At 34.4% G+C, this 72,089-nt stretch overlaps 2 protein-coding genes across 2 annotated transcripts; both read left to right on the plus strand.

Annotated features, from left to right (window-relative positions):
• Window positions 1–23,001: 23,001 nt before the first annotated feature.
• LOC149577816 (uncharacterized) lies at window positions 23,002–27,036 on the plus strand. The gene is made up of 2 exons (XM_089793240.1): window positions 23,002–26,015; window positions 26,329–27,036. The coding sequence occupies exons 1-2, from the start codon at window positions 23,420–23,422 to the stop codon at window positions 26,721–26,723; spliced, it is 2,991 nt and encodes a 996-aa protein (XP_089649366.1). The 5' UTR covers window positions 23,002–23,419; the 3' UTR covers window positions 26,724–27,036.
• Window positions 27,037–27,810: 774 nt separating this feature from the next.
• LOC149577817 (uncharacterized) lies at window positions 27,811–31,107 on the plus strand. Its single transcript, XM_089793354.1, has 2 exons — window positions 27,811–30,449; window positions 30,660–31,107. Exons 1-2 carry the CDS (start codon window positions 27,851–27,853, stop codon window positions 31,049–31,051), a joined length of 2,991 nt encoding a protein of 996 aa, XP_089649480.1. The 5' UTR covers window positions 27,811–27,850; the 3' UTR covers window positions 31,052–31,107.
• Window positions 31,108–72,089: the final 40,982 nt, after the last annotated feature.

Below are 72,089 nucleotides of genomic sequence, written 5' to 3' on the forward strand. Positions count from 1 at the left end.
GAAAAAAAATAAAACAAGAAGTAACTTAACCACTATAATTCTACCCAAACTACTAACCAGCATACTACTATGAACATAAACAACTAATCTATAGAAAAAGCCTATAGAGTTAACCACACTACTTAAGTTCATAATAAAAACTATTGGCAGAGTCGAGCCAACCCAAGTCTAAGTAATAGTTGGATACCAGCAAACCAAGTAACAACATAATAACATAAAACAACAAGGATCTAGTGATCCCTTAAAACTATAGACTTATTTCTCAATTTTTTCTTTTCCCTTTCTAGCCAGTAAAACTCCAGCTCAATCATCAGCAAGAAACTTAAAGAGGAGCTTATGATCTTCCATATCTAGCCTTATTTCTTCTTTCTCCTATGCCAGCATTTGGAGGATGGTGGCAATTGCATGAGTGACTTTTAGGGAAAATTTAGAGAAGGTGAAGAATCCTTCCTCTAAAGTTTTAACCCTTTGATCCAGTTGGGAAATTTCCCCTTTTTGCTCCTCGACCTTCTCTTTGCTTTTAGTTCCCTCCTTTTTAACTTCCTCTTTAACTTTTTTCACTTGGTTATCATCCTGTAAAACCTTTGGGTTAGTAAAAACCTTGAAATTTTCCTTGACTGAGGAGGAAATGGTAATGGGGGAGGTATCCACTTTGCTACTATCTTCACAGAAGGTAATGGGTTGTAGGTTGAAGCTGGCCGAAACATGGGCAGTCTCCATAGTGATAGCATTTTCAGCCAACACCTGAGTATTTCCAACAAACAACTAGGCATTATCAATAGAATTGTCAATAGAATTCTCACTTTTTTTTGCCTCATCTTTTTCTCCCTTGGAGTCAAAGTTATTCTCCTCCTCCCTCTCCCTTTCATTGTTCTCAGAGCTCTCCTCTTCCACCTCTTCAACCTTGAATCTATTAGATTTTTCCTTATGCCTTGCTTGGGATTATGCAATTCTTCCTGAGCTTTTCCTACCCTTTCCGCTTCCCTCCTCCTCCAAGTCCTCCTCTTCCACCTCCACCGATTTTTCAACTTTGATCTTTTTGCTACCCTTTTGTTCCACAACCACTTTAGATTTCTTCTTTTACTTATTTTCACGGCTAGGGGAAGGTTGTAGGGTATGAATTCTAGTACCAATGTTGGTACTCAGGGGGGAACTCTGACGATGGTGTTGGTTGTCAACCACCACTTCCCTAAGGGTACAAAGGGTAAGATGGAATTGGTATAAGTCGAAAATCAGGCCTTGGTGAATAATGGTAAAGTTATGCCCCTTGTTCCTATTCTCCCTAACATCATTGACCAAATCCTCCAGAGAATGCAGCAAAAAAAATAAGATAGAAATAAAATCCCTATTCCTAAAATGATTCAAGAGGGGAAAGTGGTATTATTAGTAAACACCAAACCTACCCTCCAACGTAAGGTATTTCATGAGCACCAGGTAAACGTCGTCCCATGGAGCTAGTAGCTTATCCCTCTTAAATCCTCCTATATAGTGCACTAGTTCTTTGTCATCCACAAAAGAATTGCTCATACTGGCCTCATCTACCATTTTTGTGACCTTTCTCCATGTCTTTCCTTTCATAGACAGCTCGATGGCCATGGCAATTACTTCCTCATTTACTTGAAAAGTAATGCCATTTATGGTTACCTTGCAATCATTCCACCCATTAACGAACTCAAGGGTACAATTCTCATCATACCCCGCCATCACCTACATGTAAGGAAAAAATACCCCTTCTTTTAACAAGAACCAAGTGGCCATCTTGTCTTTGAAATTCTTAATTTTTGTGGGCTCCAGCCTATTCAAGTCTCCACCATATCTTCCCTGCCTTCTTTTGATTCCCTCACCTCAATGATGTGCATTTGAATCTCCTTCTCTTCAAAATCATTATTAATACTATTAGCCCTGGGCCTCTCTGAAAAGATCAAAATAGTTTTACAAGCCCATTTTTCAGACACTTCAAAATCCCATGTGAATTCATTATGAGAATCGTGCATGTTTAACATCATAATTTTTACAACCCTAAAATCTCTGACAATTTGAATAATGATATTATTTATACTTTCAAAGGGGAAGTAATTTGAATTTCACAATATGTTATCATAATGACAAAATGATACTCTCCTTAAATCGCATTCATTCATTTTTCCATTTGTATGGCCACGTCTTCTCCTCATTTCCCTAAAACTTTTATTAAATTTGGTGAATTTTGACTTTCTAAGGAAGAAATTGCCAAATTTGGCCCCGGTCTTAAATTTTGTTGTCATAACTAATTAATACTCCCTCCTCTTTCCTTGTGTATCAAGGACTTAATATCCTCATTTCGATTTTCCATATTTATCAAGCCCGTGACTACCGTTAATTCAAAACCCATGGCAACCCTTGCATCGGCCACCTTATTTCCTTCTTTGTACATGTGTTGCAAGTGAACATTCTCCATCCCTTCTAAAATATGCCTAATGTTTGTAATGATAGTTTGAATATTCTATCCTGGTTGGGACACTCCATTTACCATATCAATAATTAACTTGGAGTCCCCTTTTATAGTTATTTCCTTAACTTGCATTTCACTAATCAATGGAAGACACCAAAGCAAAGCCATACCTTCAGCCAAATATTTACTTCCACCCCCCACCTTCCCAGAGTAAACTAACAGCACATCAAAATTCCCATTTCTAAGCACTCCACCCGTCGCTCCTAGGGCTTTAGCAGCACCATCAAAATTTAGTTTAAATTGTGTTAGGGTTGGTGGTTCCATCTCGTTTGTTGTCTCTTTAACACTTTTGAGTTCTCAAAAAGATACAAATCCTCTTCAAAACCCCATTTTTCAGCAATCTAACCTTCTTGCCTACTTGGTTCTTCCTTCGATAACTTACATTTGGCTATCCTTATATTTTCCTTTAGCAATTTCTCCATGATTCCCATAACCACCTCCATAGGTTTTTCAACCTCCTGAAATATTTTGTTGTTTCTTTCTTTCCATATATGCTAGCAAATATATGGTGGAACAATTTTCCACAAAAAAACCAATTTTGGGTGGTAGAAGGGACAACTCCAATTCTCCACAAATTGACATAAGTTGTCCTTCAAAACCCAATTCAAACCAAATTTCTCCTACACCATAGCCCAAATCTTTAAGGCGTACTGACATTCAAGGAACATGTGTGAGATAATCTCCCCCTTTTCTTTACAAAGATAGCATCGGTTTGTGATTAAAAAAAATCCCTTCTTTTTAGATTGTCAACAGTTAAAATTTTACCATGCTGAACAGTCCACCAAAAAAATTTAATTTTACGGAGTAGATTACTAATATAAATTTTACTTCATAATGGTGGGCAGAAGTCCTTACTAAAGAGGTGTTTGTAAGTCGATTTGACTGTAAATTTTCCACTATAAGTTAAGTCCCAAACTCTAGTATCCTCATAGATCAGAATTGGGGGTCTTTGTGCTCCTAGCAGCATTTCCAATTCCTTAAGAAGCTGAATATCCTCTTGGGAGTAAGTGTCTTTTCCCTTGGTCAATATAGTCCTCCACCTTCCCTCCCATATCTTCCTTTAGTAACTCCATTAGTTTTTTGAATTTGTTGTAGACCAGTGGTTCCCCCCCATCCAATTATCCTCCCAGAATCTGATATTATGCCCATTCCCCACAATCCACCTTGTCAATTTCTAGATTTTGGAGCCTCCTGGGAGATCACTATTGAAGAGATTCCAAGTGAAAAGAGAAATTGACAAATATTTATCTTTCATACTATGATCTCACATTGTTATTGTGTTTTCGTTGTGTGATTATTTTTTGGGGGTTAAGACATCTCCTTTGGGGATTCTCCTGCCTTTTTCTACATCAAAGTATCCTAGCAATGATGGTGACATGATTCAAAGGTTGTGTGTTGCATTCATGAAAAAGTTTGTCATTGATGTCAAAATAGAGGTTATTCTATAAAGACTAGCAGAGCAACAATAAAAGTTTGGCTTTATGTGGTTCAAGGATTGAAGATCAACTTATGCACACTTGTAATAATGTTCTAAAGAGTGTCTAGATACTACAACTAAGAGAATGTACAAAAATATGAAGATTGATTAGAGTTACGATAGATTTAGTGAAGGGAGCATTCAGACAATGTTTCTGGAAAGTAGTTACTGATATTTTGATTTTATCTCCTAACAGAGATGGAATATGGTTAAGATGACTTAGATAGAGGTAGAAGACATGATGAAGATGTTGTGGTTAATCATGCACATCTAGATGAACAACCAGTGAAGAGTTATGAAGATTGTGAGATGACAAATTGCTTGTAATTATGAAATGATGTAATATTGTAATGTAATGTGTGATGTAATATCTTAAGTTAGTCCTATATTATTATTATTGTAAATTGGGAAAGCCTCAAGACCAACTAAATAAATTATTCTAGGACTTGTTATAAAGGAAAGGTCATTTTCTTGAATGAAAAGTTTGATATGTGATCATATCTATTTGATGTGTTATGAAAGCTTATTTGGTGAGGATAGTACTAAGGCTATTTGGACAGTGGGTTTAGCAGTCTTCTAGTCAACTCCTAACAGGGATTCAAAGTCTCCTAACAAGGACTCATATGTACTAATTATATTTCATTGACTACTAATAGGTTCCATCCTTTCACAAGGAACATTTATATTAGTACATCATTTTGTGGGTACCATCCCTACTAGGGTTTTCCCTCTGATCAATGATTTCAATAGTCAATAGATGTGGTGCTATTGTGTATGGTTATCTTTCTATAATTTTTACATTTATTTACACATTTTAGAATTAATAAGGATATTGAGATTTTTTTTAATTGCATAACTTATTCAACTTCCCCCACCAATTATCTATGTGGACTTTACTTTGTAACAATTGGTATCAAAGAATTACATCCTTGAAGGAAAATCCTAATAGGTTAAGGAGATCTGTAGTGTATTTCAGGGAAAAGCAAAAAAAAAGTCCAAAATTTGATGGAAACAACTATGACATTTGGAAAGAGAAGATGAAGATGCATTTTTTATGCATGCGTTCAAGTTATTGGTTGATTACTAAAAAAAATGAAGGATTTGATTGATGAAGACAAGCTTGAAGGTTGTGAAGAAGCTCAGAAAGATTGTTCATGTTCAATATGCTTACTAGAGAACCACTATTGTCAGGTCTTCTTGAAACTAAATTTTCTCAAGTAAAATCTTTAAGATTAGCTCATGAAATTTAGAAATCTTTGCAAAGTACATTTGAAGGTGATAATCATGCTCAAAAGGTTAGATTGAAAAATTGGATATGCTTATTTCAAGATGTTAAAATGATGGAAGATAATCTATGAGAAGCTATTTTGGTAGAATATCAAAGATTGTTACACAAATTAAAACTTGTGGAGGAGAGAAGTCTAAAGGTGAAGTTATATGAATGATATTGAAACTATAGTGCCTCTCATGTTTGCAATCTATACCTTGTTATTTTGTTTAGAGAGCTACTCAATACTCTTGCTATTTTTGTACTTTGAGATGACCTTAGGGTCGGATGTTATACTTTGATTTCAATGCCATAGATGTTTTACTACTATGTTGTTCAATTTATCATATTTGCATGTTGATGTCATTTTGAGATGACAATAGGTCTATGATGATATCTAATTATCTAGTATTTGGACATATCTCTAATTCAATTATGCTAGGGATATTTACTTCATTCTCGTTCTTTATGTTTAATGCGAACGTGAGTGATGTAAATGTATTATTTAGGTATAATTGAATAAGTGGATAAATCAGTTATTTAATGCATTTATTGCTTCATCTATGTTATTATATGCAATTGCACTTGATCGTGTGTTTTAGTGTGCAGGATTTATATCCCTGGCAGTGTCACATAGAGTTAGTGATTCAACTATTCATATCTTACTAATGTCGCCCCTGTATCATCGACATATCCTTAATTTAATTGTTTAAATTAAACCTTTTGGTGATTATTAAATCTAAACTCATTTGTATTATGTGATTAGACCAATAAGTGTGTCTATGCATTTAGAGGTTTGCATTGTCACGAAAATTGTTAAGCTAATTTCAGTGATTTTGGGTTTTCAGACTTTAAATTTTATTGAATTTAATTTCTAGCAGCTTTTCCTTAGGTGAATTCTTATTACGAGGAATAAATTATTTTTGTTTGGGTCGATTCGGAGTTTAGCTAGTCTAACTGGCTATTTTTCCTAATTGATTATTCACTTGAAAAGTGAATAAGTATTGAAAAGGGATTTGTTTTCTCACTTTTCAATTTTGCAATTTAGAAATTGGAGAGTTTTTTTTCTGAAATCCTTTCTAAAGGATTCGTCTTTTGTTTGTTGTGGAAGTTGTAACCATGGGATCTTTGCGAGGTTAGTCTTGTTGGATCCGACTCAGGTAGACCTTGCTTTGTCATGATTTCCAGCAGTTTCAGCGGGTCATTTATTTACTGTGTTGTTTTCAGTTTCAACCCCTTTTTCTATTAGGTAAAGCTTTCTCGTTTTCTTATTTCTTCTTCGTTTCAATTTATGTTTCTAGTAGTAGTTTGTAAGGAGGCTGAGAACTAGTGTTCCCCTCTATTTTTGTTTGGTTGTTCTTCCCAGTTGGTCAGGTATGAACATTTTCCCTATTTTCGAGATGGGGCTTTGGAGTTTCGCATTGTTATGCTAGTCATTTTTGCATACGATGTTTGAACCAAAATTTTATTGAAATTTTGGGGTTTTTGTGCCCAAAGACCAAATGGGCTTTAATTTTGAAGTTTTGTAGTTTTGGGGGTTTTTGCCTCATTTTGTGTGTTGCCCTATTTTCTCAAGTTTTCTTAGCATGAGTTTGGTTGTGGACCTGGATCATCCATTTGGATGTCAGTAAGATAATTGTTGCACTTTTATGTTGCATTGGAATGTGTGTTGCCTCCATCCTCTCGAGACTATTTTCGATGGAGTGATTTTTTGTATTGTGTTCTCATCAAGTCCTTGTGTTATGATTTTTGTGATGGTGGTGTGTCACACACATGTATGTGCGTGTACATTTGTCGAGTGACTTGCAAGGCCTGATCTTCCGTGGTACTGAAGTCCTGGAGTTATGATCATTGGAGTTTGGTTGGGAATATGCATGCCTATGGGAACTCATCGTTGGATGAGCATGTGTACGGTAGGGTAGCACATGGATGGTGTAATGCCCTGCCATGTGACCCAAAAGAAATTAACCTAAAGTTTCACTAAGTTTGCCAATCTTTTTTTTTTTAAGATAAAGATACAACAACAGTTATAGAATAGCGAAAGCGATTAACATTCACTCATACATCTACAACACATAAACAAGTTACAACTCTTAAGGGTCCCATGATGATGAATCACATTTAATTGTAATTTACACTAAATCCAATATATAATAAATCCACATCAAAAAATAGTATACAAGAATGAATCCATTTAAATAATATATAGTCCTCTTGAATGCCACTTGGCAATAAACATAATGCACAATCATCCACTGTACAAGTCACAAGGTATGAGAGGCTAAAAAAATATACATTACGAAATAAATAACATCATATTGTAAGATCTATGAAATCAAATACAATACATTAAGTATAACCATCCATCACAGAAATACAAGAATAGATAGAAAGGAACATCTGCACAAACACATCCTCCAGCGGCATCTGACAGTCGGATCTCAATGGTATAAGAAAAGTAGTACCACATGACCTCATGGAATCCAAAAAGGTCCACTCCCACCATACTAAGGAGATAATCTCAGGTCCCAAATAGGATAAAAAACTCAAAAGTCAAAACCAACATCTATGTCTAAGGAATCACCTAAAAGAAAACTATCTCAAAGGGTACCAAGACAAAAGTATCAACTAAACCTAGAGGCAATATAGACATGTAGGGAATCTATTATGCATGTGGGCAAGTGTCATCGCACGAGCCAACTCTAAGGTTACTCGGCTTGTCTTTTAATACTCGGGTCCCCTAGTGACTTTATGCAGCACTAGTATCCTTTCATACTAACAAGGAATACTAACAAGTCAGCTCTAAGGTTACCCAACTAGTCTTTTAATCCTTTGACCCCCTAGTGACTTTCTATAGTACCAATATCTTGTTAATTCATTTTAAACCCATTTAATGAAATGTTATCACTTATAAAATAACCTACAATGGGTTACCCATCAACCTCTTTAGGGCCTTGACTTCCATTGCAAGCCACTTCCCAACATGACATACAAATAACCTACCCTAAGCTCACTATAATTAAAATATCACAATAGACCACATATCATACATCAGTTCTTAAACAAGCAACTGACAAGTACCAAAAATCGGTGATCATAATCACAGATTCCACCAAAATGATCATCCTAATAGGACTGATCCCAAAATCAAGTATATATAAACCAAACCATGTCATAACATGACATCACCAAACACAAATCATACAAACACCTCAGTCTTATACAAGCGACTGGAAAGCAATCTAAATACAACCAATCAAAAACTCAAAGGTTATATCAGATAAGTCACACCATTCACCTCAGTTTCACATAAGAACACTAAAAAGCAATAACAATCAATATATCAAAATACATCATAGAGCATATAAGACACATTACCATGGTTGAGTATAAAAGGTCATGATCAAAACATCATCATGACATCACAAAATAGAACTCCCAAGCCTCTCGTAAACATCCTAATTTGGTCAAAGTGCTAAGTCAACCCGACACCCAACAACAAAATAACACATTATATAAAGAGTGCATACAAAAGTAATTTTCATAATTCATTCCGTTTCAATGTTCACTATAGTTTTTCAAGTCTTCACTTTCATTTTCAAACACAGAGATTCAATAACAACTAGGGTTTCAATTTTCATTTTTATATTAAGCACACAAGAATTTGAAACACAAGAACAATAAATTCACAACGAGGTTTCAAATTAAATCACAAACAATTCTATAATCGAAATCAATTATCTCAAACAACTGTTTCAACCCAGAGAAATTCTGAAACAGAAACAGAACAGACACAAAGAAGACAGGAATTCGAAGAATGAGCAACTACTGCACAAACCCACAAGATCCTACCTAGATAACAATGAACGCAAAAACATGCAAGAATCTTCCTTTTCCTTCAAAAACCCTCTTTTTGGAAATTGGCTTCTCCAAACCTGTGTATCTAAGTTTGAGCTTTGATTTCCTTAATAAAAAGTTTCTTTCCCCCAAATCAGGGCTTTGATCATGCAATCATGCAAAAACTCTTTGTCTTTAATTATTATATTTTAATTTTCATGCACACACTTTATGCAATTTAATTAAAATAAACTTTATTAAATTAAAAATTTCTCTCCCTTAGTAAATCATGCAACGTTTTTAATATATACATATATTAATTTAATTAATAATATTATTTAGAATTTATTATTAAAATAAAACTCCTAAATAATTCTCATTAAATTAAATAAATAAAACTACGCCACAATTAGAACCATAACTTTATCTTTAAATTTTCATTCTTTTATTTAAATAAATTCAGGAAACCTTTTTTTTACTAATATATTTATTAACTCAATTAATAACATTATTTAGACTTTATTAATAAAATAAAACTCCTAAATAATTATCATTAAATTAAATAAATATAGAACTTTAATATAGTCTTTTAAATTTAATTCTTTCATGCACATTTAAAGAACTTTTTAATTAAAATATTCTTTTATATTTTCTTTTCATCCACTTTATTAATTAGTGCAAGCACTATTTAAAGCATAATTTATTATGTAAATTAATAAGAATAATTTAAGTTCATTATTTAAATGCAACTCTAGTTTAATAATTTTTAATTAAACAATCACAATAAAACAATATTAAATCTTTAATCTTTTAATATTTTAATTATCTTTTATGTTTTCATGCACGCTTTTTGTTATATAAAATATCTTTATTAAATTTATTTGCATTTTCTTTTTAATTAATTCAATATATTTTAATTTCATGCATAAGCTTTATGCAATTTAATTAAAATAAACTTTATTAAATAATTGCTTACTCTACTTTATTAATTTATTATATTTTAATTTCATGCATACGCTTATGCAATTTAATTAAAATAACTTTATTAAATTTTTGTTTTCTCTCTCTAGTTAATTACGAGATGTTTTAATAATATATTTATTAATTCAACTAATAATATTATTTATAGTTTATTATTTAAAATAAAACCCTTAAATAATTATTATTAATTTAAATAAATATAATTACACCTAAATTATAACGAAAACTTTATCTTTAAGTTGAATTCTTTTATTTAATTAATTCACAACATGTTTTTTAATAATATATTTATTAACTTAATTAATAACATTATTTAGAGTTTATTATTAAAATAAAACTACTAAATAATTATCATTAAACAAAATAAATATAAATACATCAAAAATAGAACTTTAATATAATATTTTAAATTTAATTCATTTATTTAATTAATTTCTCAATTAATTAAATATTGAATTTTTTTTATAAAATTTCCATTAAATTAAATCATTAAACTATCTTTTAATTTGATTTAATTAAAACAGAAAATCACAACATGCCCACAAGACTGAATATGAAAACCCATCATATAGAACATATAACTAAATCAAACACTAGGGTCAAAATCATGAATTCATGTCACTTGAGGAATTTGAAAAGGTGAAACTAACTCAATGCTTGTCCTATTTTCTAAGACAATTGGCTTAGGTTAGGATTTGGACTCAAGAGTTATCTCCTCACTTATACCATTAAAATATTGCAATAGGGTATGCTCATTCGAGCAATTCAAGGAAGTCAATACTGCAACCTACATAAAATGCATGTACAAATACAATATTCTAAACTAAATAGGCAATGGCAGGAAGTGGTGCATGAGTAGATCCCGACTAGCAAGTGACTACAACTCCCTTCCTCAACCAAATTAGAAATGTCAAATATAAAGAAAACATACATGCACACCATAGACATGCAAGTATGGGGTAACTATCCATAGAAACCGCATAAAAATCATTTGTCTAACTAACATCATTAAATAACTAAAAGTCACTAAATGAACATATATATCATCTTTGAAAAAATCATGAAATAACTGAAATAACTAGCGCTAAAGTAACTCAAAATATATATATATATATATATATATATATATATATATATAAACTGAATATGAAATACAATTAATCAATTTTGGTAATCCATGACCACTAATCATAAAACATAATAATCGAATAGGCCTAAAAGATCTCGATCAAAACAAATCAGCAAAGTCCACTAGGATTTAAGCATTACAACTTCTATCTTGCAACCTAGTGACTATTTCCCGTTGGTTGGCAGAAGTTTTATATAAGTGATAACTAAATTAAAATAATGGGTGGTAATAAATATAAGATAATTAAAATGGTTGGGTTGTGTGCCTTCTATTGAGAAGAGTTGTTGCCTGGGTTGTGCGCCTTCTATTGAGAAGAGTAGCTACCAATACTAGCTTGGGCTTGTCGATGCGAAGCGACTCTCGATGATGTTAGCCCCTACTTAGTAGCTCATTGAGTGTCTAACCAGGACCTGTAGTTTATGCATTGTTTATGTTCTTGGTTTCAGTCATCATATTGTCTAGCGTAAGTGTTAGCCATGGACGTTTGCTTTATGTGTGTTTGTGGTTGGATCATTATCTCCATTAGCATGGCAAGAGTAGACCTACGGATTTCACGTGGTTGGGAGGCATACCTACCTTGACCACTACTAGGGACCAGAGTACAAAGATGGTTCTTTAGCCCAATGCAACCATTGCTGGATGTTTTCACTTGGTACTTCGAGTTCCAAAGTATACTTTCTTGTAATATATGCTTTCATTGGAATGCTTGTATATCATGTTTAGATGATGTTAGTATTGATGCATTTTCTTATATGATGTTTAGCATATGTTAGATGATGAGCTTGATTTGTAGGATTATCTTATGCTTTACTTCTAGCATGTTAGATTTCTTTATTCTTATGTTGTAGCCTGTTTTAGTAATGACGTCCTCATAAGATAGCACCATTGATCTGGTCGATAGTTTAGGATGTTATGTGCAGGGGATGGCTAGGACCCACGATAGTCTTATGATGCTATTACAGTTGGGAGGAATTGTGTACTTGGTTATTTCAGTTCATTGTGATGTTATGTCTGTACACTGTGATGTTGCCTCCAATTATTTCCCTTCACTACTTGATTAGATGGTTAGATGCAGTTTTTGTCTTTCTGTATTGTGTTCGAGTGTTTACACCTAAAATTGTGAATATGGTACTCTTTCGTGTGGAGGTTCTGAACTCTATTTTACACTTTAGTTTGTACTTGGAGCATTTTATGCATTTCCTAGGCAACCATGTGTCAACATGGGGTGATATTATAAAGTGTTGCATGCCCAAAAGAGTTATGTCGTGTGGTACTAGAAAGTATCGACCCCCTTTTAAGAAGTGTCATATGATACTTGTAAAGTATCACATGCCCTCTTGAGAAGTGTCACCCTAACCCTGAAAGTGTCACACCTCTTCTTGAGAAAGGTTCTACAACAATGGAAAGTATCGTACAAGTTTGATTTAAAGTATTGCCTAGGTTTTGCAAAAACCTATTCGGGCAGACAACGTGCATTTTTCGATTTGACCTAAACTTTTTAGGAAGTGTTTTGGCTACCCTCTCAAGTGTTCTTCAATCCCTTGGCATTGCATTTTGATTTTGGAATGTTTTGATTCGAAATTGGTTGGGTGTCTTCTGTGGTCAATCGTTTTGGTCAGTAGTGGCATTTGGAGATCTGTTGGTGTCAGGATGTTTGGTTAGTCTTTTATTGTGATCTTTGTCATCCTCGTATGTTGTATTTTGTGTGCATCCATACTTGTTTAAAGAAAAAAATTATTATCTTGGCTTATATTTGTCCTTGTTCCAAGGATCTCTGGGCAGGGCATTACAAAAATTTTAACACCTACATATAGAAAAATTGCACAAATGATTGAGCAAGCTATTCCCTTGACAATTGATTTTACAAGAGAAACTCTTCTTGGGAGATTACAGTCAACAGAAATGTGGATGAGATATAGTGGAGAATTTCCTAGAGTTGAAAATTCTTTTAGTGCATGAAATGTTCAACCTATGTTGACAAGGAGTGCAAGTACTAGTGGAGATTATGCAAGTAGCAACAAAACAAAATTTGAAGAAGACAAGAAGATTGAGGAAAAACTTACCCTGCTTATGAAGAGAGAACCTAAAGGTAAAGAAATCTTTAAATGTTGGACATGTAATGTGTAAGAATTTGCCTTAGAGAAAAATTCACCCAAGAACAAAGAACTCAAACACAAGCACAACTATAGACCAAAAAAAGTATGATCAAAATATCAATATGTATTTGATTCAATATACACATACACTAGGAGTGCCTGTATATAAAGGCTTCTAAGATGCATCTAGAATGCCTAGGAGTTAGCAACATGATAAGTCTTACAACCAGGTACATGTCCACCAGGTGTGGGTTATCCTCCATTTAGCACAGGAGTAAGTGCAATGATGAGAGGATAAGCCTACAAAGGTGTAGCACAAAAAAAATGTTGTAGACACCATGTGCTTAATTAGGAGTGAAAATAATTGTGTTGTCTATAAGAAAACTTAGTTACTTATGTACACTCTAGTGTTGTAGACACCATGTGCTTAATTAGAGTTGCGTACTTCTATGTTGTTAACATGACAACTCATAAAAGTACACAAACTCCTAAGTGTCAACCTAATAAATAATAAAATAATACATTAACCTAAGTAAACTTAAGTAAAGTATAAATAGTAAATATATATTTACACTAACACCCCCCCTTAAGTACAACTTAGGGGAATGCACTTAAGCTCACAAATGCATGGTGGATCCCAGCTACTAGGCCATGTCAGGTACCCATGTACAAAAGTAATGCTCTACATACAATGATGCAATGCAATCTCTCATAAAGCAAAGAAAGAGGGAAAACCTCATGGGAAAAACCCTCCTCCAAAAAGAGAGATAAGTACAATAAAGAAGATGAGAGAGAAGAAGAACTTAGATGAGAAAAAGATCCCTCCCAAAAGAAAGAAGAGAGAAGTCAACAAACTCCCCTTTCTACAACATCTTGCACCCCCAAGAGATCGCACAAATGAGTATACTTGACCTTAGTGAAGGGTTTGGTGAAGATATTGATGACCTGCTCTACTATAGGACAATATTGTAGTGCAATGATCTACTCATGTATCAGCTCTCTGATGTAGTGCATATGAACCTCGATGTGCTTGGTCCACTGATGTTGAACTGGATGCTTAGAGATCTCAATAGCACTTTGATTGTCACAATGAATGACTGTAGGTTTAGGTAGATCAAATCCAAACTCCTTCAAGATGTGCTATAACCAAAGAGCCTTTGTAGCTGCATTGATAGCGCCTGGATACTCAGCCTTTGTGGAAGAAAGAGCAACATTATTTTGCTTCTTACTCTACCAACAAATAGGGTTGAAACCAAGGTGAAATATGTAACCTGAAGTAGACTTGCGAGAGTCTAAGTCCCCTACATAGTCTAAGTCTATATATCCAACCAATTGTAGTTTTGTACCTGCTGCATAATGTATCCCATGTGTATGTGTACCCTTTATGTAGTGCAAGATGCACTTGGCAGCCTTCCAATGAAGCTCATGTGGTTCTTGCATGAAGTGAGAAACCATGCCAACTACAAAAGATATATCAAGGCATGTATGTGTCAAGTAGATAAGGCTCCCAACTAACTATCTATATAATGTAGCATCAACAAGCGGAGCGGTACACTTGGCCTCTAACTTTACACCTAAAAGAAAGGGAATGAGAGCAGGCTTACAATCACTCATGTGAAATCTAGAAAGCAAGTCAAGAGCATACTTGGGTTGAGAAAGTGTGATCCCTATTGAAGACTGTGTGATCTCAATGCCAAGGAAGTAATATAGCAAACCCAAGTCTGTAATATCAAATATGTCATGTAGAAAGCTCTTAACACTAACAATGATGAATGAAATGCTTCCTATAATGATCAAGTCATCTACATAAAGCACAAGTATCAAGTGTGAGTCATCCTTCTAAAGAATGTAGACATTCAAATCAGAATGACACATGGTGAATCCTGCTAAGAGTAGGAAGGAATCCATCTTGGCATACCAAGCCCAAGGAGCCTGCTTAAAACCATAGATAGACTTCTTCAATCTGCAAACCATAGTATAATCCTATACGAACCCCTATGGCTACTCCATATAAATTTTCTCGTGAAGATCACCATTCAAAAAGGCACTCTTAACATCCATCTTGTGTACAACCCAACCATGAGCTGCAGTAATAGCTAGTGTCAGGAAAATGGAGTTCATCTTGGTGACTGGTGCAAAAGTCTCTGTATAGTCAATACTTGGAATTTGGGAGAAACCTTTGGCAACTAGTCTAGCCTTGTGCTTATCCACACTTCCATCTGCTACAAATTTGGTTTGATAGATTCACTTACATCGAACTACCTTTCTTCCCTTAGGAAGCAGAACTAAGTCCCAAGTATTGTTTTTCATCAAAGAGTTATATTCTTCCTCCATAGCCTTGTCCCATTCTCTAATCCCTGATGCTTCATTAAATGATTGTAGATCTGAAGCAATGGCTATATATGCATGTGGAAATGATTTGTACTATGACCTTGTCCTCTTAATGTTTGAAGGATTCCCTACCAATGAACCTGTTGCATCAAGGGTTTGATGTGCCCAATGAGGTTTAGTGGAAGAAGGAATGTCCTCAATTATTTGTGAACCCTGCGAAGGTGTTGGCCTATGGGTCAAAGTTGTAGGAATATCATCTTCTGAGTCACTATCATCACTATGATCACTATCCATGAAGGAGGAAGGAGGAGTTGAAGAAGCCAAACTGGGACAAGTTTCTTCAAAGTGAACACTCCGCTTATAAAATATTTCATTAGTCTCTGAATCCATTAGTTTATATGCCTTGAGATGGTTAGGATATCAAACAAATATACATGGTTTTCTTTGTGGTTCTAATGCCTTTCGCTTTTTTGGAGGTATCCTTGCCCATGCTGGACAACCCAAAAATTTGAAGTGTTTTACACTTGGTTTTCTTCCACACCATGCCTCAAAAGGTGTAATTCCATCTAAGGCCTTATGGGGACTTCTATTTTGGATGTAATTGGCACAACACATGGCTTCTACCCAAAACGCTTGATCTAGAGACTTATGTTGAAGCATACAAGTGGTCATTTCCTTAAGGGTTCTATTCTTTCTTTCAGTGACATCATTCTATTGTGGCGTGTATGCAACTGAATGTTGAAGATCAATACCCTCATGAGTGCAAAAGTCTATAAGCCTGGAGTTGACATATTCCCTACCATTATCTGTTCGTAGAATCTTAATGGATTTCCCTAATTTTTTCTCAACTTGAGCTTTGAATGTGATGAAGTTATCAAATACTTCACTCTTATGAGTAAGAAAAAAGACCCAAGTGTACCATGAAAAGTCATCAATAAAGGTCAGAACATAGCAGGCCTTATCGAAGGATGGTACTAGAAATGGGCCAACTACATCACTATGAACCAATTAAAGAACAATAGTTGCATTCCAAGACTTCCCCCTTGTCATATTTCTCTTCGGGATGCTTGCCTGCTTCACAACCTAGACATACACCCTCTGAATACTTCACTTGAGCTAGACCAATGACCATTTCCTTGCTACTGAGTTGTTGAAGGTAGCAATAATTAAGATGTCCAAATCTCTCATGCCATAGCTTACTTTGTGTATTTGAACAAGTCAACAGGGCAAGGGAAGTGGACCTAGGCACAAAATGTGAGAAAGAATAAAGTCTTGTCTCATGATTAGCCTTTCCAACCACCACCATAGAATCATCTTGGAGATTTTTCACCACAATTGTATTGGGGAGGAACTCCACTCTGTTGCCACATCCATAGTGAGTTATCTGATAGATGGAGAGAAGGTTGGTGTTAAGGTTAGGAACATGAATAACATCCTTGAAGATGCCATTTTCCAACACAACATTCCCTTTCCCTTCAATTTCCACTTGAGTATCATGCCCACATAGATGTAAGGTACATTTGATGGTTTTAAAGAGGAAAATTGCTCCCTTGAAGCACCCATATGATGTGTTGCTCCTGAATTAAAAACCCATTCTTTAGCATTGTTTGTACTTGCTATCAAAGCTTGTCCCTTACCCTTTGAAGTGGATGAAGATCCCTTGTCCTTATAGTAATTTGGTACATCAATTTTGTGTTTCCTCATTATGTTGACCAATTCATCAATCTGCTTATCCTTGCACTCATGTTCATCATGACCATTCTTCTTACAATAGGAACAAGTTTTCTTCTCCTTTTTGTTGGAATTATTCCCCTTATGGTTATTTTTGGAAGAAGACTTTCCTTGTTGTGAAGAAGATTGTTGAGTGGAAGAAGATTGATGTGAGGAAGAATGTTATTTTGAGGAGGATTGTTGCGTGTCATCATGTGGCTTAGCCTTCCACTGCTTTTGCTTCTTGTTGGAGTTTTTACCACTTGAATTACCTTCATTGGCTACCAAGGCTTTGGTCTTGGAAGACTTGAGAATTCCCATACTCACTAAATTGTCATGTTCTAAGATCAACATTTCTGAAAATTTCTCAAATGAAGGCTTAATATAAGCACTACCCATTTATAACTAGAAACAAAAGGAGCATATTCAGGTGGAAGATGAGTCATGATGTGTTTGATCATCTTTCCATCCTTGATGGGTTCACCACAATCCTTAAGTTGTACCCTATACATGTCTACTTGGGTAAGATAGTCTTTGATGGTGTCGAAATTCCTAGGATCCAACTTGAGAAGTTTGTCCTCTATGGTGTAAGCCATGTCTTCATCTATTGTCCCATACAATGCTTCAAGTTTAGCCCAAAACTCTATTGGATCGGTAAGCTTCCTAATGTAAAATTTGATGGGATCAAAGATATTTTTCAATAAGGTTCCTAGGGCCATTTCTTATTTGGATTCTCAGTCTTCTTTCCAAGCTACATTAGCATCAGTAGGAGGTTTCTTTGTTGCACCAGTTACATAACACAATAAACCTTTTTCTACCAATGGTTCCTTAATGTTTTCTTTCCAAGTAGCATAATTATGTGGAGTTAAATTTGAAAAAGAACTCATAATGCAAGAGCACAAGATCAAGGAGACACAATACACTATACACACACCCCCTTTTCACTCAATCAAAAAAACCCCCCCAAATGAATGATTTTGGCACTTTATATGTAGTGTGTTTACAATAGGCCACTTGTTAAAATGGACAAAGTGGACTTCTAATTTTGTTGATTACAACCTCTGTATAGAGTGCAAATCTGAAATTTTATAATGTAGCTCAAAAATACAACAATTGTGAAGCAATACAATGCAAAACAGGACCTATTTCTAAAAGTGGTATATTTGTCCACACAAGCCTACAATCTGACTATAGATCTGAAAAAGTAGACAAAAAAATATACACTTCATAAAAAAATGGAACCTGAAAAGGAGTCCAGATGAGCCCGTACAGAGCATTCGAAGTTGCAAAATGTAGGATTAGATAGGTACAGTCGCCAAAAAATGTTATTTCTGACAAATTTGTCCACCAAAACCAAAAAAGAGTTGCACCATTGAAAATTTTAGGAAATTCTACCCAAAATCAAAAACAATCGCACTTGATTTAGAGTCTAGATGACTAAGTTAAGGCCTCTCAAAGTCAGGCTGCCAAATCAAAATTGAATCTAAAGAGGGGTCTAGAGAGGAAAACAAGATGTTAAATTTAATGGTCAAACGGTAGTCATAGCAGTTTAAAATTACCTGTGAATGACAGTTAAACGGTTGTCAAATTTAAGACAGTAGTTTGCTGACTTCAGCAAAAACGTAAGCCCTTGCTAACATAGCGATGACGTCTCTTGTACGACTAATGACATCAACTATAGGGACTTGTATAGATGTGTACAAAAAAATGATGTGGTCTTCCTATGTGTCCGCCTACGTGGACTATCGTACGGGGGCTGATTGTGCAGCCATGTGTTAGGACGATTCAAGCTAGCGCAAGGTAACATGGGCATTGTGAGCTGTCAGAGTGACATGCGAGCTTATGTAGTATCTGCTTATGTGGATTTTAGATCCACTAGGCAAACGCATGGATGAACCAATTGCTTCCACATGGATAGCGAGGGTTCCCATGCTGCGGACGTGGCTATCAAATCACGGGTTGCGTGTCTTCGCAGGGGATGCTGCAAAACTCCCAGTTTCACAAGAACAAATCTGGCAGTGGGACTAAGTTTAGTCCCACATTGCCCAAACTTGTGCAGGAAAAGGTTTATAAAAACCAACAAGCGGTGGTATTGAATCAAAGCGTCAGACTTGTATGGAAATTGTTGATGTGTCATGGGAGCGTAGCTTGGTGCCAAAAAATATGTGAAGGCCAAAAATGATGAGGCTAACTATTGAATGCAATAAATGCTAGATTAGGATGAATATTCTGCACAGGGTCGAGGTGTGACTACCCAATGCCTGTGCAAAAAAAAATTTCTCTACACACCCAACTGGGCTAAAACTTCTGAAAAAAATATTCTAAAAATGCAAAAATAATAGTAGATCTGAAAATGAATTTAAATAGATCGAACAATAACCATACCAAATTTGCAAATCGGGCCTTTGAGTTTCGATTTGCAAAAAAAATCTGCCTCATGATCGACTTTAGCCCAGCATAGGCAAATTTATAGTCGATCTTCACTAAATTGTTGCTCCAAATGTAATGGTGAGGTCCGCATTGGCTCTAGATGCTCCCAATTGCTACAGATGCTCTAGATCTGAATCGGGTCCCTTCGAAAGATGAAGCAACAGGGTCTCCAATGGTTATGTGACAAGAATCTCCCTTAGCTCTGATACCATGTAAGAATTTGTCTTAGGGAAAAATTCACCCAAGAACAAAGAACTCAAACACAAACACAACTATAGACCAAAAAGAGTATGATCAAAATATCAATATGTATTCGATTCAATGTACAAATACACTAGGAGTGCCTATATATAAAGGCCTCTAATATGCATCTAGAATGCTTAAGAGTTAGCAACATGATAAGTCTTACAACAAGCACATGTCCACCAGGTGTGGGTTATCCTCCATTTAGCACAAGAGTAAGTGCAATGATGAGAGGATAAGCCTACAAAGGTGTAGCACAAAAAATAATGTTGTAGACACCATCTGCTTAATTAGGAGTGCAAATAACTGTGTTGTTTACATGAAAACTCAATTAATTATGCACACTCCAGTGTTGTAGACACCATGTGCTTAATTAGAGTTGCGGACTTCTATGTTGTCAACATGACAACTCATAAAAGTACACAAACTCCTAAGTGTCAATCTAATAAATAATAAAATAATGCATTAACCAAAGTAAACATAAGTAAAGTGTAAATAGTAAATATCTATTTACACCAACATAATGAATATGGTCATTCTTCTAAATGTCCTAAGAGAGTAAAGAGGTATAAGAATCCATATAACTCAAGAATGCCTAAGGTTTGCCTTTTTGCAAATGATGAAGTATAGCATGCTAGAATAGAAGAATTTTTGAGTAAAAGCAATGATGACAGTGATGAGATAGGATTTTTTCCTATTAAGGAAGAAGCCCTAAAAAAAGAAGTTAGAGAAGAAAAGCCATTAGTATTACAAGCTGAAAAAAAGAAATCTAATTGGATTAATGATAGTGGTTGTTCCCATCACATGACTGAAGATATGAATAAGTTTGTTGGAATTCAATAGCTATGATGGAGGACTTGTTAAAGTTGGAAATAATGCAGCCTATCATATACAAGGAAAAGCATCTATTACACTTGATGGAAAGACTAACACTGATGATGTTTACTTTGTTGATGGTTTGAAATATAATCTTTTGAGTGTTGTACAACTAGCAGACAAGGGATATTAGCTACAATTTACAAAGAAGAGTTACATTATCAAAGACAAAGATGGTTCATTAATTGGTACTGCTACAAGGACAAGAGGTAATGTAATTCAGCTGATCCTACTGAGATGACATGTTTAGTTACTAAGGTAAATGATAGTTGGTTGTGAAATAAGAGATTTTTTATATCAACTTTGATGACATTGTGATGATCAATACTACATTTGTAGTTAGAGAGTTTCCTAAGATTGTGAAACCTACTAATGTGATATGTAAGGAATGTGTAATGGGAAAACAAACGAAAAGTTCATTTCCAAGTAAGAAATTTACTGCATCAGCAAAGTTGGAGATTGTGCACACATACTTGAGTAGTCCTACAAAGACAAGAGAAGTCTATGGTGAAATGTATTTTATGATTCTTCTTGATGAATTCACGAGAGTGATGTGGGTAGCATTTCTTAGAAAAAATTGAAGCCTTGGAGAAATTCAAGATATTTAAGAGTGGAGTTGAGAATGAATCTAGTTTGAAAATTAGATGTTTCGGATCTAATAGAGGTGGAGAGTTTACTTACAATGAGTTTAACCATTTTTGTGAAGATAATGGTATAAATAGACAACTTTTAGCCCCTTAAACACCTAAACAGAATGGGATAGCAAAAACGAGAATAGAATAGTGACAAAAGCAATAAGAGCTATGAAACTAAGATCTTTTGGAGAGAAACGGTGAATACAAAAGTTTATAGTATGAACATAGTACAAATTAGACAAGGCACTGATGAGAGACCTTATGAACTTAGTTTGGACATACACCCTTAATGAAGTTTAGTATCTTTATAAGTAAGTGTTACATTAAGAGAGATGATGATATTGGAAAGTTTGATTCTAGAAGTGATAAAGGTATGTTTTATGGATATTCTTTGAAAAGTAAGGCATATAGATGTTTTAATCACTGAACTAAGACTATTGTTAACTAAAAATTTATTATTTAAGATCTCCATCTAATCCTTCATTCAATCTATTTATCTATTAGATTTATAATATCCCTAAATATGTCATATAACAATGTTCAAAAAATTATAAAAACAATTTTATCCACCTTTTTAAAACTATTCTATAAAATATAATAAACACAAATCAAATATTTCATAATTGGAAAAATCGCTAATTCAAATCATATTAGTTTAAGAAAATTAAACAAAAAATTGATTATAATTGGAAAAATGGAAAGTCAATCCACTCAAACCAAAAGAACACATATGTACCTTTCTATTCTCGCTGGAGTGTGATCTTACATTTTACTTAGTGCAAAGTATAATTCTATAAGTGTGCTTGATTGTAGTTGTACTGTCCATTATAGTTATACATACTGAAACATAATCCATTATAAAATTGCCACTAACTTAAAAGCAAACTTGTATGTGGGCGAACATGGCTATAAAATGGAAAATTCAAATAAGTTATGGTTGATTGAAATCATTGGCATGTTCTGTGATAACATGGCCACATTCGTAGGTGGGCCAATATATTATAATAATAAAATTTGGAAAATTGCAGGGTGACGTGATTCTGGGCTGTGAATTAATTATACAAGCAAATGAGTTAAAATATTAAATATTCCCACCATCGATGTAGGATCATGCGCCACTGGTTTTTCGTTTTTTTCGAATGCGCTCTTTAACACAGTGATACTATTGCCCAATATAATAAAGGGGTCACTGAATCCCTCTTACACAGTTGTGAAATGGGAGAGATTAACCTTGTCTCTTCTTGTGCCGAGGACATTTTACGTCAAGTGAAAGCTACTTTATGCCACATTTCTTTAATCTTTTTCTGAGTGTCGTATAGAAAAGGATTTGACACTGCATGATTAGTCGCACAGATCAAGGTAGATCTCATTGAGCACCAATGGGAAACAGAATTAGTTATCTTGGAATCATGGCAGGAAGGACAAGGGTCCCGCAATGAAAGATGAGCTCAGGATTTAGCCTGCATAAACAAAAGCCGGTAAGAATGTCGATGGGGAGAGAGAGCGACAGAAGGTTGTGGAATCCGTGCAACACTCGCACCGAGATGAAAACGAAATGACCACTTTGATCGTCACACGAGCACTAAATGTGATTACTTATTATAACTGCGGCCCCCAGAACTGCACGAACAATTCAAATTTTCATTATTGAAAGCTTCAAGGAATGGGGCGGTTTGGAATTATATAATGTAACAGTAAAGGTAGCAGAATTAGGACAGCAGCCATTTTCCATGATTCTTCATGTTCATCCACTTATTTCTCAGTTCGGACAATACACGCTGTTTGAGATGCATGACATGCAATGATGAACATTTGCAGTCTCTGTAAAGTCAGCAGCGAGGACAATGGTGGGGGAGCTTAGATAATTCATCTCTATGCCCTACATTGCATTGTATGTATTCTGAGCTGGGAAGGATATGGGGTTGTCTCTGTTTACAGCAGCGGTGTTCTCCCTGGTTATTTTGACTTGTTGGGCCGATCCAAATGAGGATGCGAAGGCCCTGCTAGGGTTTAAATCTGGTTTAAATGACTCCATGGGGCATTTGAATGATTGGAAATACGAGAAGCCCTGGAGTTTGCATTGCAACTGGAATGGTGTGAAATGCAATGCGAATGGGAGAGTTACGGAGATTGATGTTTCTGGTATGAATCTCAGCGGTCAAATTTCCAATGACATTGAGCAGCTGTCTGAGCTTCGAGTCCTCAAAATTTGTTGCAATGCCTTTGCCACAGTTTTGCCTGCTTCAATCGCCAATCTCACTCAGTTGGTCGTTGTTGATGTAAGTCATAATTTTTTCTTCGGAAAGTTTCCCAGTGGTTTGGATCGGGCCTCTGGGCTTGTCAACATTTCTGCTTATAGCAATAATTTCACGGGAGCGCTGCCGGAGGATATTGGGAGGCTGAAGTGGCTTGAGTATCTGGATTTGAGGGGAAGTTACTTTGATGGAAGTATTCCAAAATCATATGGGGAGTTGAAACGACTCAGGTTTCTTGGTCTATCAGGAAATTATCTGAGCGGAAGGATTCCACCGGAAATTGGCATGCTGCCGCTGCTGGAGAAGCTGATTCTCGGCTACAACAATTTTGAGGGCGGCGTTCCTCTGGAATTTGGGAACCTGACCAATCTACAGTATTTAGATCTGGCCGTTGCTAATTTGGAGGGCACCATTCCTAAAGAACTAGGAAAACTTCAAAAGCTGAATACTCTGTTTCTTTACAGAAATAAGTTGAGGGGAAATATACCAGCAGAATTTGGGAACATGACGTCTATGATGTCTTTAGACCTCTCTGATAATACTCTTTCAGGCGTCATTCCAATTGAGATTGGTAAACTAAAGAGATTAGAACTGCTGAGTGTGATGTACAATGATTTAAGCGGGGTGATACCTGAAAGTATTGGAGATCTGTCCAATCTTAAGACACTGGAGATATGGAACAATTCTTTTAGCGGCTGGCTGCCTCAGCAACTAGGAAGAAATTCAGTTTTGGAGTGGTTGGATGCATCGTCCAATTCCTTCAGCGGCCCGATACCTCCGGGACTTTGTAGCAAAGGCAATCTCACAAAGCTTATTCTGTTCAGCAATGGCTTCACGGGCCCTATTCCGGAGGATTTGACGAGGTGCCCATCTTTATGGAGGGTCAGGATACAGAATAACAAGCTAATCGGTCCGGTCCCTGCTGGGTTTGGAAGCCTCCCAAATCTCACCAGGCTTGAGTTGGCTCACAATTATCTCTCCGATGAAGTACCCCAAGATCTTTCCCTATCCCCAAGGCTTTCCTTCATTGATCTGTCTTACAACCAGCTCCAGGGAGGCCTCCCTTTGGACATATGGAAAATGCCTAGCTTGCAGAGATTTTATTCTTCTCACAACAATCTCACCGGGGAGATCCCAGATGGGTTCCAGAATTGTACCTACCTATCTGTCCTAAATCTGTCTCACAACAACTTTTGGGGATCTATTCCAGTAAGCATTAGAGCCTGCGAGAAGCTCGTTGCATTGGATTTGAAACAGAATGAGCTCAACGGAAGTATCCCAGTTGAGCTTGCAGAGATGCCGGCATTGGCCATAATAGATCTATCCCAAAATTATCTCACCGGTGCTATACCATCCAGATTTGGAAGCTCTGCAGCACTGGAGCTTTTTAACGTGTCTTATAATCACCTCTCAGGCTCTGTTCCAATGGATGGGATGTTTAGAACAGTGACAGCTGATAGCTTTGTAGGCAACAGTGAGCTTTGCGGGGGTATACTGGGCCCCTGCCTAATTGGTACAAAATCAAGCATTTCTGGCAAGGGTAGAGCGCAATTTGGTTGGGCTATTGGAGTCCTAGTATTGGTTTGTGTAGGACTTTTTATAGCAGGAGCCCATTTTATGTACAAGCGCTACTATAGCTATGGGATCAGGTTCAAGGACACGGAAGAGTGGCCGTGGAGGATGACAGCCTTCCAAAGGCTAAACTTCACCACCAACGACATATTGGCCTCCATAAAGGAAACCAACATTATAGGAATGGGCGCCACCGGTACTGTTTACAGGGCCGAAATGCCACGGGGAGAGGGCACTGTAGCCGTTAAAAAGCTATGGAAAACCCACCAAGATTTACAAGTCTCAGACCCAGGTATTATAGCGGAGGTTGAAGTGCTGGGAAACCTGAGGCACAGAAACATACTCAGATTGCTGGGCTATTGCTACAACGATGTCAATACTCTGCTCATCTATGAATACATGCCCAATGGGAACCTTGCAGATGCCCTTCATGGAAAGGCTGCCCACAACAATCTGTTGGCAGATTGGGTTTCTAGGTATAACATTGCTGTTGGAATTGCTCAGGGGCTCTGCTATCTGCATCACGACTGTTTTCCTGTTGTGATCCACAGGGATGTTAAGTCCAATAATATTCTGCTCGATTGCAATTTGGATGCTCGTGTTGCAGACTTTGGGCTCGCGAAGTTTATACAGAAGAACGAAACCATGTCAATGGTTGCAGGTTCTTATGGATACATTGCTCCAGGTAATTTATTGTCAAAGCTAATAGAAATCTATTATGCATCTCTTGCTTTCCTTCATTCTGATGATGAATTATAGAATGTGATCTGCAATATCTATGTTTAAAATTACACATAATCAAATCTAAAAATCTATGAAAATAATTATAATCAAATCTAAAAATCTATTATGATGAATCGTAGAAATTATAAATTGTAGAAATTCGATATCTGTGAAAGCTAATAGAAACCAAATTTTCATTTGAATAGTCAACTATAATCTAATCTCCCTGTAGTTTCATGTCTACTAAGGTTTGATTTGATTTACGTTTAAAACAGAGTATGCCTACACGTTGAAGGTGGATGAGAAGAGCGATATATACAGCTTTGGCGTGGTACTCATGGAGTTGCTGACAGGAAGAAAACCAGTAGACCATGAGTTCGGAGAGGCGGGAAATATAGTCGAGTGGGTTAGAAATAAAATCAGAACCAGCGAAGGAATGGTGCAGTCCCTGGATTCTAATATTGGTGGTGCATTGTGTAGTCATGTACAGGAAGAAATGATTTTAGTTTTGCGGATTGCTCTGCTCTGCACCAGTAAATTTCCCAAGGATCGACCCTCCATGAAAGATGTGGTTACCATGTTGGCAGAAGCCAAGCCAAGAAGGAAGAGCAGCGCCGCTGCAAAGGAACGGGCTGCGTTCGCCCCGCCTCCGATTTCAAACTTGTTATAAGAGTACAGAGAAGCTCCAGTTCTGTTCACCATGATCGCTGTCGAAAATAACTTCATGGATCTGTGAGATCTTAGCATGTAGTTATTCTTCATGTTCAGTTGTGACTAATCTATTCTTTACCAGTTCAGTGTTAATTTATTTTGTAAATAACTTCATGGCCTAGACCTGAAACCGCAATGTTGGGAGTCTTGGTAGAAGCAGAATTACATTTCTGTACAGAATTAACTTGTAAGGAAGAATATCATAAAAGTTAGGTGCAGAGCTTAGTTGTATTTTAATTCATGAATAACAAGGTTTTTCGAACACTTCCATATTATGTGCCTTCTCAATTCAGCTGGCTATTATGCTAAAATCTCTGAACAACGTTCAGTCTTAGGTTTGAAATTCAGTACCTGTCACTTGTCAAATAGAACTGTTCTGCATCTTTGTCGCCGACAAATGATTTATCTTGCACTGCTGTTAAGGTAACAGTAATATTATCTCAGAGCTTTTGAATAACTGGAGTCATCTCCCAGATATATTTAATTTTAAGAACTTTTCTTTTTACCTTAAAATCAAAGCAACAATCATCATCTGTTATTTATATGAGACTTTTCCATGAGCGAGGGAAAAAAAGCCCTAATCTTAGCTATTTCTATAACGTAGAAGTAGAAGAGGTCCAAAATAGTTATGGATGATTTAAATGTTGAATTAATAGATGCATAAATGAATTAATTTGAATGACGGGTTAAAGATTCTATTGCAAAAACTGTGAAAGGCATAAAGTTCTATTCCACAAGCTAAAAATTCTATGAATATTATCTCTAGTTTAGGATATATATTATCTCCAGTTTTTCAGATACATTCTATAATTACTCAATGGATGAGCATCATCTCCAACAATTAATGGAGTGATTTTCATTAGTATAATATAGTCATAAAAGAGTAGCAGAAGCAGGCCAGCTGCATTTTTCCATGGTTTTCGCGTTCTACAACAACTCCACAGTTTGGACAATACATTCTTTTGAGATGTATGACGTGAAATGATGAGCATCTGCAGTCCCCAAACAGAGAAAATGGTGGGGAAGGTTAGATAATTAATTTTAATGCCCTACATTGTATTGTATGCATCCAGGCATGTGAACGAGATGGGGTTGGCTCTGTTTACAGCAGCTGTGTTCTCCCTGATTATTTCTATTTGTTGGGCTGATAAGAAAGCGGATGCAAAGGCCCTTATAGCTTTTAAATCTGGTGTAAATGACCCCGTGGGGCATTTGATTGATTGGCATTATGAGATGATTTATATTAGTCGGCATTGTAGCTGGAATGGTGTTAAATGCAACGCGAAAGAGAGAGTTATAGAGCTTGATGTTTCTAATATGAATCTCACTGGTCAAATTTCCAATGACATTGAGCTCCTGTCTCAGCTTCGAGTTCTCCAAATTAGCAGCAATGCATTCACTACAGTTTTACCTGCTTCCATTGCCAATCTCTCGCACTTGGTCGTTTTGAATGTAAGTATCAATAATTTCTCCGGAATGTTTCCCACCGGCATGGGGCGTGTCTGCGGGCTAGTCACCATTGATGCTCACGACAATAATTTCACGGGACCGCTGCCGAGGGATATTGGGAGGCTGAAGTGGCTGGAGTATTTGGATTTGAGGGGAAACTACTTTAAGGGAAGTATTCCAAAATCATACGGGGAGTTGAAACGACTCAGGTTTCTGGGTCTAGCACTCAATAAACTGAGCGGAAAGATTCCTCCGGAAATTGGCTCCCTGACGTTGCTGGAGAACCTGAGTATCGGCTACAACAATTTCGACGAAGGCGTTCCTCTGGGATTTGGGAACCTGACCAATCTACAGTATTTAGATCTGGCCTCAGCTACTTTGGAGGGCACGATTCCAAACGATCTAGGGCAACTTCAACATGTCAATACCCTATTTCTTTATAAAAATAATTTGACAGGAGCTATACCCGCAGAATTTGGAAAAATGTCCTCAATGATGTCTTTAGACCTGTCTAATAATGCTCTTTCAGGAACCATTCCCATTGAAATCGGTAAGTTAAAGAGCTTAGAATTGTTGAGTGTTATGTACAATAATTTAAGTGGGGCGATACCTGAAAGTATTGGGGAACTGCCCAATCTTAAGACGCTGCAGGTATGGGAAAATTCTCTTAGTGGCTGGCTGCCTCAGCAACTAGGAAGGAATTCAGATTTACAGGTGTTGGATGCATCGTCTAATTTTCTCAGCGGCCCAATACCTCCGGAGCTATGTAGAAGAGGCGGCCTCAGATGGCTTATCCTTTTCAACAATAGCTTCACAGGCCCCATTCCCGAGAGCTTAACCAGGTGCCTATCTCTTTCGAAGGTCAGACTACAGAAGAATAACCTAATCGGTCCAGTCCCCACTGGGTTTGGAAGCCTCCCAAATTTCAAAATGCTCGAGTTGGCTCACAATAATCTGAATCATGAAATACCCCAAGATCTTCTCCAATCCCCAAGGCTTTCTTTCTTCGACCTGTCCTTCAACAAGCTCGAGGGAGGTCTCCCTCTGGACATGGGAAAAATGCCCAGTTTGGAGAACTTTTGCATTTCTCACAACAGTCTCACAGGGGAGATTTCAGACCGGTTCCAGAATTGTAGCAACCTATCCGTCCTAAACCTGTCTCACAACAACTTTTGGGGATCTATTCCAGTGAGTATTGCAGCCTGCCAGAAGTTGGTGACATTGGATTTGCAACAAAATCAGCTCAATGGATGTATCCCATCTAAGTTTACCGGAATGCGAGCCTTGGCGGTAATATATCTCTCTCATAACTCTCTGACTGGCGCCATTCCTTCAGCATTCGAAAGCATGACAACACTGGAAATTTTCAATGTGTCTTACAACAACCTCTTTGGCCCTATTCCAATGGATGGGCTGTTTACAACAATTACAGCTGATAGCTTTGTGGGCAACAGTGAGCTTTGCGGGGGAATACTGGGCTCCTGCACATGTGGTAAAACAACAAGTACTTCGGGAAAAGGCATAGCACATTTTGGTTGGCTTATTGGAAGTGTAATTTTAGTTTTCTTGGGAATTTTTATATTGGGGGCCTGTTTTATGTACAAGCGTTACTATAGCTATAGTGTCATCCTTAACTACACAGTACGGTGGCCCTGGAGGATGACACCCTTCCAAAGCCTAAACTTCACAACCAACGACATATTAGCCTGTATAAGAGAAACCAACGTTATAGGAATGGGTGCCACTGGTACTGTTTACAGGGCAGATATGCCACGAGGAGAGGGCACTGTAGCTGTCAAAAAGGTACGGAAAATCCGCAAAGATATAGGATTTTCAGACCCCGGCATTAAAGCAGAGGTGGAAATGCTGGGAACCTTGAGGCACAGAAACATACTCAGATTGCTTGGCTATTGCTACAACGATGTCAATACTCTGCTCATCTATGAATACATGCCCAATGGAAACCTTGCAGACGCTCTTCATGGGAAGTCTGCTCACAGCAATCTGTTGGCAGACTGGGTTTCTAGGTATAAAATTGCTCTCGGAATTGCTCAGGGGCTTTGCTATCTGCATCACGACTGTTCTCCTGTTGTGATCCACAGAGACGTCAAGTCCAATAATATTCTGCTCGATTCCAATCTGGATGCTCATGTTGCAGACTTTGGGCTCGCCAAGTTTATGGGGAAGAACGAAACCATGTCAGCGGTTGCAGGTTCCTATGGATACATTGCCCCAGGTAATTAATAATCAAAACGAACTAAATTTTCATTTAAACAGGTAACTACGCATTAATCTTCTTGTGGATTTCAATTTGTTGTAATTCAACTAAGATCCTAGTTTGTTGGGGATTTCAATGTGTTGTTATTCAACTAAGATCCTAGTTTGTTGGGGATTTCAATTTGTTGTAATTCAACTAAGATCTGAGTTTAACTCTTAAATAAAACAGAGTATGCATACACATTGAAGGTAGATGAGAAGAGCGATGTATACAGCTTTGGCGTGGTGCTCATGGAGTTGGTGACTGGAAGAAAACCAGTAGACGAGGAGTATGGAGAGGCAAGGAATATTGTGGATTGGGTTAGAGATAAAATCAAAACCAGCGAAGAAATGTTGCAGTTGCTGGACCCTAACGTTGTTGGTGCTTTGCCCAGTGATGTACAGGAAGAGATGAACTTGGTTCTGAGGATTGCGCTGTTCTGCACCAGACAATTTCCCAATGATCGACCATCCATGAAAGATGTGGTTATCATGCTGGAAGATGCCAAGCCCGGGAGGAAGAGCAGAGTCGCTGCTAAAGAATGGGCTTTAGTTTCCCCGCCTTCCAATTTAAGAGAGTAGAGAAGTTCCAGATTGTTCACTATGATTACAATTAAAAATGATCTTTCGAATCTGCATTAATGCCCAATCCCACTGATAATTATGGTCAAATCTCAAAACAGCATTCAGTTTTCTGTTAGAAATGTGGTCGCTGTCATAAACAAGAATTCTTTGGTCTGTATATAAGATATTCCGAATAAAGTAACTATATTCCCGGATGCTCCATGTAAATTTTGGGCATTCAAACAAAAATTATATCTTAAGGTTTCCAATGCAAATATTTAAATATTAATTTTCAGCCTTTTTCTCTCATTTTCTGATTGGGTATTTTTAGAAAAACAAAAATCTGCAAAAATCTTAACTAGGAACAGGTGTATACATACATATTGAATGCAGACAGCTAAAAGGATAAGGATGAATTTAAACTAAGAGACGAGAAAGGTTAAATCAATTAAATGTACTTTAGGTGAATATAGGCATCGAGAGGATTCCACCAGAGATTTGTATCTGGCATTTGAAATTGAAACACACAGTCCTCCTTCCAGAGCTGATTCGCAGGCAAAAGCAGTTCATCCTAAAATTCTCGTTCACAAGCATCAGAAAAACATCACGTGCGAAGATAGAGTAGTGTCATACAATTTATTACAATACTTTTGTTCAATTTTGGACTCTTCCTAACACCAAAAAGGTTATTGTAAAAGCGAGGGTGAGCCTCAAATTCATAGGGGCCAAGTCTACCACCGTTTAAAAAAAAATGCACATGATAGGAATTTGAGCCATTTTAGAAGACCGGATTCAATATCATTAGTAGTAACATCCACAAATTTCAGAGCACTAATGGTGAGTGCACTTTCGCCTCTTGAATGTGGTGAGTGCATCAACAACCACAAAGAGAATGGAGGCAGAAATATGCTCAAATAGTGAGGTTTTTGAACCAAAGAAGACATGGTTCTATCGAGATTGGGCTTTAACAGAATGAGAGGGGCAGGAGAGCAGCTCGTAGACTTAACCCTCCCTCTCTATCCTCCTTCCGCAGTCCCCACTTGAAGCTTTCAGAATGCGAACAAATATTAATATTGTGATATTGCTATCAGGTTTTAACTGTGTGATTTTGAGTCAAACTTATTGACCCATGTTTCATGAGTAGTGAAGGGTCACCCATCCCAGTACTATGAGCGCACTTAACTAGGGAAAGATGGATTCATGTTGAATCACTACTCATGAGACATGGGTCAATGAGTTTGACTCAAAATCAGACAGTTAAATTCTGATAGGAATATCACAATTTGACTTGCTGTGAAAATTATCTCCTACTTATCAAATATTGTTATTATTATTATTTAGATATTGATTTTTTTAGAGTAGAATATTTGAAGTATTAGCTTTTTATTTTAAGATTGAAGGGAATGTCATTGTAAGAAGGAAAAAAATTATACTTTTGTAAAAAATAATTTATTTAAACTATTGTTAAAAATGTAAAAATAAATGAATTGTAATTTATTTAGAATGTTGTAAAAAATTAAAATTAAATGAATTATTATTTATTATTGTATAGATACATCTAAAAATTTAAACTTTGCATATTGTAATAGATTTTGATTCTATTTTCATTGGTTAAATAAATGATTAAAAAATAGAGCTATTGTCTATTTGTGTTTAACTTCTTAAAATACCAAAAATATTAAATTTTTCACTTAATGAATATTCTTTTTGAAGATAAAAATAATTTAGTTTTATTTCTATTAAATAGATTAGAATCAAAATTATAAAAGAAAATATGAAATGTAAATGATTATATTTGAATGTTCATTAAATTATTAAAAACAAAAAAACCAAAAATTTAATAAATATCTTTTTTAAAGACAAATATTAGTTAGATATGTTTATATTGAATTAAAAAATTTAAAATTTTTTTTAAAAAATGTAAGGACAAATATTTGAATATTTCAAATATAAATTTAAATATTTAAAAAAATAGCAAAAGTTTTTACATTTTAAAATTCATTAGAATCAAAATTAATTAAATATATAGATAAAATGATTAAATCTTTGAAAATAACTCTTAATTCATTCAAGATAGTAGACCAAAAAACATGTTCCTTATTCTAATTTTTATACTATTCTCATACATCAATAATTATTATTAAAAAGTATACATGTAATTAATCTTTTGTATTATAAACTAATAGTGTTAAGTGGCTCAAGCAAATTAATTCCTACCATAGAAATAAATAAAGTTCCAATGTTTAAAACTATTTTATTTTCAAAAGAAACATGTAACTAAGTTTGTTTTTCTTAAACAATAGGCAGGACTCTAGCTCTACAAAAGCTCTTGTTTATTATTAGTTCCCCTGCTTATATTTATTATTAGTCAGGCAAGGGAACTAATGTTTTCCATGATGGTCATAATTTATTTTTTCAATAATTCTTATTGACTTTCAAAAGTTTTAAAATCTATTTATTTTTAAATTATTTTTTCAACAACAATTTTTAATTTTTCATTGGTCAGTTGTAATTTTGCTGTAGTTAAATTCTTTTTTTGAAACAAAAATTAGAAGAAAAAACAATCTGGAATGTTCTAAAGAAATTATATAAAAAATAGAAACAATTCTGACATCTACAACCTTCCTCAACCTTCCATTGGTTGAAGCAGTGCCAGAAGAAATCTTGATCTTCTTCCTCTAACGCAGTCACCCATGCTTATCCAAACCCCTTCAGACCACAAATAATTTGTGCAAAGACACCATCAATTATGCCATAAGAACACTATAACCCTTGCCATAAGAACACTGTAATCCTTGTAGCATTTGAGCGAGACAATTTGTGACACCAATCTTTACGGTATGGCTTCCTAACAGCACTAAGTTGCGGCACAACCGCAACCCCTTGGCCCATCTATACAACACGCCCATGAAAAATCTGTGACGCATATGCAAAAATGGCTCAACACTGATGGATTTCTTGTTTTTGCTTGTGCCCTGGTGACGATGCCCACCTTGAGAAGTTCTTGGGGAGCTGTGATGTGTTTATCTGTGTGGCTTGGATCTCCTGCGCTTGGAAGAGCAAGTTTTGCTTCCTAATCACTTGGATGTTGCTCCTCGTTATGTGGGGATTGTAATGGGGATTTCTAATATAGCTGGTACCATGGCTAGAATTGTTGGTGTAAGCTTGACAAGTCAGATTCTTGAATTTTCTGTTCATCCACTTGTGTTCCCTCACGGAGATTGGTTTTCTTTTTGCAAAATTTTCAAAGGAGAAGTTAAATTGCAAGGGCTGAGTGTTATATATATTGACTGAAGATTCTTTAATTCTTACACAAATTGGTTGTTCTGAGGTTTATTTATTTTTTCTAATTCAAAAAATTAATTAACAGAAGCCTCGTTCATTCTAGAAGCTCTGGGAATCTTCCCAACCATTACAAAGGCGGATCCCTCAAACATTTCTTCTTGAGCAGAACCCTGCGATGGCTGCTATGCAAGTGAAATCTTTCATTTATGTTCGTTCCATTGGAATCGATGAAATCTAGCTCATAACCGTGCTTTCTAGGGCTTTTAATCGCTGCTCTAGGGTTATTCCAGTGGTCTTTACTGTAGCGGAGGACATATATATCAAACGCAAGCAGTCGTCACTATTTTCCAAGTACAAGGAGAAGGTAGAACATACAGAAAAAAAACACCAGCAGCCAAGTGTCTGAAACATACCCAATATGGAACATTCTCGAGAGCTTTGTTCATATTTCGATGATCTCCTATTTCAAAATTATAATATAGATTCGAAAGAAAATTGATATAAGATAATAAATTGATATATTTAATAAAAATAAATTTATTATTATATTATATGTTTAATGAATTATGGAATGAATCTTGGAAATGATGTATTTATTTTATATTAGAAATATAAAAATTAATATATATTCTAAACATAATAACTAGTATAGAGTATTTAATAATAATAACAATGTATATTTTACATTTAGAAAATTTATTTGTATTTTAATATTATATTTGGATTCAAAGAAAAAAGTCTACAATAGAAAACCAACGCTCTATGATTTTGACGATTTTGCTTTTACAATTTACCTATTTCTTATATTCCTATGTTTTGTCATGCCTTCTAAGCTTTGTCTTAACAAACTCATACCACATGTCATTATTATGAGGCCAAGCTAAGAGAAACAATATCTGAGAATTGGGATAACTACAAATATGGAATGCTCTTGTTGGATAACAACCTAGAATTTAGGCCGCAAGATGAGGCAAAAGTAGAAGTTTATAGAATTTGGATAGAAGATTTGAGTTCAAGAATAGCTACTCATGGCAATAGCAGCAACGAAAATTAAGGTCCCCCCTTTCCCATCCAATCACTATGCTCTAACCAGAGAAATAAAAATTAATCCTCTCCTCCTTGCAAAAGGCAGGGACTCTAGCTCTTTCAAATCTCTTGTTTTAAAATCATCATTATTAATCTGTTATTTATATGTGAAGAAGGAAAGATAAAGTGTTTTCTTATAATGTATGATATTCTCAATTTAACATTAAACTTTACAATAACTTATAGTAAGAATGAAAGAAAGAGAGATTTTCTTATAGTAGGTAGAAGCGGAATAATATAATTTTATAAGATAGGTCATCTATTTTTGAATACATGTATAGATGTATAGAATTGATGGATGGTTAATAATTATTTATTATTAAAGAAATTCTAATTAATTAAAATATTAAAATATATAAATCATAATTATTTATTTAAATTAATATATATAATAATTATAAATAATAAGATTGTATAATATTGTTTCTTAAATTATAAATAAGTTATTGTACTTGTTGTAAGTAATACTATTGCATTCACTTTGTTTAATTAGTGAATGATAATAGTTTATTTTTTCCATATTAAAAATAGTTATAATTTTGATTAAGTTCAAATTTATAATTATAATTTTTTCTCACTAAAATAAATATTTATTTGCACTATGATTATTTCTCTTCTCTCCCCACATTATCTAGAAGAGAGAGAGAGAGAGAGAGAGAGAGAGAGAGAGAGAGTGTGTGTGTGTGTGTGAGAGAGAGAGAGAGGAGGATACATTGAGAGGATGGAGGGTAGATTTTGAGAGAGGGTAATTAGGGGGAGAAATGTATGAGAAAGATAATGAGATAAGGGGTAGACATAGATGGTAACTAGGTGGAATAAATCATATAAGAGGGAGATTGATATGAGATAAAGGGAGAAGGGGGGAGATATGTGGTAGAGAGAAATTGGAGAGGAGGGGGGAGATGAGGTAGAGAGAGAAGATAATTAGGGCAAAAAAATATGAAGATGGTTTTAAGGGGAGATAAATGTGAGAGTGGGAGTGAATCAAGGGTGAGAGACATGAGGTTGAGGTAAATGGTAATAAGGAGGAAGAAATGGTGAGAGGGTGAGGGGGATGAGATAAAGGGAGAAGAGGGAGGGGAGAAGATGAGGTAGGGAGAGGGAGAGGTAGAGGATAATTAGGTCCTAGGATAAACAAAGATAGTGATTAGGGAAGGAAGATGGGAGAATAAAGAGAGGGAGGAGAGAGACAAGGTTGAACCTCTCTCTCTCTCTCTCTCTTTCTCTCTTTCTCCCTCCCAGTCTTTCTCTATCTCACAGAGAGAGAGAGAGAGAGAGATGAACCTATAATAGAGTTCTTTCTCTCTCTGTCCCTTTCCTTCGCTTCTCTCTCACACACCCCTAACCTAAAACCTATAACCATAACCCATTAATGATAAATTATTTCTCCCTTATCCCTCTCTCTTTCCCCTATCTCTCACCCCCATTTCCTTCTCTCCATCTTCTATAACTCTCCTCCATGTCCCCCTCTTTCCCCTAAACCATAATTATGTTTTATAGAGCCTAATTAGAGTCATAAGTCAACTTTTCCCCACTTTTATCGATGTCACTTGCCCACAAGTTGTTGATTGTCATGTCCCCTTTTCAAATAATTAAAAAATAATAATCTTTGCTAAGGCAGGCAGGCCCAAGAAAGTGAAGTTTCGGAAAAAGGGGGTTAATCTTTGGAAACCGTTGGACTAATAAATAAAAATTATTATTAAAATATGTTTCATTAACCTCTCTTGGACGTGAGTTACAGCTATGCCCTCTTTTAAGAGGTTTGGAGGCATTTTGGGGGGATTCCAGAACTTGATTTTTGCTCATTCTTTGTTATTCTTCGGAGGCTGCCAAACCTGTGGAGAAGGAGACCCAAGAACGGGAGTTTGCAGGTTTCCAGGGAGACCCAAGAACGGGAGTTTGCAGGTTTCCAAGAAGGCTAAGGATGGGAGTTTGAAGCCATTCAATGTGCATGCTCATACAGAGTTTTCCTTTGTGCTGAACAGTGCTGATTTGTGGGTTTTTTAGTGTGTTTTTGGTATGAGTTTGGTGTTTCCAATTGAGTATTTCATATCAGTTTGGGTTGCTGTTGTATTTCAGACTTTAAGGTGTTAAAATAGAGCTGAATATATGTACTGGGACGTGATTAAACTTATGAGATAGATTATTAGTGTTTTTGTGGTGTTTTCGGGCATTTTTGTATTAATTTCGGGAGCTCGATGAGCATAGTTTTTGTCCTACATTTGTGAATTGTTGTGTACAGGCTATACGGATCTGGAAATGTCATTTTGTAGGCTGTTATGCTGCTGAAATTTCTGTAAAAAATGTTCACTTTCATATTTATTAATAATAGGTGAAGTTGTGAAGCTTTTGGCACTATTTTCAGCATACCCGATTTGGGGTTTCTGGAGAAATTTGGTGGATCTTTGTGATATTAGTTGTTTGATCTTAAAGATCTGATTAGAGGTTGGAAATATCATGTAAAATCAGAAAAGGGACATTTCATTGATCAAAGCTTTTGGAGTAGTGCCTCTAGTGGGGTCAAGGAGCAGCACCCTTTATGAGGGTCTAGGGACAATACCCCTAGCAAGGTGGAGGGTGATGCCCCTCACAAGTGTCCACACCTTGACAAATGTGCAAAACCCCATGCTCACATAGAATTTTCACAATGAAATGTTGGATTTTAACATTTGGGACATGCCATATATTGTGTGTGCCATATTTAGAGAATATTTTGTGTATTTTTATTGCTACATTTAGTGCACACCAAATAGACTTGTTAGTCCAAAATTAATTCTTAAAACATCAAACCATATGGTGTGTGCCCTATAAGGTGCACATCATATGGTTTTGGGGGACCAAGATGTTGAGTGGCATTTTTTGATCCCCAATATTTATGCTTACCCTAATGACATATAATAAGTTAAAGATAAGAGGGAATATTGATGGGTAGGCACCTAAAGAAATATGATCATAGTAAGGGAGAATCCACTATCACACTCCTTGCGTGAGAGAAAAGTTTTAAAATATATTGAGGAAAAATAGTCAATTACCCCTTGATTCCTCTTTTTTTAGATAGAATAATTTATCTTAAGGATCCCAATTTGATAGATGGAGACTAAAAGATTCACTTCGCTCATTCTTTACATTGTTAATTTTTTATCCAAGGAAATAAAGACTTTCATTGCTCATGGATTGAATTTCAGGCATCTTTACAAATAAAGAGTCTTCCAATTTCAAAATAAACAAAATTTATTTTGCATGAATATGAGAAATTATTTATTCACTCATTCCACTATCCTTGGAGATGAAGGGATAATTGTAATAGAATTAGGCAAATATAAAATTCTCAATGAGTATCAAGTATTGGACTAAGAGTGGGTGAGTGGAAGGGAGGAGGATTGAAGGCTCAAGATATAAGGTTCAGAGAAAGAGGGAAACTCCATATTTTAAAGTATGACAATGTCTCTAAGGGTATGGGATTGGAAACTTTGGCAGATATATATAGGTTATACATTATACATTGTAATCTTATAAATTCACACATAAGTACACACACACACACACACACACACATATCCATATGCATATATAGGTACATATTGTTGAAGTAGATGAAATATCAACCCCACAGCTCCCAAGAATCACCTGCATGCAAACAGCTATCATAGAAAGAGAGAAGCAAAAGCCATGGAGACTTGAATACATAGATCCATAGAAGAGACATTCTTGATGAGGAAAAAGAAATTGCTATTATCAAAAGTGAATTAATAAATTACAAAGAGATCAATTGTCATGTCCCCTTTTCAAATAATTAAAAAATAATAATCTTTGCTAAGGCAGGCAGACCCAAGAAAGTGAAGTTTCGAAAAAAGGGGGTTAATCTTTGGAAACCGTTGGACTAATAAATGAAAATTATTATTAAAATATGTTTCATTAACCTCTCTTGGACGTGAGTTACGGTTATGCCCTCTTTTAAGGGGTTTGGAGGCATTTTGGGCTGATTCCAGAACTTGATTTTTGCTCATTCTTTGTTATTCTTCAGAGGCTGCCAAACCTATAGAGAAGGAGACCCAAGAACGGGAGTTTGCAGGTTTCCAGGGAGACCCAAGAACGGGAGTTTGCAGGTTTCCAGGAAGGCTAAGGATGGGAGTTTGAAGCCATTCCATGTGCATGCTCATACAGAGTTTGCCTTTGTGTTGAACAGTGCAGATTTGTGGGTTTTCGGGTGTGTTTTTTGTATGAGTTTGGTGTTTTCAGTTGAATATTTCATATCAGTTTGGGTTGCTACTGTATTTCAGACTTTAAGGTGTTAAAATAGAGCTGAATATATGTATTGGGACGTGATTAAACTTATGAGATAGATTATTAGTGTTTTTGTGGTGTTTTCGGGCATTTTTGTCTTAATTTCGGGAGCTCGATGAGCATAGTTTTTGTCCTACATTTGTGAATTGTTGTGTACAGTCTATACGGATCTGGAAATTTCATTTTGTAGGCTGTTATGCTGCTGAAATTTCTATAAAAATGTCCATTTTCAGATTTATTAATAATTTGTGAAGTTGTGAAGCTTTTGGCACTATTTTCAGCATACCCGATTTGGGGTTTCTTGAGAAATTTGGTGGATCTTTGTGATATTAGTTGTTTGATCTTGAAAATCTGATTAGAGGCATGAAATATCATACAAAACCAGTAAAGGGACATTTCATCAATCCTTATAAAATGAGATCAAAACCCTAACAGGTAACTAACCTAGATTGCATGATAATAAGTAATAAAAGAATTAATTATTATATGCTCAAAGTTTAGCTTAAGTAATATAGATATAATAAGTGACTTAATAGTTGAATCAAAATATAATTAATAAGGCAATATCTTATTACGCTAACACATATAAACTATATTTAGACATACATTGAGATAGATAGATATGTATGTATATAAGTATATACATAGTGATATACATATCCTTACACACACATATAAATACATATATATGTACACACATACATACATATATGTGAGTTCAAAAATAAAACAAGTATTCTTGCCTCCAATAAGCCATTTCACATGTCAAGCCTAAGGTTTGATTACCTCTCTCTCTCTCTCTAGCCCATCCCAAAACTTTCCCTTTATTTAGGTTTAAACAATTACTTACTCTTCTTCTCCCTTATACTCACTCATATAGAAACATTTTAGACTCAGCCACACTTTATCAACTCAGTTGGACATAATGTGTGCAACAAGATCCTAAGATCAATCCCTAGACCTTAGCCAACATAGGCTAGGATTACACGATAGGCATGTGATGAACTTATAACTAAGGAGAGTGGATCAAATAATCTCTTCTTAAATCATTAGATGGTAAACAACTCATTTTGAAAGACAGTGGTTTTGATTCATTCAATTATTCTTTACTAAGAAAGACCTAATTCACAATTAGGTCAACCTATTTTTCACCCTTATGTCTCTAACTTCTTGAAGGATCACAAAACTTTTTTTTTTAGATACACCTTTTGAGAGATATACAAGACTTGTGACTTACAGTTGTTGATTCCTTCTTTTTATGAGTAAGCCAATATTGGGTTAATTGTGCCTAATATACCTAACTAGGTATGTTTCACAAATAAACTTCCCTTCACTTCTTTGATCCTAATATACCAATAATTGAAAGTGTTGAGATAGTCGATACACCTCAAGTATATCATTGTATTAGATAGATCCACTCCCCAAGTTCAATTATTAACTATTTTTACATTTTCTCAAGTTGGTCATATAGAGATGCTCGATTAGGGATTGCTTGCATTTTCTCCAAATTCATTCTTCCTATGTGAAACTTTTTGGAAAATATTGTACATCCCCTCCTCTTGCATTTCACCAAGGTTTGTTGAATTCCAATAGTGAAAACTCAAGGAAAGGTCATTTTTGTGATGAAACCCTTGAATAGTGAGGGTTTCAAACCCTGCCTTAGAAAAAAATGGTGTTTCTTCCTCCATACTCCACCAAATCTCCTCGAATAAAGTCCCAAGGACTCCTAATTCACCCCCCTACATGATTCAATAGTTAATATAACTAGAATAATTATATATAACAATGGAACACATTTTAACACCAAAATTGTAGGAAAATATGAGTTCTTTATTGCTTCAAAACACCAACATACAACTTCTTTGATCATTTTTTTATCCCAAAGACCTTAAATAAACAAAATTTAACTTCCCCAACCAAAATTCAAACAAATATGACCATTAGGAGAAGTTGAACGACCAAATGTGAAAAGTTGTCACTATTGTCAAGCAACATTTTGATAACTTTTTCATTTCTTGTGAAACTTTTGCATTTTGGGTTCCTATCACCTCCCAAATTGACCCTACATGATCAAAAATACTTCTAGACTCCAAATATAGGTTTCTTATCAATCTAATGACTGATTCATTAGGTTTGACCATGTTGTCTTTATAGGATTTGAGTAATACAAGTCCACAAAATCCAAAGAACACCTGCATGCAAGAACCTATCATAGAGAAGAAAAGACAAAGAAGTGGCAAGGGTTTTGCTCTAAAAATATGGAAAATTATATTATCAGACTGAAAAGATGAAAGATATTTACAAAAGATCAATCCTTATAGAAGGAGATCGAAAAACCTAAAAGAGAAACCCTAAGAGGTAAATGACATTTAATAATTACTAATCAAATATTAAATGAAAATGCAAGTGCATAAAGGGAAATCTTAAGAAAGGAGTAAAGGTAATTTGTTTAAGATTGTCAGGGCCTCTAGAACACTAGGAAATTTTTTTTTTTTTAAATCAACAACCACCGTTGGTGGTGCTTAGGTGGTGCATTAGTCGAGCACAGGCAGTGCGGGCAGTAAAGTGACACGATGGCATGAGCAAAGCTACAGCGGTGCGTTGACCATCAGTGTCTCGTCTCTACTTTAGTTAGCAGACCACTGCAGTTACTGTAATTGCAATGGTAAAAAACACCATTTATTTTGCGATTTTTGCAATTTTCTCTACCTTGAAGTGTGTGTTAGTGGTCATATGACCTAGGTATGCAAAAAAAATGGCCTCTCCAATTAGCGTTGTCCAAAATCAACAAATTTTATATGAAAATGGGGGTTTTGATGCCTTTTGAATCTAACTGTCATGTCTATTTGACCTCAAAGTGATCTGAAAAAAATAGACCCCCTATTTTCACATAAAATACCCAAAAAAATCAAATCTATTTTTTCAAACCCTTGTTCTTCTTTTTCTCCAAATAAGAACAAGATATAGCAGGTCAGGCTCTGATACCATGTAGGATTTGAGCAATACAAATCAAAAAAAAAAAAAACTCAAAGAACACCTGCATGCAAAACTTGTCGCAGAGAAGAAAAGACAAAGAAGAGGCAAGGGTTTTGGTCTGAAAATATGGAAAATTATATTATCAGACTAAAAAGATGAGAGATATTTAAAAAAGATCAATCCTTGTATGTGGAGATTAGAAAACCTAAAAGGGAAACCATAAGAGGTAAATGACATTTAATAGTTACTAATTAATTATTAAATGGAAATGCAAGTGAATAAAGGGAAATCTTAAGAAGGGAGTAAAGCTAATTTTATAAATTAAATTAAATTAACCTTTTACTCGAACAGTCTTATTCATGTCTAACATATCAATGGCCTTACAAAGGGCTCTTATTACATTGCCAAATGGGTCCAAAGGACCTTTATGATTACCTTAAACCTATTTGCATCATTTCTCCATGGAATACTAGGAGTCTTCAATCTTTTCCATCAGGATCTTGGGGTGCTCCTAAACCATACTCTTGTGGTGGCTTAATCTCAAGTTCACTTGAGTTGATAACCTCCAAAGTAGACCCATTCCTCCTAATGTATATCTCATCCATCTGAACATCATCTTCCTTTGAGAGTCCATACAATCTCACCAATTACTTCTTGTAGTTGCTCTTCCTAGCCTTATTCACAACCTTAGTATCCAAGATCCTTTCAAGCTTTAAATTTTCGCATGGTAGAAAGTCTTTAGCCAATTCCTTGTCCTCCAATATCTACATATTTATACCTACATTTACATCACCCTTATATAGTGTCAGTCTTCAACATTAAAAATGGCTGAAATACTAATGTTACAAGGAAACTTTAATTCATATGCATTTAAACAGGATTAATGAATTATTCTACAAGGACCAAGTTTCATCATCATGACTTTGGTATGCTTTCCTTTGGGTAGCCTTTCTTTCTCTAAGGTTTTCCACACCAAATCTCCAACTTGAAATTGTGCATAAATTTCTTTTCTTACTTGCATATTCTTTACATCTCTCTATAGACTTATGTAGTGTGATCTTTACTTGATTATGAATGTCATTGTACTTTCTAGAAACTATTCCCCATATTGTAGAGCATCAGAGGCTCATTCATACATATAATTAGAGTTTACATTTGTGTCTTTTCTTGTAACAAACATCCACTTAACAATGTATCCATGGACTAAAATCTTCTTATAACCCTTCAAAAACATTCAACTCTTCACTCGTCTACTCTTATCTCAATAATATGATCAGACTCAATGATATCTTGACTGATCATATTTACATATATGGAAGCCATATACCTCTAATGTCTTGCAATGGTAAATAGGATTACACTTCCTCTTCTTAACTTTATAAAGACTATGTACATATGTCCTAACATCCCATGGGATGTTAACAATGCTAACTTGTCAACCATATAATATCTCAATGCAATTGATTACAACCAACTATGAAGGTCACTCGTTATGGAAGACCTTAGCTCTTTATCAGTCCTTTATACTTGGTGTACTCTCACACCTTGGATTAATAAACCCTTGTCAATCATAGAAGACCTTATTATGCAACAACACTATCACCTAGTTTCATCAACAAATTGGTATCACCTTATGCAAGACATGAATCTGCTATACTATCAAAATTGTGACAGTCAAACATATAGTCCTTCTGGGCCAATTTTTAGAAAAAAAAACACCCCATAAGCCTTCAAAATAATTTGTATTGGAAAGAAAAAATTTTGTTGGAAACATCTACCATATACAAAAATTATAGGGTCATACAAATCCATTTCATCCTCCAATCAATAATGTTTCACATTGCTAATTTCAAAAACATTCAATGTGACACAAAATCTACCTTTGCATCTCCTTGAGCACATGTCAAACATTTCACAGCTCGACTTGTAAATAATAAATATCAAAATAAACACCCTCCCCCAACCATTCCACCAAGTTTGGGTCCCTAATCAAGGTTGAATTGTGATTGGTTTACATTTTGAAGGCTCAATGTTTACCCTAGGCAAGGGTTTGACAGTTATTACAAAAACTAGGACATCTTTGCTAAATCAAAGTGAAATTAAATGAAAAAAGACCAAAATGGAGGTAATTCATTCCAAACTTGATCGTGATGGTGATATTTCTTAATGAAACAACATCCAAAATAAGACTATTCATAGAGCGAAAGAATAAGAATTTGTAGAAAACTTACTCTTTATTGACTTCAAACTTTATGCATCGACTTATCTAATCATTTTTTAATCCCAAAGGCCTTAAATAAACCAACTTGAACTTACCCAACTAAAATTTGAATAAATATTCTCGTTGGGAGGAGTTGGGCAATCAAATGTAAAAAGTAATCAATGTTGTCAAAGTATTGTCAAGCAACATTTTGACAACTTCGCATTTCTTGTGCAACTTTTATATTTTCACTTCCCATTACCTAAGACTTGACCCAAATTGATCCTACATGATCAAAAACAATTCTATACTCCAAATCTAAGTTTCTTACTATTAAGATTATAGCTACAGTCAGATTGATATAATCATAAAATACAATGTTGATAGTGTGTGTGTGCGTGTGCGTGTGCGTGTGCGTGTGCGTGTGCGTGCGCATGCGCGTGCGCGTGCGTGTGCGTGCGTGTGCGTGTGCGTGCGTGCGTGTGCATGCGTGTGCGTGTGTGTGTGTGTGTGTGTGTGTGTGTGTGTGCGCGCGCGCGCGCGTGTGTGTGTGCGTGTGTGTGTGTGTGTGTGTGTGTGTGATGTTGTGATTTATATTGCTAAATAATAATGATTAATCATAGAGACATTTCTCCTACTCTTATATTTATAAGAGATTAGGATTTGCATTTGGAACACACTAATACCTATGGCAGTGTAATTACATTTGTAGAAACTTATCCATGTTTTCTAACATGATATCAATGCCAACTACAAATGTATTAAATTGTTCAAATATATGTGATAAAGAGCACTAGAAACGACATGAATGGTTAAAGCATATAGGATTTAGAATGTGGTTTGGTGAAGGAACACTTCTGTCCATATGAAGATGGTGAAAACTGACTGATGGTGGAAAGGAATTTAGCGATCAAGGAGAATTAGCGTTGATGCACAAATAAATCCAGTGCTATGGGATTTAAATCAATTATGAATTCATGTGCATATATGCAATATTGTACCACCAATTCAAGGAAAGAATAGTGCATAGAGGATTATTGAACAACAAAAATGAAAGGTATGTGTAGGCAAAACAAACTTCATCACAGCTATAGGAATGAATGAAGATAAGGCATCACAAATAACCTATTATCACATATACTCGAGTCAATGGAATATAAGGATTGACTCATCAAATAATACTTACATTGATACTTATTATTGAGCATCCACGTCATGGAAGAGAATCAGGTCTACTATTATTTGAAGACTTGTTCTATAGACCAAATTTTAAATACACAGTGCAAAAACTATAATTGAACAAAGCTCTCTTCACACAAAAACCTGCCATTGTCGAACTATAAAGGAAGATGAATATTAATATAAGGTATCTTAGAGATTCATTTGAATGCTCTAGCAATATTCTCTATTGGCAATGTTGGTACTATAAGCGTCAATGATTATGCTAAATTCAGACATCAATATATATTATCCAATTTTCTATAGCTAAGGATCACACCTCAATCAACGAATGAAAAGGATTGATAGAAATAATCAAGAAGGAAGGAATCACATAAGTCAAGTTTCATTAAAAAAATGAAAGTGTCTAAGCCTAATAAGGTTATCGAGGGGACATTGTAAGAAGTGATCCATTGTCTCATTAAGAGTATCGATAGAGAATCTTCGAAGAATAGGGTAGGCCAATCAAAATCAGTGATCAATCTACAAATGTAATTACACTGCCATAGGTATTAGTGTGTTCCAAATGCAGATCCCAATCTCTTATAAAAACAAGACTAGGAGACATGTCTCTATGATTAATCATTATTATTCAACAATATAACATATGTATTATATATATAATTAAGCAGATGGGCTTATTGTGGGAGCTTTACTCTCGAAAATGCATTTTATTGTCGAAAAAGTTGTAAGACTTTTACCAGATAATTATCTTTTCTGATGAATATTAACTTTGTAGACAAATTAAACTCATTGATTTTTTTATTTTTTACTAAGTTTCTAATTTTTATACTTATCTTTTTATTTCTAATTATGAATTGTTACTATTTTATAGTTTTGAATTGTGTTTACATTTTTTGTTAATGATTGTTTATATATCTAAATAAGTCTTATATTTTGACTTATTAATTAAGCCGATAGACTTATTGTGGGACCTTTGTTCCCAAAAATGCATTTTATTGTCGAAAAAGTTACAAGATTTTACCGAATAATTATCTTTTCTGGTGAATATTAACCATGTAGACAAATTCAATTCATTGATTTTTATTTTGTGATTAAACAATATTTTTAGAAACTGGAATTTTTTTTACTATAGTTATCTTTTTAATTCTAATTATGAATCATTACTATTTTATAGTTTAGAATTATGCTTACATTTTGTTTTTATTATTGTTTATATGTTTAGATAAATCTTTAATTTCTATTTAAATTTTAGTTTTGAATATTTTTATAAAATTAATTTATAAGTATAAATAATTTTAAACTCATAATTCTTATAAAATCTAGGGAAAAAATTTAAAATATTTTATATAGATTTAGATTATAATTTTAGATTTATTCTAAAATTTAGTGATGATACGTATTAAATATTAGAAATTATTTTTATTTTTAAATATGAAATAATTATATGTGAAAGCTTATAACGCAACAGTAACTTGCGAGCCTCTCATGTGGGAGGTCTTGGGTTCAAATCTACCTTCGCTTAACATATAATAATAATTAATTCCAATAAATAATAATAATTAATCTAGGCTTCGACCATTTACCAATCAAAAAAAAATTATATGTGAAATGAAAAATTAAATTAAATAGAAAAAATAGAAAGGATATATATATACATACACATATGTATATGTATGTATATATGTGTATATATATACATATGTCTATGTATGTATATACATACATACATATATATGTATGTATGTATATACATACATACATATATATGTATGTATGTACATACATATGTATATGTACTATATATCATAATCCTAACCCTAATCTAATCCAATTTGAAAGATAATAATAAATATAACTAAACCTTACCTCAAAATTAAAACATAATCTAATTATAATTAAACCATGATCATATGTCAATCCTAGATAGAAGTGCAACCCTAATGAAAGAGTAATCTTGATTAAATACCAACCCTCATATAATTAACTAATCTGGCATTAATTGAACTATAGTCATAACCTTATCTAACTAGTAAATATAACTGATCTTTGTTGCATTCATGTATAATACTCCACTTTTATTCCACATGAAATATATCGCTCCTATCGACTTATTGTTGCAAGCACAAAAATGTGTAACTGCTACTGTATTTTATATCAACATTATATCTTATGATTAAATTAATCCAACTATAGCCATAATCTTAACACTCCCTCTTAGCTAGGGAGGATTTGTTATGGAACACATTATGCTCTCAAGCATATGGAGATGTGTCATCTCAATGTGATATTCCTAGAATGGCATATTTAAGGATATCAACATAATAGATAGATAGATAGATAGATATTTTAATTTTATTATGATATTAAGAATTGATTAATTTAATGTGTGTGTGTAGTCTAATTTGAAATTTTAAACAATTTACATGCAAAAAGGAAAATATAAATTAGAAGTTCTATTTTATTTATAGATTAATTTTCCTTTTTTTTGTCAATTTTCTACTAATGTCTAAACAATATAAATCTACATTTTAATTAAAAATATAATAATTAATTATTTAATTTTAGTAAATAAAATAAACATTTGAAATCAATGTCAAATCTCTATAATTCTTATGTAATATATTTATTCAATATATTTTCTATTAAATATAGTAGATATTTGAATTATTGTTTGATTAACTTTCACTAAATAAAGTGTACAAAAATATGAACTAGTAAATTGAAAAATTTGCAAATTAAATAAGAAATATCATAACCAATGTGTAATCTAAAGCCTACAAATATATTTCAAACCATAAATAGTAATTCTAACCCTAATCTTACATAAAACAAAAAAGATAATTATACTTACAAATACAATCCAAAATCCAATACTAACCCTAATTCTATATGAAATCCTATAATTTTTATCTTGTTAGTAACAATAATTGAACTTTTAGCACCTTCTAAAATCCACTTTTGTCTCCAATGAAAAATTAGGGTCACTTAATAAATAAATCTTTAAACTGAACCATAAAACATATGCTAAACAAAATTTAATCTTAATCTATATACACTAAATAAATTAACCTAATCCTATATTATATTATTAATTTTAACTATATATCATAATCCTAACCCTAATCTAATCCAATTTGAAAGATAATAATAAATATAACTAAACCTTACCTCAAAATTAAAACATAATCTAATTATAATTAAACCATGATCATATGTCAATCCTAGATAGAAGTGCAACCCTAATGAAAGAGTAATCTTGATTAAATACCAACCCTCATATAATTAACTAATCTGGCATTAATTGAACTATAGTCATAACCTTATCTAACTAGTAAATATAACTGATCTTTGTTGCATTCATGTATAATACTCCACTTTTATTCCACATGAAATATATCGCTCCTATCGACTTATTGTTGCAAGCACAAAAATGTGTAACTGCTACTGTATTTTATATCAACATTATATCTTATGATTAAATTAATCCAACTATAGCCATAATCTTAACACTCCCTCTTAGCTAGGGAGGATTTGTTATGGAACACATTATGCTCTCAAGCATATGGAGATGTGTCATCTCAATGTGATATTCCTAGAATGGCATATTTAAGGATATCAACATAAATCCATCAACACACAAATATATATTCACATATATTACATATGGAATTGGCTTTAATTCACTATGAGGCTAAATTTATCAACAGTTCCTCCTTAGCAAAAAAGAATTGAAGCAATTATAATACATGATTTAAACACCACTTTAAGTGTGGTCTATGATATATTTAAGTTATGGTGTCCAACAAGATCCGGCCAGAATAACCATAACAATTGATTTTCATGATTTCTGGAAAAATACGACCTAAAGAACCATAATGAGTTGATTATCAAGGTGTCCAGCAAAATTCGGCCCAAAGAACCATGATGAGTTGATTATCAAGGTTTTCGAAAAAATCTGGCCCAAAGAACCATGATAAGTTGGTTATCAAGGTGTCTGGCAAAATCCAACCCGAAGAACCATGATAACCCTTGCTCCAAACATTTTGGTGTTAGGAGATGGATCAATTATTGATAAAGTCGTCACCTTAAAATAGTGAGCTCGCACATGAAAAATCGTCACATTTCATAACACATAATTACAAAAAATTAATCTTTATGTGACAACAACTTAATGAAGTTTGTTATGATACATTCGTTAACATGACTTTCAACACCCTAAGTCAACAACTTAATGAAGTATGTCATGATAACTAGTCTACCATTTATAAGATTGTCATCTTACAATAATTACCTTATGTTTAAATATGTCAATGAAAGATTTTCACCTTCATTACATATCATATGTGAAATAGTAACCACCATGAATCAAGTTAGAGGGTGATACAAAGGCTTTCAATGAGACAATGGTCACTAATTTCAATTGGTCTACCCTATTCTCCAAAGATCATTTATCGATACTTTTAATGAGACAGTGGATCACTTATTATAATGTCCCCTCAATAACCTTATTAGGCATCGATTTTTTTTTTGAATCATACCACTTAGAACCTATTATGACCCCTTCAAATCCATTAGTTACCATTAAACCACTTACAAAAAAGAGACAAAGGTAGAGAGAGAAAGATTAACAATTGTAGGGCACACTTTAGGGTTCTAAGAAGTTCCAATGTATCATCCAAGGTTTTTATCTATGTGGTGGACACACTTTACACTTCCAAGAATATCCAATGTATCATAAAGGGTCATAATAAGTTTTAAGTGGTCCTAAGACCCATTATGACACATTAGGACCTAGTAGGATCCCAAAAGACAAATTAGGACCTCATAAGACCCCTTAGAGCACATCAAACATCATAAGACACACTAATGTGTCTTAATGTGCCCTAGTATTTTCTAAGGGGTTTAAATGGGTCCTAAGTGGTCCTAGGAACCCTTAAGGCCCATTATGATCCCTTGGAACCCATTATGGCACCTTAGGACCCCTTACAACACATTAATCATTAGCAAACAAACTTTAGGGTTCTAATGTGTCCTAATGTAGCTTAAGAGTTTTTAACGGGTCCTAAGTTGTCATAGAAAAACTCGTCATAATGGGTCCTAAATGGTGGTAGGTCCACTTAAGACCCATTAAAATCCCTTAGGACACATTAAAACATATTAGGACCTATTAGGACCCTTTATGACCCATTAGGATGCATTAGGACACATTAGGACCCATTAGAACACATTATGATCCCTTAGTACATATTAACAATCTTAAGACACGTCAATATTTTTTAAGGGATCATAATGTATCGTAAGGGGTCACAATGTGTACTAAGTGGTCCTACAACCATTAGGATGCATTAGAACCCATTAGGCCACATTATGACCCATTAATACCCTTAAGAAAACATTAAGGGGTGTGTGACAAACCATTGTGATCAATGTTTTTTAAACACCATGGACAATATGCATTATCAGCAATGTGTCAATATCCCTTATGAGATATGTGATATGGTTTAACCATTTGGTTTGGATTCTATAAGTATAGTGATAGTATCAGGCATTAACATATCAATCTTTTGGTGCAACAAAAATTACTAGTTATAACAAGTGGTTTCAAAGCTCAATCACAAGTTCAAATCAACATAGACTGCGATGAGTGACCCTAGGTGGGAGATCACTTACAGTGTGTCAACATCCTTCATGGGGTTTGTGGCATGGTTTAATTGGTCCATTTGGATTCTGAAAGTATATTAGTCATATTCAGTATTGAAAGGTTGACATTTTGGTGTAACAACACTCGCTACAAACATGTCTATATAAATAAATATATTTCAAAGGCTTCATCACGATACATTATTTTCGCTTTTCATATATGACATGAATTGAGGAAAAAATATTAATAAAATAATCATATTCATATTAAATCATAAGTTCAAAACTACTAAATTTTGCTATATCGTATTTGTTGAATGTTTTACCAACAAAATATTATCTTCACTTATGATTTTATCTAAAATAAATAAATTAAATTAAATTTCGAAAAAAACTAAATTAATATTTTTTAAAGATATATATATATATATATATATATATATATATATATATATATAATTTAAAACAATTTTAAAAAGGCATTACTAAAATTCCTTCAAAATAATTCTAAAAGTTAAAATTAATTATTTTAAAATTTGACTTCATAATTGAATCAATATGAATGAACTTCACTTATAAAATATCAAGCATCCAACTTAACTCACTTAATAATGTAATAATAATACAAAATATGAAACCTGTAGATATTTTTTTATAGAATTACCAGAAAAGATAAATATTAAGAAAACTAACTATATAAAATTTGAAACAATTAAAAATGGGCATTACCAACATTCCTTTAATATAATTCTAAAACTTGAAAATTAATTATTTTAAAAGTTGGATTCATAATTGAATCAATATTATTTTTGTATGAGCTTCAATTACAAAAGATCAAACATCCAATAACTCACTCAATAATGTAAACAATAAGGATTAAAAAATATCTTTTTATTCTAGTTTTTTAATAAAATAGGAAAGAAATTAGATTGAGGTCAATTTTATTTGATTACTTGTTAATTTATAATTTTATTATAATTTATTATAAATTAAAAGGCAAGCTTATGTGGCACTTGTGTATGAGTATATAAAAAGTCAATTGCTCTATTTTAAATGTTGTTCTAGAATTCCTTTAACTATCAAACTTCGTATGAGTAAGGTTTATAAGACATCAAAAGATATATGTTAATTATGTTCTGTTAACATTATTGTTAAGAGATAAATATAGACATTTAATAAGTTATCTATTCTACATGAAAATAAACATCAAATTATAACCCATTAGGAACATTTTAGAACCCATAATAACCCTTTAGAAAACATTAACCATCATAATACACACTATTATATTCTAAGGGGTCCTAATGTATCATAAGTGGTCATAATGAGTCCTAAATGGCCCTATAGCCCCTTAGGATGCATTTCGATCCCTTATGATGCATTAGAATATATCAAGGGGCATAAGACACAATAATGGGTTTTATTATGTCCAAATGTAATAGGTCTTATTGTGTTGTAATGGGTTTTAACATGCCCTAAGTGGTCCTATGGCCCCTTAGAACCCATTACGAACCCTTAAGACACAAAGGGACCTGTTAAGACACATTAGAACCCATTAGGACCCCTTTAAACACATTAAGTGATGTATGACACACTAATGTATTCTAAGGGATTGTTATTAGAAATAAAAAATACTAAGAGCGGGGGTGAACTAGTATCTCACAAACGTTTGCCCAATTAAGGATATCATTAACAAACTTATAACTTGCATATGAAAGTAAACTGATTATGTTGAATAGTAAACACAATCATAAAGTAATGCAACACATAACACCATATTTTGTTAAATAGGGAAACCCTAGCCAAGGGAAAACCCCGTTGGGATGGTACTCACAATATGATCCATTAATCCAAATTCTCTTGTGAAAGTTATTGACCTTGTTAGAAGTTTATTACATATGTATAATGTCTCAATCCTTGTTAGAGAACTAAGCCTTATTAAAAGCCTCAACCCTGTTAGGAGTTGTTATAATTACACAAAGTATGTAAGTTGAGCCAACTATCCAAACATGTAATTTACAATAATATTCATTAGTACAAGAGACAAATGCAAAAACCTCTTATTGTTGTTGATATCTTCGATATCTGATTTTGCCTTTCGCTACTCTTTGCAAAAAACTTGATCATAAATTTGCACTATTCTGATCTTCCATCAAAATTCACATCTCAACATATCATATACTTATCACAAAAACCACACTTAGCTTCACATTCAAAACTTTTCTTTTCTAACTTATTTCTTTGCCTTGTCCACCTTCACTACTCCACATGGTTGCAAAATTACGAAATTAACTTTTTCTCACTTAGGGTAAACATTTAGGATGTTTTCCCTAATTAGTTAAATAATTATTTTCATAAAAAATAATTCCTTAATATAAAAATTTTCAATTCCATATATTTTACCTTGTTCCGTCGGCTCAACATTGTCATTGTAAAATTGAAATATCTATGTCTGTATTGATTGTACTATCTTGCACTCATGCAAACATCATCCTAACATATTGTACTTTCTCCAAGGAAGTGTGCATGTGCCAAAAATGCTTTTTCTATATGCATTAACCAAAGTAGTGTATGTGTCGATAGATAAACTCTATTGTGCTTAAGAAATTTTCTAAATATTTATCACAAAACCTTATCTCCAAGAACTGTTGACTTAATCTTCACCATATGTTTCCATAAGTAACAACAGCATACTATGTAACCTAGTCAAATTGCCAATAGTTGTGATGGGTCCTAAGTGGTTATAATGGGCTATAATGTGTCATATTAGGTTTTCAACAGTCGTAATGTATCATAAAGGGTCATAATGGGTCATAAATAGTCATAGAATCCCTTAGGACCCTTTATGACACACTAGGACCCATTAGGATCCCATAGAATGCATTAAACATTTTAAGATACACTAATGAGTTCTAAGAGGTTCCAACATGTATCACAAGGGATTATAATGGGTTGTAAGTGGTCATAAGACCCATTCCAAACCCTTATGACACTTTAGGACAAGTTATAACTCATTCATGCCTCTTAGAACACATTGAGGGGCATAGGACATAATAATGGCTTCTAATGTGTCCTAATAGTCCCTAACATGTCCTAAGTGGTTACATAATCAGTCGTAAGTGATCCTAAGAACTCTTAGAACCCATTACAACCCCTTAAAATCCATTAGGACCATTAGGACCCCTTATACCACAATTATAGTCATAGGACACACTTTAGAGTTCTAAGGTCCCCTAACACATCCTAATGTGTCCTAAGGGATTTTAATGGGTCCAAAGTGGTCCTAGAACCACTTAGGATGTATCAAATCCCCTTAGGAAACATTAAGACACAATAGAACCCTAGAGAGAGTGGGGGGAACATTTTGTGCATGGAAAATGTTTCTTCAATGTATTTTATGCATTTAGGGCGCATCATATTTACTACACCAAATGGTTTAGATTAGGAAAAACCTAGCCTTTGGCTTGTACACCCTCTAACCTAAGGACTGAGTTAACTGACATTTTAGGCTTGAGTCATGTTTTTTGTTTTTGAAAAAAAATTTCATATTTTGGTCATGATTTCTATCAAGTTTGCACTTGTGTCAATGCAAATAAATAAACACCACTCTTTAATGTTATGTATATGACAATATATACATTTATTAGATTTTTGTTATGTTAAGGATTTCACCCCTAATTTCTTTTGTTAGTATGTTTATTTTTTGTCAAAATTAACATCTGATATTTTGAGCATAGACTTTAGCTCATTCATTAAATTTTCAAATAAATTATTTTTTAGAAACTGGACTAGGATAAACTACATGTTGTTAGAAAATTTCTCAATGAAGTGATTTTAAAAATAAAAATAAAAATTAACATTTTAGGGAGAGCGCATTAGATGTTATGTAATACATTTTGAAAAAGCAATATCACATTACATGCTCCCCCTTTTTGGGACCATAGTATCCACCCTTTTCAAAAAACATTACTAATTGAAGTTCATTCGAAGCACTTCAACTTTTTTCTTTCTGTATATTTAATTTTTTATTGTAATTATCTTTGGTCAAAACCTCAAATTTGTACCAAATTTTACATTATGAATTTATTTTTGTTACTTCAAAGAGACAAATGTAGGAGGTCTATGAAACAGTGAAAATCAGGATTTCACAAGCATGTTATGAGGGATGGCGCAAAATGGCAAAATTTTGCCATATCGCAAGCAATGAAGAAGACAGTCTGAAAATGAGATTTTTTTCTATTTCAAGACAAGTTTCACATGGGCAATGTGAAGTAGTTGTTGAAGTTGATGAAAGATTAACCCCAGCTCCCAAGAATCACCTACATGCAAACACTTGTCACAAAAAGAGAAGCAAAAGCTCTAGAGGCTGGAATTGCCAGATCCATAGATGAGACATTATTGATAAGCAAAAAAAGATAAATCGCTATTATTAACAATGAATTGGTGAATTACAATGAGAGATTGTCCTTGTAAAGGACATCAAAACTCTAAAAAAGGTCCAACCTAGGTTGCATCATAATAATTAATAAAAGAATTAATTATTAAATGCCTAAAATTTAGCTTAAGCAAACTAGAGTTAATTAGGAAATATCTAATTACTCTAACAGTAATGATTTCACATGACGATCATAATGAATTTTGTGAAATGGAGAGTTTCTTAAATTTCATATGGGATGTTGTCAAGAGCCTATGAATTAGCAATTTTCAAGATTTCATAATGCATATTGAGGAGGCTGTGCAAAATAGAAATTAGTCGCCAAATTGCAAATGAATCTAGAGTGTCTCGAAATGGAAAAAAAGGGTTTTCCAATGCATTAATGGTTGCCATAGTTTCAAATGGGGTAGCCAAATAAGCATGTGAAAAGACGAAATGACCATTGTCATTAACTTGGAAAGTACAAAGTGAATTTTACTAGTTTTAATTGGAAAAGACATAAATATTGTACATACTCAAGCCAAACAAGTGTGGAATGTGATCAACAAGATTTTCCAATTAATGGATCATTAAATGCCATTGTTTTATTAAGAACTCATTACAAGTTGATTTTACAAGCAAAGGTTCGGCATGCATTCTCTAATAAGTTCCTCAAGGTTGCAAAATTTGGCATTGCAGGTGCAAAAAATGGTTTTGCTAGTACAATAACATCTAGTAGGTCAAGAACCCAATCTAGTAGCACATCCTAATCTTTCTCCTAAGGAAGAAGATTAGTTTGAAATCATTAACGTGTATGTAGCTACATGGGATCTCATAAAGAATTATGCCACTTATGTAAGTGACTATCTTGAGCTTGAGCTAGAAGAAGACAAGGCTAAGATTGAGTAGATACTGACAAAGCAAGGAGAGAAGCCAGGAGATCATGCCTACCTTAATGATATGTTGGACATGTTCCATGACCTCCTTCCATAAAGTGATTATGTAAATCTCATTTTTGTTAATATGTAAATATTATGTTTGGTAGCAATTAGTTTAGTTAAACATTTTGAAAGGGTCTAAAGCTTTTGTCACATCTCTTCTCTTTCTATAAGAAGAGTTACAAGGACCCTAAAAGAATATAGATTTTACACATAAGAATATAGTTAATATACATAAAAACTAGGGCATAGCATAGAATCGCACAATCCATGTGAATTTTGAGTGGATACTACAATAGCCACAACTCTATTGTATTCTTTTTTAGGTTATAAAAAATATATTAAAAAGAACTTTGTTTCTTCCTGAGAATTGTGCAAAATAATCTTTTGTTCATATTTAATAGATTATCCTCTCAGATTTATATTGTCATCAATGGATTGAAATCTAATACAGTCCTTTGATTATTCAAATCCACAAGCATTATGCTTTTTGCTCAATTGGTCTTCCAAGATTGAAGTTAAAAACAATTGAACTGGGGTTTGTGTTAAAGTTCTTTGTCTGGTGATTGATGGTAAGTGCACATTGTCTCTAAATGGTTTTCATAATCTTGAAGTTCATATCAAGATAACTCTATTTTTCCCAACTCGAGTAAGAAACCGATATAATTTGATTCCAATAAAGCCTATTATCAATTGAAGTTAACGGAGTTCTTTATCATACTCAAGTGCTCTACAATTTCTAAATGTACACTCATTCAAAACATTGAAAAACCATTCTAAGTAATCCATAAGGTTTGATTTCTCCTTGAGAATAACTTATTATATCAAGAGCATCAATTAATAAAATTTGCATGAGTAATATTAAGAAGTATTCATAAGGTATACCCACCTAGGTTAGCAGATCCAAAAGTGAAGAGGATTTGATCATTGAGCATCAATCCTAGCCGTTGGCCAAATTGTGTTGGATTACCCAGCATTGAGCAAGCAAGGCCCTAAGGTTTTTCAACCAATAATCTTTAAATTTCTCAAAGTTCAAGTTTATTGATTTAAAAAAAATGGCATCTTTAAACCCCCCTTTTGATCTCCAATCTTTTTACACATACACACATTCATATTCATATTTATGTATGCGTGACTTTATACCAAATAAATGCAAATGGGTTTAAAATATCATATAAAAATATGTTTGTAGTTTGTAAACTGAAGCTCCATTTGAACCTTTTTTTTAATATAAAAGTTTTGGATTTGATTGTGTAAGATTTTTTATCAACTAGTATAGATATCTTAAATAAATCTATCTAAAGAAATGCTAATAGATATCCAATACAAAATAATTATAATTTAATTTACTACATCTAAAATTATTTATATTTCCTTTATCTCCATTTATTTAGGTTTTTGCTAACTTAAGCTTTTAATTTTAATTTCTAAATAAATGGATGATTTATATCTCCAAATATTATAATTTAAAAAAATATTTTATATGGTATTTATTAAATTATTTTTAAAAGTATATTCTATTTATAATAAGATTTAAACTTTTGACATGTAGATGGTTGTCAAATTTAACCTTGAAGAACAAAAGTTAACATTAACACACTCACACCATCCCACTCCACCCATTCTGCCATTGTAGAATGCCTATCAGCATTAACAACATTTCAAATCATGCTACATAATCCATAATCAAAATGTAAGAGATCAAAAGGAGAAGAATTTTTTAGACAAATTTGATCCATATGAACTTTTATATGTACACATTGAGGCTTGTAATTAGGCTCGAGTCGACTAAGGGCTTCCTTTTATGTATTTTATTTTTCAAATCTAGTGTTTTTTAACTTGCTCACAATCATATTTTCACATTATCAGCTTGACATCTGTAAATTTTTCACTATAATTTCGTATATATTTTGAGCTTTCTAACCATTTAATTTGTTTTAGATATGGACAACATTTAACAAATTAATTGTTAATTTCATTTACAAATATTTTCACACTTTATAGAGAGCTATGTGTACTATTTTCACATTATTAACTAGGCATTTGTAAAGTTTTCACCATGATTTCATAAATCTTTTGAGCTTTCTAACCATTTAATTTATTTTAGATATGGATAACATTTAACAAATTAATTGTTAATTTTGTTTGCAAATGTTTTCACACTTCATAGAGAGATGTGTAATAATTTTTGATAGCTTTTGACATATTTGTCAAAATCTAAAATAAATTATATATTACAATTTTACATTTTATTATTTCCAATTTCAATTTTTATTTTATTTTAGGGCAATTTATTTGATCCATGTGAATAAGTATGTATATTATTCTATTAGAAAAAAATTATAATAGTCAACAAAATATTAATAAAAAAATGCACAACTTTTAGTACTCACTCTAAACTATCTTTCTACCAAAGGTTTCTTTTTCAAAATATTAAATGCAATTATATCTTTTTTTACTTACACAAGTTGGACATCGTGTTATATTTTGTGGGAAAAAATAAGAGTGTCATATTATGTAGAAAGGATTTTATCCTCGTAATCTTATTATTTTCTTTAAAAAATTAATAGTTTAGAAATTAGATACAAAGTACTACAAATCTAGTTTTAGGCATCTTTGAATTTTGAGTGCACAAATCTCAAATTACTATTAGAGAAAAAGGATAATTCAATTTCAATTATGAAATTACCTTTTCTCCTTTCTTAAGATTTCACTTTATGCACCTTTTACATTCTCAGTAATTAATTAGTAATTATTAAATAGCTTTTACCTTTTAGGTTACCCTTTTCGAATTTTGATCTCCTACTATAAGGATAGATCGTTTGTAATTATCTTACAATCTTTTTCATTTTTGAGAATACAATTTCAATATTTTCAGAGCAAAACCTTTGTCTCCTCTTGTCTTTTTCTTCTTTGTGACAGGTTTTTACATGCAGGTATTCTTTGGGCTTTGTGGATTTGTTTTGCTTAAATTTTTCATGGTATCAAAGCCAAATCTATTGTAGCTAGTTCAGTATTTGGAGAAAAAGCGAAAAGAGGGTTTGACAGAATAAATCTGACATTTTTCGAGCATTTTTGGAGGTGTGATGGCGGTGATTCAAAAATAATAATTATAGAAGTGATTTTCAAACAACGATATCTCACTCATACGGACTCCTTTTTCCAAGCAATTGTTTTTATTTTGGGGTAAATTTTCGTGATCTACACATTGGTGCAAGTTGTTTGTGATCTTTGTTTCTGAATTTTTATGAAAATTGCAAATCTCAATTGTTGCAACTTCAAAGGCTTTGTTCAAGCTCATATGGACACATATTCAGGTGCAATTTTTTTTGAAGTGCATGATTTATTATCTACTTTCCAGACCTGGTATCAATTTGGAGTAATATTAAGTGGACATAGTACTTTCAACATTTGGTCATTTTTGGGCTACAAAAAATAGGTATTTGTGATTCATATCTAAAGCTCTTTTTCTCTTCTCTCAATTACACATTCCTACTAGCAGTTGGGGTTCAATTTTTTTTGTATTGTGGGGGGTGCTTTGTCATATTGTTTCTATTATTTACTTATGTAAACCAGAACTTCATTCAAAAACAATTCAACACCTTCTAAAATAATGGTCGAGACCTCTTCTTGTCTAGAACTTTTGACCCCTCATAACTATCACATGTGGAATACCTTGATGACATGGCTTCTCCAATCAAAAGGGTTGCGATCTTGTTTAGATGCAGTGTAGCCAATTTTACAGAGGCCTTTGAAGGTCATGCAACATAAGAACAAGATGGATGAGGCAATAGGATTGATTTCTTTACAGGTATCAAACAATCTACAGTTTCATCTGGACAAGTGCAATACTCCTCTCCAAGCTTCATAGCTTGTTTGGTATTGTGAATGAGTTCAAGGCACTTCAGATAGAGGCAAATCTCACCTCTCTTATATCAAATTCATTTCCTTCCATTGAGGACTTCTTGATGAAGTTCAATCAATAGAGATCTTTATTGCAAGGTTGTGAGAAGACCAAGACTGATGTTGAGTGTAGTTATCTTATTCTTTATAAGCTTCATGGAAACTTTCAAATTTTGGCTTCTACCTTCTATTCCACCAAAGATGCTTTGTCTAATAGATTTGTCATGCCATCCTTTGAGGTTTTTTGTGATCATTTGATTCGAGTAAAAGCTAAGCTCTCTTAGTTGGATTCTCTCACAGGCTCACAGACTTAAGCATTAGTAGCTCGACCATCTTCAGGGACAAAGGAGAAGACTAAGAAATCTCATTCTACAAAGTCTCAGATTTATTCTAGCACTCACAGTTCATCAAGGTCACCTCCTCCTAAAGGGGGTAAATCAAGGCCAGAAAGACCAAAATGTGCTTATTGTAATAAGCCTAATCATGATGAGTCACATTACTATGAGAAGAAGTTAGATGGCTATGCCAAACTAGTTTCAGAATTGCTAGCTCTCCTTCAAACTAACAGCATTGATATTCCTTCTACTTCTCAGAGACCTTCATCATTGTCATTTCAGTCTGACAGTAAAGATACAAGAAAGGGTCATGCACTATGTGCAACTACTATTCTTCATTCTTCTAGATGGTTACTGGATTCAAGTGCTTCACACCATATGTCATCTTCTCAGGATCTGTTCTCTTCTTTTGAAGCTTCTCCTACTCCACACATTTTGATGGGGAACAACATTGTTATGACTGTATGTGGAAAAGGTTCTATTAACATTGATGATGGTACATTTCATGATGTACTTTGTGTTCCATCTTTGACCTCTAACCTTCTCTCTATTTATTGAATTACACACAATGAGACAAGGAAGACAGTTGAGTTTGCACAGGATTCAGTGCACATCAGAGATAGTGAGATAGGCAATATTATTGCTACAGGGACAGTTGGCCATGTTTCCTACCTATATTCCTTCTCACATTTTGGACCACCAACTCCACTATCGGAGACTCACTCGCTTTTTTCACGAGAGTCTACTAAGGTGAAGTCAGGTCACTTGAGCTTATGTCTTGTTCCTGAGACCAGTGTTATTACTTGTTTGTAGCTGCATTGTTGCTCATCTTAAGGAGGTTGTTAGAGAAAAAGGTTAATATAATTTCATTTATTAAATTAGCTTTTCTCCCTTCTTAAGATTTCACTTTATGCACCTTTTGCATTCTCATTTAATAATTGATTAGTAATTATTAAATAGCTTTTACCTTTTAGGTTATCCTTTTCAAGTTTCGATCTACTTCTATAAGGATAGATTGTTTGTAATTATCTTACAATCTTTTTCATTTCTGAGAATACAATTTGCATATTTTCAGAGCAAAACCTTTGTCTTCTCTTGTCTTTTTCTTCTTTGTGACAAGTTTTTACATGCAGGTATTCTTCGAGCTTTGTGGATTTGTATTGCTCAAATCCTTCAATTACTCCTCCAATTTCATATTTGATTGATTTCAAAAATAAACTAGCCATTTATAGGTCTTCATTTTTGTTCACCATCTTGGAGCACTTACCCACTATAACCTTAAACTCTAACATTTGATTTCACTAGTCACAAAATATTCTTTTGTTTAGTTTTGACTTCACACTCTAAACTTTGAGCTTTGTTTCCAAATTTCTTAGCATTCAATGTTTTCAATTCTACACCAATTTAATTACATTAAGTAAAAAACGTGAAATTAAATTTGTTCGTGTACGAAATGTTCAAATTAAAATATGTAAATTATCATTTCAACACAAGGAATAACAAATCTACTTTATCAGTCCTTACCTTTCACATGCAATTATTTTTAATGGAGCTGATGAGCAAGAATGTAGTTGCAAGTAACAACAATGCAGTTATGTCCTACAATCTAGAAGGAATCAAGGAGGACAAGGAGGATGGTAAGGATGAAAAGTCAGAGGGGGGTTCCCAGAAGGTGCAAAAAGATGCTCTATACAACCTCGCTGACCAAGGTAACGTTGGGGACCCACTTCAGCAACCTAGAGGAGAGGAACCTTCACATGTGGTCAATCAGGAGATCAAGGTTCCACGTGAATCTAGTTTAAAAGATAAGGCAAGAGCTACCGAGGGTAGGAAATGGTCATCACTTTTTGGTAAAAAGCATGTGGGTGAGTCATCTTTTCCCTTTATTGTTTCAAAATCTTGGTAGGAAAAAGGTGAGCTCTAGATATTTGTGTCAGACCCCATTGTTGATTTTTCTATTTCAACTATGGACTTTACACTTGTTGGTAAATTCTTGGGGGCTTGACTGGATATTGATTCTTTAAGAAATATGGTCAAGAGGAAATGGGTCCTCTAGGAACAAGTTGACATTGCAGCCATGCCTAAAGCCTTCATTTCCTTTGCTTTTACTTGTAAGGAGGATTTGAATATGGTTCTTTGCGAAGGACCTTGGTATTTTGGAAGAAGCTCCCTTATGATTAAGAAAGGGGAACCAAACCTAGATTTATCTGATTCGTTCTTCCTTACAATGCATGTGTGGGTTTGGCTTCCAGGTCTCCCATTGGAGTTCTGGCATGAAGATATTTTTAAAGGGATTGTTGTGTCCTTTGGAGAGGTTATAGCTACTGATAATATGACTATTGCTAGATCTAAACTTCTTTATGCCAGGATTTGTGTAAAAGTTTCTCAAGGACTTACCTCAAAAAGTGGATTTTTTTCTTAACTGGGAAGGAGGATTCAGAAGGTTGAATTTGAAGATCTGCCTAACAATTATTTCTATTGCAAAAAAAGTGGGCCATTGGGCTAAACATTGTCCTAAGAAGCCGAAAAAAAGAAACCAGTAAGGTGGTGCTGGAAAAGAAGAAACCCCCAAAATTAGTTTGGAAACCTAAGGAACCAAAAGGAAATGCTTCCACCCTTGTTAAGAATGTTATCAATGTCAATCGTAATCATGATGTTGATATTAATGAGATAGAGAAGGCAAACAAAAAAATAATAATGTTGGGAAGGAGAAGGCAAACAAAGAAAATATAAAGAAGGAAGACAAGGATGATATGATCTTAAGAACAGAGGAATCCTCTCTTCCTCCCCCTCTCAAGAATGGTTCTAAAATAGATACGGAGCAGTTTCAACCAAACTGTTTGTCCCAAATCTTGATTGAAGACCAAGAAGATTATGGTCTAGAGGGTGAATGCAAGAAAGGGCAAATTCATGAGGAGAATTTCATTGAGATCTTGAGATTTGGTATGGATAATTTTCTTGATGAAGGCAACCTCCCCTTATCTAAACCTATTACTGAAGATTCTTTTGTGGGTGATATGGTTCCTGATACTAATCTGGAAGTCTTCCTTAAGCAAGAGGATCAAATAATTGCCAGAGAAGAGAAAAAACAAAAGGTTGGTATGAGGAATAAAACTAACAAGGAATGTTGCCCTTCAGTGTCATCTTCTAGAGTTTCCACTAGGAGGAAGAAAATGGAGATGACTTGCCCTAAAGGGAAGGTAGATGTTGGATCTTCAAGTAAAGTGGGAAGGAAAAGTCTCAAGAATAAGAGGAAAATGGAGAGTTTGCATAATATAGTTGATGGAAAATAAGCTACTATTATAGAATTTACCCCTAAGAACAAATGAAGATTATTTCATGGAATATAAAGGAGCTAGGAGCTAACAGTCTCCATAAGATGGAGGTGGTTAGAAATCTAGTTAGAGATCATAAATTTGAAATTTTGGTTATTCAGGAAAGCAAAATGGATAAGGAAAAAGCAGAAAAGATAAGGTTTTTCAAAAACTATGAGGTGTTGGCTAGTAGCTCTGAAGGGGCCTCAGGAGATACTCTTATTATGTGGAACCAATCTGTTGTTTATGGATTGCTTATTGATTCTAATAAGAACTTCTTAGTGGTCAAGTTTCAGCATTTACATTTGGGTTTCAACCGAAATCTGGAACATTTATGCCCCTAATAGTAACAATATGAGGAAAAAAATTGGAACATATTATCAAATCTTAAAAACAAAGATTATAATGGAAGTTGGATTACAATGGGGGACTTTAATGTTCCTCTCTATGAACATGAAAAAATGGGGGGTAATCCAAGTCAGCTAGATGGAAGATATGATTTAATGGACTTTATTAATGGAGAAGGGCTGATGGATATAGATCTTCAAGGAAATTTCTTCACCTGGACTAATAAGAGAGCAAGGGAGAATTGTATTCAAGCTTGCTTGGATTAGGTCGTTATTTCTCCATATTGGGCTCAAGAGTTTTCCTATTCTATGTCTTTCCTCTCTAAGGTGCCACCTAATCATTTCCCTTTGGTCTTTGTGGTAGATTCATTTAAGGCTAAATTAAAAAATTCCTTTCAAATTTGAGAAAATGTGGATTCAGCACCCAAGTTTTGCTCAAATTTGCAAAAGTTGGTAGAATATCAAGGTGGACTGGATGACTCTCTATCATATAGCCAATAAACTTAGGCATGTTAAAAGGAAGGTTAAGGAATGGAACAAGAGCGAGTTTGGAGATATCTTTAAGGAAAAAGCTAATGCGTTAATGAAGCTAAAAGATATTCAAGATAGAATTTGGATGGAAGGTTATTTTTAGGTCTTTCTTGTCAAAGAAAATGAAAAATTGGTCAATTTCCACAATATTGTCTCAAAGGAAGAGACTTTTTGGAGGTAGTGGTCTAGGGCTATCTGGTTGCAGGTAGGAGATAGAAATTCCAAAAAAAAAACTTGACTACTATGAAACATAGGACAACTAATTGATTAACAAGATTAAAGGTGGGTCTGAATGAACTAACTGAAGAGAAGGAGATTGTTGGTGAACTGGCATCCTTTTTCTCTTCTCTTCTCTCTACTAGTAAAATACATATAGGATTAAGCAAGATGAATTGCTTGGAACTATCCCTAAAATTGTTTATGAAGAGCAAAATTTTGGATTGATTGTTATTCCCTCTAAGAAAGAGATTTATGATGTTGTTCAATATTTTGAAGGGGATAAATCCCCTAGCCAAAATTGATTTCCTATGTTTTTCTTCCAATTGTCATGGAGGTGGTTGGTAAGGGTGTTTGCAATATTGTTAAGGAGTTCTTTGGAGCTAGAAAAATGCTTAAAGAGATTAACTCTAGTTTTTTATGCTTGATTCCTAAAAGTTGGGAGCGGACGCTCTGGAACTCTTTAGACCCATTAGCCTTTGTAATTTGATTTATAAAATTATATCTAAAGTTTTGACCTTGCCTATTCTGGAGATTCTTCTGAATCTGATAATCTTAACAACAAAATGGTTTTGTCCCAAGAAGCCAAATTTTGAACTCTATTATTGTGGTGCATGGAGCATTCATTCTATGGTGTTCTCTAATCCACAAGGTGTTGTGATGAAAATTGATATTGCAAAAGCTTGTGATAGAGTGGAATGGAGCTTCCTTTTCAAAGTATTGAAGACTTTTGGTTTTGGTGATAGATGCTTACAATGGATCTCTCAATTGGTGATTAATGACATCTGTGGTTGTTTTGGTTAATGGGGCATTCACCTGCTTTTTTAAACCTTTTAGAGGGTTGAGGCAAGGAGATCCTATATCTCTGATTTTATTTACTATTATGGCTGAATGTTTGGGAAGGTATATTAGAGCTCTCGTGGAAAAGGGGGATATTTATGGTATAAATCCTTCATCCCAATATCTAGTTTGTTCTCATGAACAATCTATTGATGATAATATTTTTTTGGGTATGGCTATTGTCAAGGAGGCTAGATCTTTAATTTGTATTCTAATGCTTCGAGGCTATTGGTTATTTTGGAGAAAGGTTCTTTATTCTTCCTGAATACTCCTATTCCAAGGCAGAGGAAGATTGCTAATATACTGGGATGTTCTATTGATGATTTTCCAGGAGCCTAGCTTGGGCTTCGACTAGGCCAAAAAACCCCTTGATTCCTTTTGGGAGAAATTGATAGAGAAGTTCAACAAAAAACTGACAGGTTGAAAACGAAATAGGCTCAATCAAGTTGGAAAAATTACTCTTCTCAAGCCATCTCTCCAAAGCCTTCCTACCTATGCCCTTAGCCTCTTTTAAATTCCACGTAAATATGCAGAGGTAGTAGAAAAGATCCAAAAGAATTTTTTATGGCCCATATCCGAAGAAAGGAAAAGACTCCCATTAATTGTGTGGGATAATATTTGTAAGCCTAAATGTGAAGGGGGAATTGGTATTAGGAACATTAAAAGTATGAATAAAGCCCTACTAGCAAAGCAAGGGTGGAGAGTGTGTCAAGAAGGAAAGGAATGGAGTGCCATTTGGAAGCATAAATAACTTTAAAATGCCCCTTCTCTCTTTAAGTACTTGAATCGTCATGAGATCTTTAACTCCTCAACCATTTGGAATGTTGTTCAAGGAGTAAAAGATATTCTTCAAAAAGGGTGCAAATGAAAATTGGGATATGGTAAAAATGTGAGGTTTTAGGAAGATATCTGGATTTTGGATTTTCGATTGATTCAGGTTTACTTTGATGTCTTTTCTAATGAAAGATGCAAGAAGACCTCTAGGTGTTATGTCTCTAACTTTTAGAGGAATGATGGATGGGTGAATCTTGTGGAGATTAGTCCTGACCTTTTGTTTATCCAAAACTCTACCAATGCCTTTTGTCTTAACATGGACAAGGAAGATTCGCTAGTTGTTGTGATGTGGAACCTAATCAGATTCAAAGGTTTATTCAATGCAATTTTCTCCCCATATTATTTATATAGGAGGTTTGGGGGTAGCACCCCCAAGGCGAGGTCAACAAGCAATGCCCTAGGTGTGCTTCCTGTTGCAGTACAAGGTGGGGTCGAGGGGCAGCACCCCCGCAAGGTTTTCGTGGGTAGTGCCCCAAAAGCCAAAAATGACCTTATATTGTAAAAGGCATCGGCTACTATTTTTCCCATTGGATGACTTATTCTAGCCCTAATTTTGTAAGCGGCAAAAGCTTTTATAAAAAGGCTTAGGGTTAGGGATTTCATAATGTAATGGTGATATTGTAGCTTTTTGCAACAATATTGAGCTCTAAGGGATTGTGGATTATAATCACTAGATAATAATAATCTTGGACTTGTTGGTGGACATAGCCCAAGGATTGGGTGAACCATGTTAATTCTTGGTGTCTTGTGTTCTCTTCTGTGTGATCTATTATTTTCTAATATTGGTTATATTTGCATGTAACTGTCTGAGTTTTAATCCTAACACTAGTTTGGGGAATTTACCCAAGTAGGAATTATAAAATGGCCTCTGGCTTCATAACTAATACTAATGTCATTTGACCTCCTTGGTCCTAAGCTTGAATGAAGGGACGTATCCCTAAGATTGAAATTTTCTTTTGGATTGCTCTTCAAAACAAGATTATAACTATAGACAATCTCCACAAAACGGGTATCTATATTTTGTGTAGAAAGGCAAATGAAGATAGTAATTACTTGTTCCTTCATTGCAATTTTAGTCACAGTGTCTAGAATATCCTTCCGGAGTACTGGAATCTTCAATGGGTTCATCCTAGTAACCTTATGGATTATTTTCAAAGTTGGAAATGCCCTACAAATTGTTCATTAGTTTGATCCCTTTGCAACTTTTCTCTTCCACGCCTTTATTAGGGGCTCTGGAAAGAAAGAAATAAGAGAATATTTAGAGATAAAGAATGTCCTACTTGGATGGTTGGCCACAAAATCCTTATGGATCTTAAAGAAAATTTCCTTAATCAAGGGAACAACATAGGTAAATTTGATATTAATCGCCCAATGAGATGCAAATAGGTTAAAGATAATACCAAAATCTCCTCCAAATGGGTGAATTAAAGCTAATTTTGATGGATCTCCCAAAGGTAACTCGAGGACAATTGGGTGTGGTGGAGTTCTTAGAGGTCCTAACTGTAGGGTGGTGGATGTTGTGGTTATTCCTATTAATATCGCTACTAGTCACAGGGTGGAAGTGGTGGCAGCTTTGTTTATTTTTCACAGGGCTATGGAAACTGGTATTTAGAACTTATGGTTGGAAGGGGATTCTTTGAATATTGTTAACATGCTTAATAATTATTATTTTGTCACTTAGAATATTGAAATGATGATTGAAAAAAATCAAGTCTTCTTAATAATTTTGAAAAAATTATTATCACCCATATTTACTGTGAGGATACAGACAAACTGCTATCGTGGATGGATAACTTAAGCAAGGAAGCAAATTTAAAGGCAATCATTCAATTTGATGTGACAAATGCAATCGAAGCTAATTTTAATGCAAACTTTAATTAAGTTTTTTTCAAATACCGAAGGAAGCTATAAATTTAATGATAATGGCATTCTTTTATTGAGGAGGTACATTCATTATTACCTTCGTGATATTGGAATTAAAAGTGAAAGACTGCAATTTTCCTTGCAAAATCTTTCCTCATTGTAGAAGTTTGGTAATTAGTGTGGGTTATAAAATGGGTGGCAAGCCAAGGAAGCAAGAGCTTGCAAATTGTAAGCATTGGAAGGAGAAAACAACATTTTGGAATGTTCTTCACAAAGGTAAGGTTACTAATTACCTTGAGAGATTGCATGGCTACAAACCCCATATTACTGAAGAATTTTCCAAGAACTAGGTTGGGAAAAATGTGACTTTGCATGGGGTTTCTATGGCTATCACCGAAGAATTTGTTGCAGAAATAACTAGGCTCTCTATTGGGAGAATCAAATTCAAGAAATAGAACAAAATCTCAAATGTTGCCCTGAAGAAATTTTCAAAGAACCTTGAAGAAGAAAGAAAATTGGTTAAGGAAGGGGACTTCTTCGATCTTGACCAAATTAAGGTCATGTGGTGATGGGGACACAACCCAAGCACAGAATGGACACAACAGAAAAGGGGAAATTGTATTAACTGAAAAATAAGCTAGTACAAGAGTACAGAGAAAATAAATTTCAAAACATGCCCTAAGGGCTTACAATAGCATAAATCTGGAGATAATTTCTCCTTTTAGTATCTCCTCTCAAACTCCACTCCGAACTGCCTTTTACAATGCCAGAAATCTCCTTAAATAGACCTCGGAGGGTTAAGGACTAGGAGTACATTCTAGAAAGTGCTAGTAGGCATCCACCGACCAAATAGAAGGCTCCAGAAGCTGCGTTAGAAGTCAGCGCAATTCTAGAAGAATCCAAAAATGGTAACCGAACTTCCGGGAGGCATAACTTTTGAACCATAGCTCTGATTGTCGAACCGTTTACATTTTCGAAAAGCTCTCGAAGCGCTCTATAGCCCTATGGACCAGCTTCGCTCGTCCCCCATTTTTCGGCCCTTTTTGAGGTCATTTAATTCCCCTAACCTGACTTTGAAGCATTCTTAGGAGGTCTCCAAAACTCGAAAAACTGCAATAACTTTCAAACTGTGGGGCCTTTTGACCTGATTCTTTTTCTGGAATGCTCTAAATCACAATTACATTCATCTGGCCAATTCACACCTTCTAGGTTACCAAAATGATGGCCCAATTGCATGCTCCTATTTTTTTGAGATTTTCTAGCACACTGATAGTTGAACTATGAGAGTTGGAACCTTTATTTGACCCAAATGGGTGTCCAAAAATGAAAACACATGAAACAGAAACTAAGTCTAAGTACATTTTTTTGGGTGACACAAGATTGCCCTTATACCTCTGGATGCTCCTGCATCATGTGGCAAGATGTTTTGTCTTGTATTTGTGAGTATTTCATTCTTGATGGGAGGTCTAAAAGAGTGCATAATTTCCATTTCATTTTCTAAATCACTTCAAATACAAGGATAGGGTTTTTTTTCTGTTCTACTTGAAATTTCTCTTGTTAAACAGCCTCAGTGCTCATAGGATAAAAAGCTCCAAGTTTGTTCTCCATGAAGGGTTGATTCTACTTATTTGAGGAATATTGTAGAGAGAATGTTGTGAAGCTCTCTCTCTCTCTCTCTGCTGGAAAGAGAAAAAAGACATTTGGGAAGGAAATCTTGGACAAACCTAGTGCAAAAAAAGTTAAAACCCACAATGTTAAAATTGAGGAAAAAGACATGGATAATGAGTCAAATAGCAACTCAACTAGTGAGAAGGAATGTGCAAAGAAAAAGAAAAATAGGAAAGCTAAGGGTAAGGGAAAAAGTAAGAACAAACCTGAGGCTAAACCTATAGAAAACTCGAAAGAAGGTAAGGGCACCACAGAATCAGAGAATGAGGAAGAAGAGGAGGGAGAAACAAAGAGTGGAGATTATAGCTCGAACAATGATGGGTACTCAAGTAGTCAAGATGATACTGTCGCTAAGTCTGGTAAAATGGGGAGTACTATGGGCTCTCTGAACCTTGGGAATTAAGAACCTAGATGTTTCTTTGAACTCCTCAAAGGGCAAAGATTACGATGTGACAAATAATATGCCTACCATTGAAGCTATGGAAGAAGACGAGCGCCAAATGGATACTAATGAGGATGATAATATGATTCTTACTACCCTTAAGCCAAATATTGTTGAAATTACCCAATTGAATGACATTGAAAAAAAGAATTTGGCTAGAGATATGGATTATATGCCTGAACAAGCCCACACTAACATAATTGTACATCACAAGTTGAAGAATGTTGATGAGGAGACTAGGGAGAAGAACATCAATGGAAGGATTGGGGAGAAGAACATCAATGGAAGGCTTTTGTTTCTTAACAAAGCTAAATTGAAGGCAAACGTGACTATGCATGTTGAGACTTGGCTCTATAATGAAATCATAACCCTAAAGAAAAATGTTAAAGAGTTGAAAAAGAATTTGGATATTGCAAAAAACAAAAGAATTGAGCTTGAAGGAAAAATCGAGAACATTCCTGAGAAATTGATGGCCTATGAAGTTGGGCGAAGGCAACTAGTCAAGGATAGCAACCAACAGATGGGCATGATCACTACCAGCTTATGTGCGGCGACGATTAGCATTGGTAGGAGGAGCAATGAGAAAATTATTTCCCTTATGCTTGCCCAGATGACTAGTTGTCTTAGCAGAAGGGTTAGGCTGAGTACTAAAAGGGCCATTAAAGATGCGCCTATTTCCAATGTTGAGGATCTCCTTCAAGAGGTTGTTGATACTACCAAAAATTTGACTAACGCAAAGGCGCTTGAGTAACAGGGTA

This window comes from Cupressus sempervirens, chromosome 1, assembly GCF_028749045.1.
Source record: "Cupressus sempervirens isolate cs-2001-9-10 chromosome 1, ASM2874904v1, whole genome shotgun sequence".
Taxonomy (NCBI): domain Eukaryota; kingdom Viridiplantae; phylum Streptophyta; class Pinopsida; order Cupressales; family Cupressaceae; genus Cupressus; species Cupressus sempervirens.

Excerpts from the sequence above, each read along its gene's own strand:
- LOC149577816 (XM_089793240.1), top strand. The coding sequence starts at position 23,420 with ATGGGGTTGTCTCTGTTTACAGCAGCGGTGTTCTCCCTGGTTATTTTG. Across the intron at positions 26,016-26,328 it reads TTATGGATACATTGCTCCAG|AGTATGCCTACACGTTGAAG; the intron begins GTAATTTATTGT and ends CGTTTAAAACAG.
- LOC149577817 (XM_089793354.1), top strand. The coding sequence starts at position 27,851 with ATGGGGTTGGCTCTGTTTACAGCAGCTGTGTTCTCCCTGATTATTTCT. Across the intron at positions 30,450-30,659 it reads CTATGGATACATTGCCCCAG|AGTATGCATACACATTGAAG; the intron begins GTAATTAATAAT and ends TAAATAAAACAG.